This window comes from Symphalangus syndactylus, chromosome 3, assembly GCF_028878055.3.
Source record: "Symphalangus syndactylus isolate Jambi chromosome 3, NHGRI_mSymSyn1-v2.1_pri, whole genome shotgun sequence".
NCBI lineage: Eukaryota > Metazoa > Chordata > Mammalia > Primates > Hylobatidae > Symphalangus > Symphalangus syndactylus.
In genome coordinates, this window is record NC_072425.2 from 29,083,409 (window position 1) to 29,155,497 (window position 72,089).

At 36.8% G+C, this 72,089-nt stretch overlaps 1 long non-coding RNA gene across 1 annotated transcript; it reads left to right on the plus strand.

Annotated features, from left to right (window-relative positions):
* The first annotated feature begins 9,679 nt into the window (after positions 1-9,679).
* LOC129478968 (uncharacterized) lies at positions 9,680-43,903 on the plus strand. Its single transcript, XR_008656521.1, has 3 exons — positions 9,680-9,860; positions 27,068-27,336; positions 43,587-43,903. It is a non-coding gene; the product is annotated as an uncharacterized lncRNA (long non-coding RNA).
* Positions 43,904-72,089: the final 28,186 nt, after the last annotated feature.

Genomic DNA, 72,089 nt, shown 5'->3' on the forward strand with positions numbered 1-72,089 from the left:
TTTCATGCAGTATTTTGCAAAACCCACTGAAATACATTATATATTAAATTCCCATAACACTAAGGCTTTGAGAAAGTGGATGATTTGCCTGAGGTCACACAGAAGGGAATTCAGGGAAATCAGGATTGAAGTTCAGTCTTCTGGTGTCTCAAATTCATGCTAATTCCCCTCCTCATCCTGCCTCCTGCCTTCATGTACTATGTAATCTCAGGCAGGGAATATATATATATACATATATATGTGTATATATATGTGTGTGTATATGTATACATATATGTGTATATATATATATATATATATATATAGAGAGAGAGAGAGAGAGAGAGGGAGAATGAGTGAGAGTGAGAGAGTAGTGAGTTTACCACACCACTCGTAAGGCAATTCCGGAGACAAGTAAGTCCAAATACATTGACATGGCAATATATTGCATGACTTGTATGGATTGATAAGTAATTTCTTTAATGTATATTCTAATTTAGAGTTAAAACACACATATGTTTTACTCTCACAATAAACTTGTAATCTCCAAAAAACAAGTATCAATATTTCCAGTTTAAAGACAAGCAAATCAAGGCTCATTTGAGTAAGCTGCCTGAGGATGCAGAGCTATGTGATGGTACGGTTGGGATTTGAACTGACCTCTGTTTAATTGTAATCTGTCTTTCTCCTCTCACCTCTTTCCCCTTCTCTCCATGGCTAATGCCTAGAAATTTCCATTATCTTAGGGCAATAAGCAGGTGTTAACAGCTCCTTAAATTTTTCTGAGGAAAAAAATGAGTCATTCATAGGTGTTCTGCTTAATTCAATTCACATTCAATTCAATTAATATTTATTGAGAGTCTTCAGAGGACTTGAAACTGTACAGTATTTTTAATGAGGTAGAGTTTGAGAATTTCAATCTCTTTGTTATAAGAAACTTTGAGGATTATTTTTCCCCTTGCTTTTGAGAGATTCTTACCACCTCAGTGAACATCAAAGTGCATTCAAGGGCGAAAAGCTTTCTTTTCTGTTATCTAAACTACTTATGGTATTTTACAGTGGGGCTATTGATGAAGCATTAATTCATCCAGCTTTGCTGTCTTTGGGAAGCAAATGTCCAATATGGAGAAGCACTAATAATATTAGTGACTTCAACGCAAGTTGTAATCCCCTTTGTGTGTTTGCCACTTTTATATTTTGAATTGTCAAGAACCTTTGGAGCACAAAGGAAACAATGCTACTGGGTTTTAATTTTCATGATTTCCAACTTAAATTTCTCTCATCTGTTCCTTTGTTTATTGCTTTACTTATTCATCAAATGCAATGAAGGCAGGGACAGGAGACGCAGTGATAAAAAAGAGACAGTTCTTCCTGTAATGGAGCAGACAATTGGGTGAAGGGCACAAAGGATGTAAATATGGATGCGGGAGAGATGGTATGACAAAGGTCTGTGTGGCATGAAGTGGAAGCACGTGGAAAGGGCATCTAACCTGGATATGGAGCACACAGGGATGCCCTCCATGAACACCAATTCATAGCTGAAGGATAAGAAAGAATTATCAGAGGTGGGTGGAATTGGGACCAGCATATGCTCAATTAAAGAGTCAAGAAAAAATTATGACACTTAATGGAGGCAGCAGAAACATTGTGAATGGAGAATAAAGTGTAAAACACACACAGAGAGAAAGAGATAGAGAGACTAGCAATAAGTGAGGCTGAAGGGGTACACAAATTGGAATGTGAAAAGCCTTGTTTTACATGTTAAAGGGGCCATGTCTAATAGAGCCATTGAAGAGCTAAAGTAAGGGTCAGACCTATGGCCAATGTTGGTTTTGGGAAAGATCCCATATGCCACATGATGGAAGATGAATTGGCAAGAGACAGGCCCAGAGTGTCCAGTTCAGATGAGAGGTGAAAATGCCTTGAACCAGGGTGATGTCGAGGAAGTGGAGATAAGGGGCAGATGTAAGTGGGATGAAAGTGATAATGCCCTGGACCAGAGAAATGTCAGTATGATGGCAATAAGAAGGCAGATAGAAAAGGAAAAGAGCCAATTTTCAGGCAAAGAAACAGGAGAAAAATCGTCCTGTCATACACAGATCTTGTAGAAGGGATGCCACAGTAGAGGTTTTGGAGACAGACAAATATTCCATCCCAGCTTGGTGACCTTGGCAAGTTACTACAATACTGTGTGCCTCAGTTTCTTCATGTATAAAATTATGACAATAATAGAACTACCTCATAATATTACAAGAACTCAATCGGACAATATATAACACACTTAGCCAAGTACCTGGCACCTAGAATCAATTCAATAAAGAATAGTTATCGTCATAGTATTTTTTCGTTCTCTATCATTAATGTGGTCACTGATATGAGGGGTGGGAATGAGAGTGAGTGTCATTTATTTCTATTTTGCATTTACTGGGGAGAAGGGTTGGCTGGATTCCCTAATGTCTTAGCATTGAGCTCTTAGGATACTGAACTAAATAGTTCCTGTCTTTTGAATCCAGTTTTTGCTCCCCTCATCCCATCGTTTTCCCCCTCTCCCACTGAAACACGTGGAACTGCAAACCTCACCCCAAGTGGGACTTCTGTCTGTTTTGGAAAGCCGTTTCTTGTAGACAAATGGAGCTAAAATTTGGTGTTGCCCCATTATGGTTTATGTAGGCAAGACCAGGGACACATCTTGTTACCTCTGAAACTGGTTTCAGTTTTGGCTAAAGACAAAGTGCAGACAGTACTCAGGAGGATGGGAGTGGTGGCATGTCTTCAGGAAGGTGCATGAATCTCTTTGGGTGATGCCTTGGGGGAAAATGAAATTCTGCTGAGGTAGGGTGGGCCCTGGGAGTCAGGGATCTTCCTCACTCTGCCTCCTAGTCCCAACAAGGAACCTTAAACCTGCATTTCTGATTTCTGACTTTACAACACCCTGAGATATAGAAGAGAATGGAGCAGAGCATGTCAGCCCAGGGAAGATCTTAATAGACCATGCCATTCTATAGCCTTCCTCTATTTCCAGATGCAGAACCAGAGGCCCAAAAAAGGGTTGGAGCTTATTCATATCAATTTCATGATAAAAATAAAATAAAAAAAAACCAAATTGCTTCCTCACTGAATAAAAACAGTTGTACCTACTATGTGCTAACCTTCATAGCAGTTCATCTGACTCTTTCTTGTGTTGTATTTCTTTTCTACCTGTTTGTATAAACATGTATACATTTTTCTTTTTCTCATCTCTAGCCTGATTAATCCTGGGAAGTGAGGTTGACTCTGTTTTTTTTTTTTAATTTTTATTTTTTTACCTCTACGTTGTACACAGTCTGATATACAGAACCTTGTACCAGACAAAATCTTAATAATTAGTTACTAACTGTTAATAATGGGAAGCAGGTGCATCAATTAGAATGACACATAAATTTACATTGGAAGGAAGAGAATCTGAAAGTATGCCTCCAAATAGCACCAGGAGCATTGTATTAATCACTTGATCTACAACTTGTTGGGATTTTAGGGAGCTTCTCAAGTTCTGAATTTGTATAACCAAGTTACACAAATGAGTTGAGTGGATAGAAAGCCAAATGTTCACTTTATTACTGAAAGAGCTGTATAAAATGTGCAGTGGATTTCTTCTGGAATTAGTGAGATGTGCCCACTTGGTCACAGCAATCATGGACGTCCCCAGATCTTTCTGGCATGGCCAGGGCCTTTACTGCCCGGTTCATTGCATGGCAGAGGGCACACCCAGGCAAAGGTTCTGTGAAGACAGAAAGATTCCAAGGAGGAAAGGGATTGTACTGAGCTATGAATATAGCTCCTTGTTCCAATAAGTTATGTGAGAGGTGGAGAGGACCTAGAAGTGTTTGTTTATAGGCATCTTCCACATGAAAACACAGTCCCCCACCTCTGCTGGCAACAGTACTCTCTACCATAGGAAACAGTGCAATTAATTTTCCCTTATTACAAAGAAGAAAACAAAAACAAAAACCCAAGACTCATCCAGTAAGGGACTTGCTCTAGGTCACACGGCTGGTAAACAGCAGGGCCCTGATTTGAAGCTGGGCTGTCTTCAGGTCTAAACAATCTGCTATATTTCATCACTTCCTCTTCCTCTAAGGTGGTCATTCCAATTCCCTGTGTCAGTTAAAAGAAAATTCTTTAAAAGGATGCTGATTTCTTAACTCACTACCTTTATTCATAGGGTCATGTTGCTGGCATTTAAATGAAGATTGATGAAGGTGGAGTATTTGGCAGAGCTCGCTGTTTGAAGTGCAAGGGGGATTTTCTTTGTAGCCAAAGAGAGACAGAGAATATAAATTGTGAGAGCTAAGGGAAAATGATTCAACACAGCAATGGCTGGTGTTGCTCCGCTGGAGAGAAATTGCCCTTATTGTGTGTTGCTGAACCGGATGGGCTGGGTGAAGACTCCTCCACTCAGTCTTCTCTCATTGGCTATTGACTCATCTTAAAAGTAAAACTGGGCCAGGCACGTTGGCTCACACCTGTAATCCCAGCACTTTGGGAGGCTGAGGCCGGAGGATCACAAAGTCAAGATATCAAGACCATCCTGGCCAATATGCTGAAACCCATCTCTACTAAAAATACAAAAATTAGCTGGGTGCGGTGGTGCATACCTGTAGTACCAACTTCTGGGGAAGCTAAGGCAGGAGAATCGCTTGAACTCGGGAGGCAGAGGTTGCAGTGAGCAGAGATTGTGCCACTGCACTCCAGCCTGGCAACAGAGTGAGACTCTGTCTCAAAAAAAAAAAAAAAAAAAAAAAAAAAAAGGAAAACTAGTACTTTGTTCAGAAAGAAAACTAGAAAGTAGTATTTTTTTTTTTTTGATAGCATAGGGGTCAGGAGTTATGACTAAATCATCTGCTTGACATTTTCCATACTTTTCTGAAAATATCCTCTGTCCATAAGAAGGCTGGAACATGAGAACCTGTGTTCTGTGTTCATGTCAACCGGCATTATATCTGACAGGGCAGAATGTAATAAAATGGCAGCTGGAAGGGGCTCAGCATATGGTACCAGCTGTCAAAAACTCACTGGATCCTAGAGCTTCCAACCTCTCAGAGCCTCTTTTTCCTTATCAATAAAATCAGTAGATTTCCGCCTCAACCACTCTCATTAAAAACAATGTTAACAAGGCTGGGCATGGTGGCTCTAGCCTGTAATCCCAGCACTTTGGGAGGCTGAGGTGGGTGGATCTTAAGGTCAGGAGGTCCAGGAGGAGATCAGCCTGACCAACATGGTGAAACCCCATCTCTACTAAAGAAAAAAAAAATTAGCCAGACGTGGTGGTATGCACCTGTAATCCCAGCTACTCGGGAGGCTGAGGCAGGAGAATTGCTTGAACCCCGGAGGCAGAGGTTGCAGTGAGCCAAGATCACACCACTGCACTCCGGCCTGGGCGACAGGGTGAGTCTCCTTCTCAAAAAACAAACAAACAAACAAAAAAACCATGTTTACAAAACAGTAGGTTAAATGCTAGAGCAGAGCAGTATCAAAAGCACAGGCCCTGAAGGTGAGTATACTTGGTTTTAAATCTTGGCCATACTACTTACTGGTGGTTTAAGCTTGAGCAGTCATTTAGTCTCATGGAACCTCAGATTTTCCATATGGAAAACATGGATAACACTTGCCCTCTCTCTTCTTCTGGCGATGCATAAGAACAATGTAAATAAGATACTTTGCACAGTGTTTGACACATAATAAATGCTCGCTAAATAGTAGCTTATTTCATCATTATGGTATTATTAAATAATATTATCATTTGGTCCCTAGTAAATATGCATTTATGGGGTAGCGTTAAACAGAGAGACTTTATGAGAAGCAGCCTCATAAAGCTCATTTTTAAAAGCTTTTTAGAGATTTTGAAGAGGGTACGTGCTGTTATATTGCACATTTTTCCTTCAATTAGGACCTAGGAACAAAACTGATTTCCAGCTTCAAAACAGGCAAATAACTGTTTCTTCTTGGGAAGTAGTATTTTAATCATGTAACTAATTGCATTTCCCTCTTTGTTTTCTGTGCTAGGAAGCTCATATTTAAAGTTGGACTATAAATTAATACTTATCTAAATACCCCTTAATTCAAGGGTTCATTATACCAAAGGGAACATCAAGTCCCAAAATAATTTATTTTGTATATTTAACATGAAAGATCACTCCCCCAAGTCTCAAACTCTTATTCCTTGACAACTACTTTTCTGAAAATTGTTTCCCTTTCTTCTCATCTCGCTTCTTGCACTATGGATGCCTCATAGTTTTAATGTTTTTTACCTGCATCATCACATTTAATTACCACACAAATGCTGTAAAACATGATACTATTATCTTCACTCTACAGCAAAGACACCTGAGGCTTAGAACAATTAGAACTAACTGATATACTAGTCTTTCACCTTCTCATCTCACTTTACCCTTTCCCTGAATGATATATTTATGTGATTTAAACAATACCACTGAACTGCACCAATTTTGTACCTCTAGCATTGAACTCCCTTTTGAACACCAAGTATTATTTCCAAACAACTACTAGATAGCCTATAAACACTGTAAAATCAACATGTTGAGAACCAAACTTAATATCACTCATCTGAAAAACACATTTTTCTGTAGACTTGTTCTTGCCTACCATAATTAAATAATTTATATGATAAAAATTTTGAGCACTCATGTTTCTGGCACCATGCTATGTGTTTTATGTGCATTATCTCATTTAATCCTCACAGTAATTCTATACAGTGAGTTTACTATTATTTCTAGGCAAGAAGTATGTCATTTGCCCAAGGCTACAATCAAGCACCTGTTGTAGCCACTCTGATTCCGGAGACAAGACCTGAAACCAATAGCGTTTCCCCAGGTCATGTGAGCTAGAAAATCTATCTTTATGTCCTCCTTCTTCCTTCCCAGTCATAGCCAACTAGTCATCCAGACCCGGTAATTCATAAACCAGTGATTCTCAAACTTAGCTACACATTAGAATTACCTGTGGGGCCTTACAAGCTATTGATACTCTGCCCCATGCCCAAAATTTCTGCTGTAATTGGTTTGGGCTGTGTGCGAGGTCCCAGAGTTGTTTAAAGCCCCCTGCATCATTCAATGGACATCCAAATTTGAGAATAACTGATTAATTCTCTAAGCAAGGATATCTGAGTCATCATTCTCACTTCTGCTGACTTAGCACTTCTATTAGTCCATTTTCACACTGCTATAAAGAACTGCTGAGACTGGGTAATTTACAAAGGAAAGAGGTTTAATTGACACAGCTCTGCATGGCTGAGAAGGCCTCAGGAAACTTACAGTCATAGTGGAAGGCAAAGGGAAAGCAAGGCACCTTCCTCACAAGGTGGCAGGAAGGAGAATGAATGCAGGAAGAACTATCACTTATAAAAGCATCCGATCTCATGATAACTCACTCATTATCATGAAAACAGCATGGGGGAAACTGCCCCCATAATTCAATTACCTCCACCTGGTCTCTCCCTTGACATGTGGGGATTATTGGGATTACAATTCAAGATGAGATTTGATTGGAGACACAAAGCCTGATCATATCAACTCTGTTTTCACCATTTTGTCCCAGATGTCACAAGGCCCCTAACCCAGCATCCTGCCTCCCTTTTTATCCCTTGCCATCCATCTTCCCTGATGGCTGTCAGAGTGACCTCAGTGAAGCACAGATCTGACCAACCCACAACCTAGATTAAACGTGGCAATGGCTTCCTACCACCCTTAAGGCATCTTCATCTCCTTATTTTTACCTGCTAAGCTCTTTTCCTTGAGTAGATCTCATACTTTTGCTACAGCCTCTGCCTGAAGACCACTTGCTGCATTTAGCAATGTTTTAATCCATTCTGTAGGCTTATGTTTAGATGCCATCTGTCTTTGAGATATTCTTTGTATAACTACATCCCTAAGGAAATCAATTGCTCCCTCCTCTGTGCTCTTAAAGCACAAAGCTGTTAAAATACTGATAATTTTACACTAACTAGGCTGTGCTAGATTGTAAGCTCACTGAGAGCAGGCAATGTTTCATTCATTTTTCTGTCCTATGGGTACAGCACACAGTATAATAGAATTGCTATAAGGAACTAATAATAACAGTTATTGAATAAACAAAGAAATATATTAATAAACAGTTGTTATTTTCAAATGTAACTCTCTTTTATTTTTTTTTTTCTCTCTTTAATTCAAGTAGGATAGTTTCATCTCTAAAAGAGATTTTTTAAATGGCACCCCATGGTTGGCAACAAGAGAGATAAAGGTCTGGCTCCTGGCCTCTTATATAAATTGTTGCACTGATTTTGAGAAAGTGAGTTAGCCTTTTGACACAACAGTTTTCTAATCTGTAAAATGGACACAATAATTTTATGAACTTATTTCACAGAGTTATTAGAAGAATTAAATGAGATAATAGCTGTAAGACACTTAGCATAGTATCTGGCACAGAGTAAGTACTCAAAAATTATTTTTATTTTCTTCTCCACAATTAAGAGGATTTAATGAGATAATAGCTGTAAGACACTTAGCATAGTATCTGGCACAGAGTAAGTACTCAAAAATTATTTTTATTTTCTTCTCCACAAAGCCTTCCTTACTTATGCCAAGCCTCAGTGATGCCTCTCTTTTTCTTTCTTGTTTGGATTTATTTACTTAATCAATATTAATTGAAGGTCCCATACTCATGACATATGCTTCTTTAAAGTGCTTTGAGATATATGTCTCACAATTATTCATTGTCAATATTTATTATTTATGTATTATTAGATTAGTTACATATATATCAGTGGAGAGGACCAGTGTTGCCCTTAGGAGCTTATTTTCTAGTGTGGGAAATAAGATAAAATACACAAAATAAATAAGATATATAGAATACATGATGGAGGTAAGTGCTATGGAGAAAAATAAAACAAGAGAGGGAAACAGAAAATAAATGTTGGGATAGGATTTTAATTTTAAGAAAAGGGGTCAGGTACGTCTTTGCTGAGAAAGTCTCATCTGAGTGAAGACCTGAAGGAGATGTGGAAATCAGCTGTGTAGGTTTCTGGGGAATTTCAGACAGAAGGGACAGCAGGGAGGCTAGTGTGGCCAGAGCAGAGTGGCAGGGATGGCGGTGGGGTGTAAGTGGTGAGTTCAGGGAGGGAACAGGGAGTATGGTCCTGTTAGTTGTTTTAGTTAAGGTCTTTGGATTTTACTCTGAATAAAACGAGAGGCCTTTGGAGAGCTGTCAGCTCCGGAACCACAAGTCTAACAGGTTTATTAGGATCACACTGGTGACTGAGTTAAGACCAGGCTGTATGGGGCAAATACAAAGGAAGAACCTCCAAGAAGTAACCTGGGTGAGAGAAGACAGAGTTGCAGCAGGCTGGTCACAGGGCAGATGATGAGAAATCGCTGGATCCAGGATGTACTTTGGGGGTAACACAAACCAGTTTGCCATCAGATTGGGTGTGGGGTGTAATCAAAAGAGGCTTTTTGTTCTGAGCAACGGGAAAGATGAAGTTGCCATGAACTGAGACTGGGGAGTCCATCAGAGTAGTAGGTTTAATGGAGAAAAATGGGGACTTTAATTTTGAAAATGATAAGTTTGAGACACCCAAGGAGAGATAGCAAGTATGCTCTTATATATATCAAGCTGAAGTTTGGAGAAGTGGTACAGAATAGAGGAAATTAGAGCTATTGGTATGCAGGTGGGATTTGAAGCATGAGACGGAATGAGGTCACCAAGAGAGTGAATGTATATAAAGCACAGAAGGTGTCCAAGGGCTGAGTTCTGAGATACTTCAATAGCAGAAGATGATACTGAGAAGCAGAAGAGACTGAGAAAGACTCTTTCCTGGCAGTGAAGCACCAGGAAAACCAACAGATCATGTAAGATGTCTCAGATGCCAAGTGAAGAAAGGGTTTCAAGGACAAGGTGGCAGTCAACTGTATTATATGTTGCTAATCAGTGAACCAAGATGAGAATTGATGTTTCACTTTTGTGTTTAGCAATGTGGGTGTCAATCATTATTATAATAATTAGGTTTATATATAATAACCTTGATAACAACAATTTTGGTGGAGAGTAGAGGTGAAAGTGCGATTTAAGAGTGATGAAGAGAAAATGAGTAGAAAGCTTTTTCATCAGCTCTGGGTTTTATACAAGTTACAGAACCTCAAATCCTCCCTCCCTCTGTTCCTCCCTCCCTCTGTTCCTCCCTCCCTCTGTTCCTCCCTCCTTCCATTTCTCCCTCTCCTTTCCCTTCCCTTCTCTTCCATCCTCTTCCCTTCCATCCCCTTCCTTCTTTCCTCCTTTCCTCAATCTGTAAAGCGAGATGATAATATCTTTTTTATGTACGTAAATCATGACAATATACGATATGTCATCAATAAAAATAGCCTCTTCCTGCTCTTTTAGGATCCTATGTCTTGTGTTCTCGGTGGCTGTGATAGGATTTGCACAAGTAGGTATCCATTAAATGTCCATGGATGGAGATGAATTAGGTCCTTAATTCTGCTTCTGACCCAGGTGTCTGGTTATTTGTTTGGTGCAAACAACAGAAAGTTCCTGTTAAAGTGATAGCTGAATGTTGGAGGCCACTACCAGCTTTTCAGGAAAGAAGGCTTTTGGCTCAGAATTTCATGGAGCTTCTGACTGTAAATAAAAATTGCATTGACTTCTGCTTGGAAGTGGGGATGGGAGGTCTGAGAGTAAGTGCACTCTGTCCAGGGCAGCCTCCTGCGGAAATGATTTCCAGAGCAGAGTGCCAAAGTGCTTTCGTAAATGACTCTGGCTCACCCCTTTCTCTATCTTCTGCCCTGTGTATACAACATTTATAAAAATAAACATTTGCTGGAGGCATTTGGGAGGAAGCCAAGGTGAAGCACCCAGCAAAAGAAACAGATATACCAGAGAACTCAGAACTCCCAAGAAGAATATAAGTTTTCAGAGGAGGAAACAGAGGGACTAGTGGATGTTTGGGAGGATGGTGATAGGAGAGGAATGTATGAGTTTTAGAGTTTCCATTCTGTCCACTCTTGGCTTCTCCTTTCGTGCACCATATCGTTATGAGTGAATGAGAGTGGATGAACTTCTCCACTGGACTGCATGATCCTTGAGGGAAGGAACCCTCAAATGAGTACTCATTTTTGGATTTGGGCTATTGATCTAATATGATACATTTATCAAGTACCTACTTCATGCCAGGAAGTCTGCTCCTACAACCACATTCATCATGCATTAGATGCTCCATCGTTAAATGAGCATTCATTCACCCTTACAAGTTAGTACCGCATTTGCTCTACTGGGCGCAGTGAACATGTCATCTCCTCATAAAAGCCAGTATAAACTCCCACCCTAGGCAGAATAAGGCTTTTCCTCCTGTAAACTTCATGGCTTTTCAGATTTCCCTCACTGAAAGCTCTGTAATAGAAGCTCACTGAGTGTGAGGCTTAGCTTTGCTTACCTGTATACCCCACTACCTAGAAGAGTGCCTGGCATATAGTCGTTGCTATGGTCTGAATGTTTGTGACCCCCCACCAAACAGCAAAATTCATATGTTAGAATCCAACATGATATAATAGCATTAGGAGGTGAGGCCTTTTGGGAAGTTATTATGTCCTTAGGGCTCTGCCCTCATGAATGGGATTAGTGTCCTTATAAAAAAGGTTCAAGAAAGGTATCTTGCCCCTTCCACCATGTGAGGATACAGAAAGTGCCATCTAAGACGAACAGGCCCTCACCAGACACTGAATCTGCTAATGCCTTGACCTTGGACTTCCCAGCCTCCAGAAATGTAAGCAGCAAAATCTGTTGATTATTAATTATCCAGTTTAAGCTATTAATATTTTGCCATAGCAGCCTGAAAAGATGAAATCTGTAGATATTCCATTAATATGAACAAATGATTAGTACCCAGTTCCTCATTATTTTAAAGTGAAATATTTTGATTCTGTCTCTATTACTAGGCTGTGAACACTTTGATGGGAGAGGTGGTGCTATTTTCTTCTTAATTTTTCCATTTCATGGCATAGAGAAGTGACTTAGTAAATGGTAATGGGATAAATGTATAACCAAACCTTCATTGTTTTTTATGAGTTTCTTTGAAATTATTCACTGCTCTATAAAATCTAACATGTAATTTTATTATGTAAAATGTGTATTACAAAAGAGACAGTCAAAGGCTCTTGCCGAGATAAGGGTACTGCAGGGAGTGGTGGAAGGATGTGGTATGTGTGGTACGACCCAGACTGATGCCACTAATGAGAACGTCAGAGGACGGGCCATGAAAGCTAAAGAACGAATTTCAATACATTGTGTAGTCAAGTGATAAGTAGTCCTGAATTTGGCAAGGGGTGAAGAAAGAGGTGAGAATAGGAAGACGTTTATTCAGACAAAGAAAACAGCATTTACTATAGCATATAAGTGATAAAGTGAAAGGAAAATAATAGAATTTCAGGAAAATGATAGTAATTCAAAATGGCCAAAAGGTAGATTGCAGGTGGGCAGGGGCATCCAGTGGAGAGAAGGCACAGAAGTGAGGAAGTCAGGGACCATGTCAGACAAAGCCCTGTTATTCATGAGCAGGTTAGCCTTTGCCCTCTTTCTTTCCTCAATGCTGAATCACCTATTTTCTTTCCTGATCTTCATAAACACAGAGGGGCATTAGTTAGATAGGTAATCTACTAGAAAAACTAATGAGCTGATATCAAGAGCAACTAAGTCAGTTGAAAATATCTGGAAATATCCCATTGGTAGAACTAGACCTAAATTCAAAATCTCCACCTTTTTTTTTTTTAAGACGGAATTTTACTCTTGTTGCCCAGGCTAGAGAGAAGTGGCGTGATCTTTGCTCACTGGAACCTCCATCTCCCAGGTTCAAGCGATTCTCCTGCCTCAGCCTCCCAAGTAGCTGGGAATACAGGTGCTTGCCACCAGGCCTGGCTAATTTTTTGTTTAGTAGAGACAGGGTTTCACCACTGTGGTCAGGCTGGTCTTGAACTCCTGACCTCAGGTGATCCACCCACCTCGGCCTCCCAAAGTGCTGGGATTACAGGCATGAGCCACCGTGCCTGGCCAATCTCCACACTCTTAAATCCAAATGGCAGCAGTAGGAATGGAAACTAGATAACATCTTTTATGCCAATTCTAATTAACTGGTAGTGGATGTCTGTAGTCTGTTTTCAGTCTGCGATCCAACTGTGCTCTAAAGAAATGAGAACTCAGATTGATTCACCCCGATGCCTCGGGAGGGCGAGGGGGAAGAGCAGGCAGCCCCACCTGTCATGCATCCCGCATGCCCTGCAACAGCATTGTGCAATTCTCAGTTACACCATGCAGACCTCTATTTCTCGATGAATTCTTTCTAAATGATTATGATTCTTCATTTATCCCCTTTCTTTGTTGGAACACTTCTTCACTATGACACATACCAGAGATTTTCCTAGAAATCCAGAAAACTGCTAGTGTGGGCCAGTCAGGCTAGTGATTACGAAATTCTCCAAATTCAAAAATGGTTCATTTGAATCAGCCAAACCAAAGAAAACTCTTACCACCAATTCCCTCCCACAGATTTTTCAAGCTAAAGTGAATTAGGGTTATCCAATTACACATATATTAACAGTGATTACTACCTTAAGATGACTGCATTTCATTGCCATAGGAAGCATTTTAGTTATTCAAGACTTAGATATGGAAAAATGTACGCAAGCTAAGGTGTCAACCCTCCCATAGTACGATATTGGTGATATTGGTACTTTTCTGTAGGTACTCACCATATATTTTCCTGCCATCATGATAGCACATTTCACTTAGCAGCTATTTTGTAAATATTTATTAAATGCATAAAGGAATGAATTAATTGATGCAACAAATAGATCAAATAGGTATATGAGTGAAGGCAGAAATTAATTATTCTTATCTAAGGCTAATGAAACTTTTTGAGGAGAAGAACCATGTATTTTCACCTTTGTGCTGCCTTGGAGGCTAGCATGTTATCTAATATGTAATTTTTTTTTATAAAACATATAGATTTATTGGAATATTATCACTCCTGGTAGATTATATGTCTTTATATACTTTGGACTATAGTCCATGGATATGGACTACATTCCACATGCTTTTTAAAATTCTTCACAGATTCTAGCACAGTATCTGGTGCTTAGTAAGGTTAGACCTAGCAATGTATGTTTTACGTCATCTTTGGGATTTGAATTTCTCCACAAGTGCTTCATGAATAACTTATATCACAATATTAATATTAGAACCCAGCAGAAATCATTCTTAGTTCCAATTCCAAGACAAAGCATGAGAATTTTTAACAAGCTTGTTGGGTGGTTCCGGTGAACAAAAGTTAGAGAATCATCTAAACTAAGAGCTACTTGAGGATAGAACTAGGTTTATGCATCTTTGACTTTCTTGTAATGCAGCATAATTCCCAGCTCACAGTTGGTCTTATTTATTGAATGTAGGAGCTTTCAGAGTAAGTTACCTGCTGGCTGTGATGACTGTTGATGTGGTTTGGATCTGTGTCCACCTCCCCTCCTGCCCCCCACCAAGTCTCCTGTTGAATTGTAATCCCCAATGTTGGAGGTGGGACATGGTGGGAGGTGATTGGATCTTGGGGGTAGATTTCTTATGAATGGGTTAGCACCATTCCCTTGGTGCTGTTCTCATGGTAATGAGTGAGTTCTTGTGAGTTCTGGTTGTTTAAAAGTGTGCATCTCCCCCTTCGCTCTCATGCTTCTGCTCCTGCCATGTAAGATGCCTGCTCCCTCTTTTCCTGCTGCCATGATTGGAAGCTTCCTGAGGCCTCCCCTAAAGCAGAAGCTGCTATGCTTCCTGTACAGCCTGCAGAATCATGAGCCAATTAAACCTCTTTACTTTATAAATTACCCAGTCTCAGGTATTTCTTTATCACAATGTGAGAATGGACAAATACAACTGTCAAATTGGTGATGTACTACCAAAGTAGTCAAGTTAACAGGTGATCTCAAAAGGGCAAAATTGTGTATCATAGTTGTTTTTGCCAAAGTGCTTCTGGAAGTTAGGAGAGAGTGCCTCAAATTTTGTGAAACTAGGCATTCCCAACACTGCGCATGGTCTGGGACCTTATCTAAGGAATATGCTACTAGTATTGTTGAGTTCACTAATCTCTGAACTCCACAATACCACCTACTATATTGACATTGATCACGCTCCCTGTAAACAGACTCCAAGGCTGGGATTTGTGTGTCAGAATTTCATCAAGGAGTGCTTTTGGGAGATACACCTGTGGGAGTGTGAAGGCACTAGGGCTGGGCAAAGGGAGGAGTTGGGTCTCATGCAGTCAAAACAGAGCCTTCCATCAGTCCCACTGGAATCACTGGAGCTGGGATGGCCTTCAGAGTTGTTCTACATGAGGCAAGGGGGCCATGTTTTTGTACCCCACATTGAAGAGTACTGGATATGGGCTGGCCGTGGGAAGAGGTGTGACCTAGGGTGAGGAGGCTCCCTGAAGTAGAGGGCAGTTGGTAGCTGGAGAGCTGACAGTGAACAGCAATCCCAACATCAGGGAATAGGAGCCCCTTAGTCCTGAAGAAAGGTATCTGCATGGCACTCCACTGCATCCAACATGTAAATTATCTACAGTAACCATTTCTGAAGAATTTACAGTTTGAAGATAGTACACTATGTTGCAGTAAATCATAGGATTTGGAGTCAGGAATAATGAATCTAAATCATACTGCTTCTTTTTATTAGCTGTGTAACCTCCATAAGTCACTTAAATTTTCAGAATCTCAGGCTTTTATTTCTAATAGTGGTGTTTGCCAATGTCTGGCTCCTGGAAGATGATATATACAAGCACCTCTGCCTCCTCACCCTTTCCCCTTAAAGGTTATTTGGCATTGTCTTAACATTCATTCATCTGTCAGACATGCCTTTTTTGATTTGACTAATTATATATTTGTAAAACTAAAATGACTTGGGCGTAGGTACAGTTGTATCCCTTGAGCATGTTTACTAAATTGGTACCTTTTGAAAAAAATAACTTTATTTTATTTTATTTTGAGACAGGGTCTCACTCTGTAGTCCAGGCTGAAGTGCAGTGGTGTGATCTTGGCTCACTACAACCTCCACCTTCCGGGTTCAAGCAATTCTCCTGTCTCAGCCACCCGAATAGCTGGAATTACAGGCGTGTGCCACCAGGCCTGGCTAATTTTTGTATTTTTCTGTAGAGACAGGGTTTTGCTATGTTGGCAGGCTGGTCTTGAACTCCTGATCTCCAAGTGATAGGCCCACCTCAGCCTCCCAAATTGCTAGGATTACAGACATGAACCATCAAGCCCAGCAGAAAAAAATAACTTTAAAAGGAAGTATATTGACAGGCTTTACATCATAATGTGATAAAAAAGTAATTAAAGGAAACAGTATGAAAAAAATTAACCACTTATTTAAAAAATATTTGAGTGCCTATATCCATGCTAGCCCTATTCTGTGTGCTTAGGATTTATCAGTGAACAAAGTAGATGGAAATCCTCTTTTTTCAGAGCATACCTTCTAAAAGGGAACTAAAAACAAATTTAAACAAATACACAAGTTTGTTAGAAAGTAGTCAGTATGGGGAAAACAAGGCTTTAGGGAGGATGCAAATTGCAGTTTGAAATAGAGTGATCAGAGTGAGCCTCATTGAAAAAAATGGCATTTGAATGAGTATTGTAGGTGTTATGGGAGTCAGCTTTGAAGAAGAGTATTCCGAGTAGAGATCACAGCTGGTGCAAGGATCCTGAGGCAGGAGGATGCCTGTCATATTTGAGGAATAGCAGGGAGACAGGTAGAGAAGGTAATCAAAGTGTGATGCTTTGACTATCCTAGCCTCTCCGCCAACACACAATTCAGGGCCTACTCTCCCAAAGCCATTCCTAAGCCCCTCCCTAAGCCCCTGCTCTGCTGGAGTAGCCCACGCCATGTTACGTTCGTTCCTCTTCACTTTCTAACTCCATACATGGAGCAGGAAACTACATACACCATGCAGTATTATTATTCCAGCTTTCCTCTTTTTCTATAGAAACCACAATAGTGGATTCAGTCTGGAAAACATCACCAGGATAGAATAAAAAACATACACACAAAAAAATCTAAGTTACATAGAAGCCTGGAAGTGATGTCCCCAAATTCTGTTTCAAACCCAAACCTGGAATTGACACCCCAAATAAGCTTCCACAAGATGACTCAAGGCCAGTCTTCATCTTGCTTCAGTATGTCCATGATAGCCACTAAGAGAAACTGATCTTGTATGTTTCCACAACTTGAATGTTTCATCCTGGAATGGAATTTATAAAATGGAAAGATAAAAATAATGATTTGTGGTATAAGTAACAATCCTGCCTCTCAGACGTATTCCGCCCCTGTGATCTGGATTCCATTTGGATTGAACATTTTCATAGATGTACACACACAGGGTGGTTCCCATTGCTTAAATTCATACTCATAACTCAGCCTTAGTATCCCAAAAGGATCTAGTGATGGATCTCACAGTCTTGTAGAGAAAACTGTTCAAGATTTTAATTGAAGTCCTTGACCTCCAAATCTTCTGTGATTTTATTCCTATTTGTGAAGAAGGAAAATTCTGGATCCTTTTCCCCATGTTCAGGAGAAGCTACATAATTTCAGTCTTTGAAAGCCAGAAAACCTACATATTTGCTGGTCATGATTTGGTGCATTTAATAGTGTGCAGCTCCTTCTGAAAGACCTGAATGTTGTTACATTTCTGATGAATTATCCAAAACACATTTTTGCTCTCTCTGATTTTTCCCCGGTGTCTCTAAAAACCATTTTGACAATGCTACCAAATAACTGTACTTTTTGTCAAGATGCTTAAAATTCATCAAACTCTTTTCTATCTGTAAGAAAGAATCCTGTAACTGGAACAGAATGACAAAGATTTGACACCTGGCACTTCCATGTATTAACTTTGTGATCTGAAGCCAAACACTTAAGCATTCTACACTACAGTGTCCAAGTCCGACTAAGCTACTCACAAGAAACTATACAACTATACTGTGGATTAAGCTTTGCCAGATAACTATAAAGTGATATTCAAGTGAAAGAGGCATTAAGGTCTGCTGCTGGTGGTCATGGAGGTCTCCTTGTCCCTGACGTAAAATTCTATGACATACAGAGCAGTTGCTTAAATTTTTCTAATCTTTTAAAAAAATCAAAAGCACTCGCATCTGCATTTTCTTATTCTACTCATATTATGTCTGTTTCCTTTGGGAGTTAACCCCTCTGAGTCCCAAATCTATATCTTAAAGCATCATCCTGTTTCTCACTAGGAGAATCAGTTTATGTTAATAATTAAGAACTCAGACTCCAGGGCCAGAAAGATTGCAAATTCTTTCACTCACTAGCTGCCGTGGGTAAATTTCTTCACTTCTCTAAGGCCAAGTTGTACAAAGTAAACATAATAATGGTAATTACTATATAGGATGTTGATTGTATTTAATGAAATAATGCATATAATTATTTTAGCATAGTGCCTGCTACATAGCAAGTGCTTAAAATTGATTATTATTGTTGTTGTTGCTGTTATTAATATTATTATTTAACCATAAATGTTATATAACTCTGTTTTTTAAGTTAGGCATTGCAATTTTGTCTGCCAAGAAAAATGACTTTGGGTCATTAAGGTTAAAATGTTTAACATGAATATAAGGTTATTAATATACTTTTCTCATAGGTCATCATTTCTTTAAAAAAGAAAGCCATTCTGATGCATTATTCTGATCTCTGTTAAAAGGGGTTTGGGGTGGAGGATGGTGGGGAACTGAACCATCAGGTTTAACTGAGAATCCATTGTAATTAAGGTGCTGGGCTAAGAATAGAATTGAGATATTTGGACTCTAATCAATATGTACTTAAAAGAGAGAGGCCTTTCTAGTGGAAGAGAAAAGGATATTTGACCAGCAGTTCTTCTGCTACCACGTACACTGCTCCCTCCAATTTCTCTAACGAAACACACATGTAGAAACTTCGATGTCCAGGTTGCTTTTACTAGCTATTCCCAGTTTGTCCAGCTCTCATTACAACCTGATGACTTTTTCCCTGAGAGATTAAAAAAAAAAAAAAGCTTTAAGTTTATGTAGGTACTTTGTTGCAGTACAGATCCTGATGAAATTTATGATCTTGCAGACTTCTGTTTGAATCTTAGCTCTGACATTTACATTAGCTGTGTGACCTTGAGAAGATTCTGAGCATCTCTTGACATATTTTCCTCCGATCCAATGTGATGATTAAATGAGATAATTGAATCTATCGTTTCTTGAGTGCCTATCATCCTTCTTGTCCTAGGCAAGGTGAGAAACACCAAAAAATCTTTACATGGAGTCCAACTTTAGGAGAGATGAGATATGTATGTAAATCACACTGCACTATTATTCACATAATGATGACTTAATAAATGATAGCTGTTTTATTATTGTTATTAGTATTAGCAGTAATAGTATGATCATGATTATCTGCTATTGAAGAGCACTGGGCAAGAGAAGACACATAGGTTTTCTAGGCAATAGGAGCAACCAGAGCAAATGTGTTTGGGCTGGAACCTAAGATGTAATTGGGACACTGAATGCATGTGTAAAGCTGACAAGATTTAATAATTGCAAAACTCAGGAAGTAAATGCTGAGTCTTAACCCTACCGCCACTCCCCAATACACACAGGTAAGTGCAAAACCAAAAGTAGAAGGTGAAGATTTTGATTCACCTCAAGGCAGCTCATTTTCCTGCATCCTTATAGCTAGGACTATGCCTTAATCTCTTCTCCTGAGCTAAGGGACTATGGGAGAGAAGTTCAAACTTCGAGCCTTTCTGAGGTAAGAGGGTTTAAAGAGAGCATCTCTGATTGCCCCTTGTAAGTTTTCACAGGTTTCTTTTTCTCTAGACGTGGCAGCTGATGGGGTATAGGATACAGCCTTGCTGTCCGATATAAAACAAAGGAGTACAGTGAACTAGGATGCCAGAATATCATAATGGGGCTTGGCGTGTTTGCTCAGTTCCTTCTTTGTTTTATATTTTGGAGAAACTGAGCTCAGGGAGGGGAAAACTTGGGTAAAATCATGTAGCCAGAAGGTATTAAATACTACAGCCGATAGGAACCCAGGATGTGTGGCTCAAAATTGAGCGCTGTTTGTTTGTTTGTTTGTTTGTTTGCCATATAACACAGTTGTTTGACTCCATATAGCATATTACAAAAGAGTATAACTGCAAAATGCCTTAGATATCTGAGGCCTCCCATTTTAGAGATAGGAATACTGAGTGAGGCCTGCAGAGAAAAATGGACTTGTCCAAGGTAATAGCAAATAAATTGTTGCATTTCAATTAGAATGTAAATCTCTGTACTCAAACAATATACTTTCTAGTGCCCACTCTCACACTGTTGCAAAAAAGTCATGGGCTGGAGAATTTTGGGAGCAGTCTCCACTCCTTGAGGTTTTCTGCATATAGACCAGGAGTCAGCCTTTGAAAGCCTTAAGCTTGTGGTTGGCCATGCTCCAGGTTGGCTGCATGTACCTCCCAAGTGGCAATTCCCATGAAATATCTCACAAAAACATGGTAGAAAGGAATGAGATCTTTTATTAAATCTGTTTTAGGCTTGTTGCCTGCTGGACTATCTTGGCCAGTTCAACTTCTTCTTCAATTTCTTGGCTCTTAAACATAAAGTACAGGTGCTGAGCTTCGGAGTCCAGAGGACTGACCTCAGGGTGAATGATCCTGCGGGTGCTCTTTGTAAGTAGAGCACCTATTGGCTGAGTGTTGCTGGCCAGAGCTACCTACAGAGATAAGCCATTCAGCTCCTTGGCCAGGTACTAGTGAAAGAACCACAACAAACAAGGGCATCTGGAAACATGTAATCAGAATTGGCACACTTGCAGGGGAAATGCAGTGCAGTATATTAAATTATTTCTGCAACCACAGCTCTGTATTTAAAAGGGAAAAAATAATCATACGTAATGTTTCATATTTCAGTTTTAAAAGAGGGAGGCTTGGTTTTTAACGTCAAACACAGAGTTCAGGGCAAGGCACACAGTTGGATTTGTAATTTATTTTCATGTGCTTATTTATTTATGGCTAACCAAGTTCCACAAAGAATTTGAAGCAAAGGATTTATATTTTTTTTCTTTTCCAAGTTTGTTTAGGCCAATAGTTGTCATTGAGTGGCTTATCATTGCACTAGAAATTTGGGGGACAGATAAAAGAAGACACGTCATTCTTGGCCTCAAGGTCTCAATCACAGGAAACAAAGATAGAATTATGATGATGATGATGATGTACACAATGTTATGGTTCATCAAAGTATTATCACATGTGGTAACCTAATGATCTTCTTAGATGATACTGCAAGCAAATATAACTTCCTCTAGCTTACACAAAGTACTAAATTGATATGATGTAAAGAAAGGAAGAATGGTCTACTCAGATTCACTTGGCTGATAGTTGGTAGAATCAAACCTGGATTCCTAGAATTTTAAAATTGAAAATAAAATCCTTGATTCACCAGTTCAGGCACTGAGACAGAAAAGAGGAAGAAAGGCTGAAATTGTTTAGAAAGGCTTTATGACAGACATGATATGTGACTAAGCAAGAAAGATAAGTAAGTGTTTGTTTTGGTGGAATTGAGAAAGAAAACAGCAATGCAACGAATGACTTCTCCTCCCGTCACAGAGGAAACTGACCAAGTTTAAGCACATTCCATATCTACTTGGTTTTAAATGCTTCCTGAAGCTCATCCACTTGCCTTGTTTGCTATCCAGAATAGCACCACAGGTGGTTCAAACTATCCTGACAGTTACAAAGCCCAGCTTTCACCTTTTCCTGGGTGAGGGACTAGTTTTGGTCATGGCCTCCATCAGGACCACTGCAGTTAGAGCCCGAGAAGCTCCAGTCTTGATGGGATCCATGGAGCCTCTGGCCGCATACACAGGCTGGGTGGTAAAACCCTTTTCACATTCACCTGGATGATACTTATTAGAGTCAAACCAGGAATCTACCCACCAGGAAGACTTTTGTCAATGGAAAACAGGAACAGAGAAGGACATTGATGGATACATTTCTTTTTCAATTTTTCTATCCTACCTTTATCAGGCTGTTTTGAGATGCAGCAGCCTTAAAGGACCAAACAACCAACTGTGTTTTCTTGAGAAGCTATAGCCACCTTATAATGGCTTTCCCTTAAAATATTATGTTTTCTTGTTTCTAGAACATCAAACTCTCCTTGTTTTTCTTGTTCTTTCTGCTCACACCTTAGTCTCCTTTGGAATTCTTAATATTGAAATGCCCAAGTCTTCGTCTTTGGACACTTTCTTATCTAGGGTTAATATTTTTGGGTGAAAAAGCATTCTTATTGCAGATAAATATAAAACATTTTATTTTTTAGCCCAGACCTGTTTCTTGGACTTTCAGATTTGTTTATCAAATGAACTGCCTGATCAGTATTTCTTTGTGTATGTCTAATCAGCATCCCAAACTTAACATGACTACAACCCAACCTTTTATCTTCCACATGTACAGCAAATAAACAAACTTGCTCTCTAGTAGTTTTCCCCACCTCATGAAGTGCCTGTTCTAACCTGCAGTTGCTAGAGTAACCTTTGACCTCTTTTGTTCAACATCCCCCTACCATCTCCAATCCGTTAATGAATACAGAATCAATCCACTTATCCCCCTTCCACAGCAAGATGCCATCGTATTTTGCTACATTAGCGCAGGAGCCTCCTAACTAATAATGTCTTTGCTGCTACCCAATTCCCCTAGTTTCAAGGCAGAAGACTGAGCAGCTTTTTTAGAACATAAATCAGATAACAGCTCTCCTTAGCTTAAAACTCTCTTCAATTTTGCAACTTGCTCAGACTGGAAGTCTGTCCTTAACATGGCCTACAAATCCCTCTCCAATCTGCCTCTCCATGATGTCAATAACCTTTTCCTTTCTGTCTCCACACCAACTATCTTAGACTCTTTGTCCCTCCTCCAACATGCTATGCTTGCTCTCTCCTTGGGCCTCTGCAATAGCCATTCCTCTGACTAGAGGTAAGGTACCATAAATATGTGCCTGGATCACTTCGTCACCTCTTCAGGTCATTGCTCCAAAGACAACTTCTCAAGAAAGCCCCTTCTGACCACCTTATATAATATTCCCACTGAACTCTTGTCTCCTTTTCCTGCTTTATTATTTATTTATTTATAGTGATACATATTTGATGTACATATTTTGGGAGTACATGTAATAATTTCATACCTTCATATAATCCTAATCAGGGTAATTAGGATAGCCAACACCTTAAATATTTAGCTTTTCATTATGCTAGAAACATTCAACTTATTCTCTTCTGGCTATTTTGAAATGTACAATCAAATTAATGTTAACTATAGCCACCTTATTTAATTTTTTTTGTATACGATTTCTCCCATTAAATATGTGACTCGTTTCACTTATTTATTTGATGTATTGTCTATATCTATCCTCTCATTATAGGCACCATGAGTCTTGGGCCCTCCTCTAGCCTCCTATTCCCAGCCCCTGAGACAGTATCTGGCACATGGAAGATGCCCAATAGATATTTGTTGAATGAGTGAGCACTCTGTCTCTTTGCCCTGAGTGCTCTATGATTGTCTTTCCTTTGGGATCAGTGTTTCCGATTGCTGAGGTGATGAGAAGGTTGTGGTAAAATGCCTTTATGGTCATCGCTTGCTACTCAGAGCCTCAACAGAAGTTGCATCCCCCCTAAGTGCAGGAAAACATAGCACATCCTCTGTAGCATATATGACTCTGGCCCTTAACAAAGAGCAAGAGCATTAACATGAACATAGTCCAGGCTTACAAAAGGCTGTCTCTGATCTATCAGTCCCTTCCCTCAAGCAACTTCCAGGCTTATAAGGCAGGTAAATCATTCCCAAGCAGCTGGTATAGTGTGCTGATGGCAATGACTTACAGAGTGACATTTGCACATGCAAAAGGGAAGGAACAGTATTGGAGAAAGGCTTTAAGTTTTTATTTGAGCCAAATCTTAACACGGTATTTCAATAAGCAAAAATAAAATGAAAAGGGGACATTAAAAAAATATTTACCGTGGGACCATGGGACTTGAGAGAAATGGATTCTGGAAGCTGTGGCTGAGCATCTGAATTTATTCAGGTTCTGAAGGGCAGCATTATGAGTGGACCCCAAGATCAACAAATCCTCACAGAGCCAGGCATTTGGTGACAGTTTGTGAGAATGTAACAATGCAAAATTTAGCCTGTATTGGCTGTCATTATAAAAAAAATACATATATCAAAATGTGTATTTGAGGGAAGTAAAACGTTCTGTTTGGCTTCTGTACCAGGGCTGGTTAGTGAAGAATGAATAAAGCAAGTGTTATTATTATTATTATTATTATTATAATGATAATTCATGTGGTTGCTTGTGTGGAGCAAAGAAATTCTTGTGTAAATACCATTTAATAGTAGTTGATGAATGTCTGGACTCTCATGTATCAGGTCAGCTTGCAGAGAATTTTACTTTTAATTTACTGGCTTTTGCGTTCATCCTTTCACTTTTTAAAAGTTGGGAAAGTAAATGCAATTTTAACAGGACAAGCAATTTACACTATAAAATGTATTTTGTGGTTCCATTAGTGAATTGAAGCTCTAGCATAGGCAGCTTATATGCCAATTCATTAAAATATATCTGCCCTCAAATAACAGACAAAAGGATCTAGGACTAGAAGATAATAATTTTGAACCCCTGCCTTGCTAATTGTTAGCTGTACGAACTTAGTTAGACACTCCTCCAAACCTTGATTTCCCTCTTGGTGAAACAGAAAATACTAAGGCTATTTCTAGGAAGATCCAATGAGATAAGATCTAATAATATGAAGTGTTTGCAAATTATAAATCTCAATTTGTCTAGAAAATTTGTGTTCTTATTGCAGTTATTGCTTATATATCAGTTCTTCTGTCCCTTCCTCAGTGTCCTCATTAAAAGATGCTGACAAAAATCAGTTGCATTTATATATACTATTAAACTATTTGAAAAAAATTAAGAAAATATTGTCATTTACCAATAGCATCAAAAAATAAAAGACTTTGGAAAAATTTTAACCAAGGAAATGAAAGATGTGTTCAGTGAATACTATAAGATATTGATTAAAGAAGTTGAAAAAGATACAACTAAATGGAAAGATGTTTTATGTGCATGGACTGGAATAAGTAATACTGTTAAAATATCCATACTGCCCAAAGCTAGCTGCAGATTCAATGCAATCCATATAAACATTTTAATGGCATTTTTTTCATGAAAATAGATAAAACAGTCCTAAACTTCACCTGAAACCACAAAAGACCCCGAATAGACCAAACAATCTCGAGCAAGAACAAAGCTAGAGGAATCATACACTGTGATTTCAAACTATATTACAAACCTATAGTAATTTCAAAAATATGGCATTGGCATAAAAAAAACAGACATATGGACTAATGGTACAGAATACAGGACCCAGAAATAAACCCATGCCTATCAGGTCATATCTTTGACAAAAACTCCAATAATACACAATGATGAAAGTACAGTCTTCAAATAAATGGTATTGGGAAACTGGATATCCACAAGTAAAAGAATAGAACTGAACTCTTATCTTATATCACAGGCAAAACTTAGCTAGAAATGAATTAAAGAATGTAAGACCTTAAACTGTAATGTCTACACAAAGACATAAGGGAAAAGCTCTTTGACTTAGGGAAAAATCTCTTTTGGTCTTGGCAATGATTTTTAAAAATATGACACAAAAATCACAGACACCAAAAACAAACAAATGGGACTATATTAAACTAAAAAGTTTCTGCACAGCAAATAAAACAATCAACAAAATGAAAAGACAACCCACAGAATGGGAGAAAATATTTGCAAACTATACATTTGATAAGGAACTAGTATTAAAAATACATTCAAAATTCATACAACTTAGCAAAACTCTAAGAAGAAAATAAAACAAAATAACAACATACAAGCCAATTACAAATAGGCAAAAGATTTGCACAGATATTTCTCACAAAGAGACATATGAGTGACCAATGGGTATGTTAAAAAGTGCTCAACAGCACTAATCATCAGGGAATTGCAAATAAAAATCACATTGGGATATTATTAGGTTGGCTATTATCGAAAAAAACAAGAGATAGCGTGTTGGTGGGGGTATGAAGAAAAGGGAACCCTTACACTATTAGTAAGAGTGTAATTGGCATGGCCATTAAGGTGAACAGTTTGGAAGTTTCTCAAAAAATGAATAGTAGAACCACTAAAAAATGCTCCATAAATCCCACTTATGGCTATTAATTCCATTGCAAAGGAAATGCACTTAAGATGCCAAAGAAATATCTGCACACCCACATTAATTGCAGTATTATTCACAATAGCCAAGATATGGAAACACCCAAAGTGTCTGTCAATGGATGAATGGATAAAAGAAGTGTGGCATATATACACAATGAAATATATTCAGCCAGAAAAAAAGAAGGAAACCCTGCCTTGCGACAGCAGGGATGAACATGAAGAATATTAGGCTAAGTGAAATAAACCAGATACGGAAGGACAAATTCGGCATGGTCTCACTTACATGTGGAATGTAAAAATGTCAAACTCACAGAAGCAGAGTAGAAAGGTGATTGCCAGAGGGTAGGAGGTGGGAGAAATAGGGAGATGTTCAAAATGTGCACACTTTCAGCTATAAGATGAATAACTTCTGGGGATCTCGAACATAGCATAATAATGTTGGTGACTGTAGTTAACAAGACTGTATTGTATACTTGAATTGTGCTAAGGCAGTAGATCTTATGTGTCCTCACCACACGCACACACGAAGGAAGGTGACAGATGTATAAATTAGCTTGATGTTGATGATCGTTTCACAATATACACATTTATCAAATTATCACACTGTGCACATTAAATACATACTGAGCAATATTTATTGATTGTACTTCAACAAAAAATAAGACAAAATTATATTTAAAAAAACAGACAAAAAAAACAGATATGCTGAATTTAATTAGTCTCTGGTTTTATTTCTCCTACTTCTCTTCCCAAAGGCTCAGTGTTAGTGGATTCACAAGCAACCTGTACTCCTCAAAGAAAGATGATAAGATGAAGGAGATCTCTAGAACCAGTGACTGGGGCTCTTCCTTCAGTGAAAAAAGTGGGTGTATGCAGACTCATCCATGAATCTAGATTGCAGGGATGTGACCTATGTAATGAACTTGCTACTTATTGCTCATCATCATCTTCTTCAATGACAAAAAAAGAAAATAGTAACAACGAATAAGTCTCTTGGACAAAATAAATAATGGGATTGTTACAGGTCTTTTAAAAATCTTTTATTGTAAAGTATTTCATAGATAGATAAAAGATTGGAGATTGGTACTCATAATATATGAAGAACCTTAAAAATCAATACAAATGTCAATTTAAATGAGCCAAGGTTATATATAGCCAATTGACAGAAGAGAAAACATAATGGCTTATAATGGCCTAAAAATATAAAAATATGATTTACCTCATCAGTAATAAGGGAAAAGTAAAAATGAACAATCCAAAACAGAAACAAACGTAACAACAGTGAGAGACCACTTTACATCTAACAGCTTGATAAAAATTAAAAATCTAATGTGTTCTATTGATAATTCAATAAATTCTAATTGTCTTTAGTCCTGCATATTTTAGCCACTTTAATGAACTTCCGTGGGTTTTTTTGTGTGTGTTGAAAGAGGTCAAGGAACATTATAATTCTATTGGTATAAAATATTCCATTTACTTATGAAGTCTTGTGCATTGCTTTGTAAATTTTTCACTCAATGACCAGCTTAATGCACAGTTAAATTAAAAAAAACCTTGCTGTTTCAGTCAATCTTTGTTTACCAATGATTCCCTCTTTTCCCATCTTGGCTCTGAGGTGTACTTATTCCACGTATCAGAAAAAAACTAAACATTTCCTTAATAAACATTGATTTTGTTCACATCACTTTAACCATCCAGGATTTAAGCCATTTTGAAGGGCCTTTTTTCTGCACTAAATGGGACATTGGGCTCAACGACCTTTTAGCTTCTTTCCAACTTTGCGATCATATAACTACATAGATTCCAAATGCATTTTTAGTATTTTAAACATACTATTCAAAGAAAAGTCAAAGGATTGGTGGAGAGGATTGTCAGGGTGGGCTGGGGGTATGTGGGACCCAGTGAGGGGTGGAGTTGGAGAGATCAAGTGGTACCAATTGTGGGTTGGAATTCTGTAAGCAGCCGTGGGTCACAGATGAATCTTACAGAGAGCTTAAAGAGTAGCATGTGCACAAAGTTACAGTCACACAGCATTCACTCTGGAAGGGTTGATGACATCTCTGTCTCTACATCAGGTCTGCAGCCTCTGGAGGTGGGTCCTTGTAACCACCCTCAGATTCCTCTGTAGTGTTTTTTTCCACAGTTCCCTGGGAATCTTCCCCCACAGGGCTCTCTCATGCTGTCCCAAGCTGAAATCTTCTCTCCAAGTTCTGTCTCCCTGATGTTAGAATGGGTACCACCTGCAAGCCATACCATGGGACTACTGCTCCTGCTTAGAAGAGGCTTCTGGGAAACACATTTGCCTTCCTGCACATCTGGGGGATTATGTCAGGGCCTTGGGAGGAAAGATGAAACTCTTTGAAAATGAGATTATATTTGCAGTTGTTTATCTGGCTTCCCAGAGATTGAAGAGAGATGGGATGTGTACTGAGGAGAGGAAAGATTTGCTCAGAGCCAAGAACCCTGGCCTGAGAGTCAGAAGGATTATTTAATCTTAATGAAAAAATGGGTTTAACAAAAGTGGCCAATTAATAAAGAGGCCTTTTTAATGGAAATATTTATTGAGCTCTTACTACATGCCAGGAACAGTTCTAGGGTCTGAAAATACATCAATGAAACAAGATAAGACAGGTTGCCCATTCTTGCAAGTTTAGAATCTAGTGGAAAGTAGGGAATGTGAGATAATTTTCATATTAAAATTAGGATAATTCTATTAAAGAATTCTATTATGTATTAAGATAATTCTATTAGAATTAAGATAATTTACTTAATTATCTTACTCATTACTATTTCTGGGACATTGTAAAAGCTCAGTACATGGTAGTTATTTTTAAATGCTCAGTGGCAGGTAAATCTAGAAGGTAGAACACTGTGGGTCTTGCAGTATCCTTATCATTGTCAGCACTTAATACCTATTATATTTATTGAATGACTGAATAAACGGCTCTGCCAATTGACTAGATGTGAGACTTGGAGAAAGTCACTTTCTCTCTCTGGGATGCAGATTTCTCTTATGTACAATACAGAAAGGAGAACACTGCTGATCCGTGGCTCCCAATAGCAATCCCAATTCACAATGACCCCATCCTCAGTCCGGAGAATTCATCCCGGGTCCCTCAGTCTCACTTAAAGGGCCTTACAGGAAAAACCTCCACTTATCATTTTACACTAGTCTTCGACAAGACCTCTAAGCTCAAGATGAACCAATCTAATCACCATCCTCTAAATTCTCCATGTGTTTCTGGCCCCTAGGCCTCTGCTCACAGTACTTCCTCTAAGCTTTCTGTTCTCTTCTCAATCCAGTTGACTTTTTCTTGTTATTGACGTTTCAACATCAACTGTCTTCTCCAGAGAATCACCCTTGCCATCGCTTCATTCTCACCTTGCACATTTAGGCTCCCCTCTGCTATGCTGGCAAAGCTCCCGGGGCTTAACTTTAACTTGGCATGGGTACATTTAATTGTGATTCTCTGTTTTAGTGTATTTTTTTTTTGAGATCAGAGATATTTTTATTTATTTATTTTTGTATCCTGAAAGACTCATGGTGCCTTTCACATAACAGATGCTCCATAATCTTTTTTTAAGACAGGGTCTCTCTCCATCACCCAGGCTGGAGTGCAGTGACATGAACACAGCTCACAGGGTCTGGGCAAGTTACCCAGGCTGATCTTGAAATCCTGGGCTCAAGCAATCCTTCTGCCTTGGCTTCCCAAACTGCTTGAATTACAGGTGTGAACCACTGCACCCAACCAATAAATGTTTCTTGAATTGAACTGAATTGTCCTCCATATGCCACTGGGGCAAAAATTGCCAGCCATCATTTTATAATGAGTTCATATTGATGTTGACAATTTTTTTTTTTTACAAAGTATATATTCTTGGAAGATATTTATCTACTATAACATGCGTTCCTACATTGCCCAGCTGAAGAAACAAATAGAACAAATTTCAAAGTCTTGATGTCAAAAATAATATATAATTCCATGTTAAGCTGAAATAAGATTATAGAGAAGTATCAATGCACTAAGTAGAAAGTCAATTATACTTGATATAAGTTGGTCTTAAACCTAGTTCTGCCACTTTATTTATCTCCCTTCAATCTCTTGGGAGCAATGCAATTACTAGTAGAAACAGTACTTGTTTTGGCATGAGACAAATCTGGATTCAGTTGATAAACATATATCTTTTTCTAACTCTGTGAACTTCGAAATGTAGTATATTCTTAAAGTGCAATTCTTTCATCTGTATCATGGTCTAACTAGATATAATAAGTAGGGTGTTCTTAATATTTTATGAAATAAGTAAAGAATTTAACATAGAATCTACCCTAAGTGAAATACACAATGCACATTCGTTTTTCCATTTATAAAATTAGGATCTTGGGGACAGAATGCATCTGACGATGTAGCCATGTCTATGAAAATGGTATGCCTAGTTATTGGCCATAGTTGATATTCAATATATGTCTGTTAAAATAATGAAAATGGTGACATCATAATAACTCTTTTGTTGAAAACCAGCACTACTTCCTGAAACGTATTTGAGTCAGTTAGAAGCTAGTTTTCTGATGAAGAAGAAAGTCATAAAAACAAGTAAGAAGACATAAAAAGAAGATGAAGAAAAGGGAGGAGGAACAGGAAAAGGAGGAGAAGGATGAGGGAGATGAAGAGAAGGAAGAAGAAAAAGGTGAAAAAAGAGGAGGAGGAGAGGAAGGAGGGGAAAGAGGAGAAGATAAATTCTTACAGAGAGATGAGAAAAAATGTGATATGTGTATTATTAAGAAAAAGGAAATACCATCAGTTTGAAATAATTTTTAGAGTTTTCAGCCCAGAACAGTCCTGGTAGACTTTGTCTCTACCAAAGGATACCATAAGAGGTATTGCGATGAAGTTGCATTCATCCTTATTTTACAAAGGTCTGCCAACATCTCTTAGGACCAAGTGCTCTATACTTGTGAATTTCTTGGAATTCCAGGATAGCTACAGCCTATGTTTTAGTGACCCAAGGCAGCAAAATTGCGAGGGTCTAAACTGGATTTCTTGATTTAGGATCAAAAGTCTATCTTTTAAATAGCTTGTGGAGGTTAAAAATGGCCAAGCCTTGACATCAGGGAATTACCCTTTTAAAAAATTATTATTTCTTTAGAAAGCACCACATGTCTGGATTTTTCCATCTCATTATTGGCATGACCATTTTTGCAGGCTTAGTAATGATACTCTTTTTAAACTTTAGTCATAGTAATGAGACCCTTTTAGGAGAGATCCAAAGGCTCCATATTTAGTCTTTCAACTAATGAGCTTGGGTAAAATGTTGAATTTGATATGTGCTAGAGAAACAGTTAACAATGCCGCAAAAACTAGCTTTGAGAGGCAATCAAGCTTGCTTGTGTATTGGCCTTATAATCAGGAGGTATACATGTAAACAAGTTAGGCCTTTGCCTTTTCTTGACTATTTGGTTTAATAATTTCATATGCCTTTTTCTTTGCTTGATATCCTTTTAATTCACTTTACATTTTTATATGTTATGACATTAAAAAGGAAAATGTCAAAATGAAATATAGATGCCTTTAGGCACTTTTTCTTTTCTTTTTTCCTTGTCTCTGATTGTAAGGAAGGAGCTTCAATGTGGTAATATACAAAATAAGTAAAGTTCTAAAAACAGTATAAAACACCTATATACCACCAACTGGAAATGTGTGTGAGTGTGCATGTACACACTCACACACACACACAATAACACACACACACAAATATGATCTATATGTCTCTTTCTAGTTTTTAGTCTGAACTTTTTATTTTTCATCTTTATATACTACCTGCATAATTTTATATTCAACTGTTTTGTTGTTTGTGTTGTTTTTGTTTTTGTTTTCAACCTTAGATGAAGCATATAATTGAGTCAATCTTACTCTATTTCATGATAATTATCCTGATTCTTTCAAGGCCTCATACTTGTTTTATTTTACTTTGTATTTTATCTTCTATTCATTTTCTCTCCCTCCCCTTTTCCCCTTTGTTCCTCAAAACATCCAGACTAGCATATTTGATGTTTCTTAGATATACAGTCAAGCTTAACACATACGTTGTTGTTTTATGTAAATATACATTTTTAATTCTCACAAATGAAATTATACATTTATTATTTATTTTATTTCTTAATTTATTCAATAAATACTGTGTTTTTAACATTTAACCTTATTCCTCCAAGGGCATCTAGTTTTTGTCTTCTGACTGTAATTCTGCTTTGTATTGATCACCCTCTTCTTTTTAATTTACCCAACCTTTTGGTAATAGACATTTATATTGATCTACTTCCTTACTACCACACATATCTTATGAATAAATATGTCATGCATGTCTCTTGATAGACTTGTGCATGGCTTTCTCTGGAGTAGATACCCAAGAGTAGGATTCCTACATCCCTGGCCATATACACATGCAATTTCACTTAGTATTACCAAGATTTGCCCTCGAAATTGGCCACACCAGTTCAGGCTCCCACCTGTAGGGGAGGGAGTGGGTTCCCATTTCACTCCTGTATTAATCCATTTTCATACTGCTATAAATATACTATTTCATACTGCCTGAGACTAGGTAATTTATAAAGGAAAGAAGTTTAACTGACTCACAGTTCAGCATGGCTGGGGAGGTCTCAGGAAACTTAAATTGTGGTGGAAAGCAAAGGGGAAGCAAGGCGCCTTCCTCACAGGTGGCAGGAAAGAGAGCTGTGGAGGGAAGTGGAAAGAACTCCTTATAAAACCATCAGATCTCGTGAGAACTCATTATCATGAGAACAGCATGAAGAAAACTGCCACCCATTCAATTACCTTCACTTTGTCTCTCCCTTGACCTATGGGTATCGTGGGGATTACAATTCAAGATGAGATATGGGTCAGGACACAAAGCCTAACCATATCAACTCACTCACCCTATATACAATAAGGCACAATTGTAAGTATGAGCTAAATATAAAATAGTATATGTTATCTCTGCTTGAAATATTCTTCCCCCAGACATTCACATGGGTCTCTCCCTCTCCTTCAAGTCTTTATTCAAATGTCAGTTTATAAATGAAGAATTCACTGTAGACCTTTAAAAAATTGCAACCCCAAACTTTTTATCCTCTTTTTGAAATTTCAGCTCCCACACTTTATATCCCCTTTCCCTACTTTTTATTATTTAATAGCACTATGTAATCTCTTACATGTTAATATTTGTCACTGTTTTATATGTCCTTAAAAAATGTGTATTCTTTGTTGGGTCTGTATGTATATATTAGGTAGTATCTACTAATCATATTTTTGTAATTTCAAAAATACTTTTGCTTATTTTGAAACTCTATTTGATCTGTTAGAGGAACATGTAAAAATCTCACCATGTCAGTTATTGCCACATTTATTTCTCTCTGATATTCTTATAGTGTTGTTTTATTAATTCTGTGTCTATTTCCTTAGGTGCATATATGTTTATGAATATTGTTTCTTTTTTGATCTGTTGTTCTATTACTATGTTGTTATTTTACTATTTTTCTCACTTTACTTAAAATTATATTAATATGTTATAAAAATTGCTATCCCAGACATCCGTGGTACATATCTTCCTCATATATATGTTTCTATTTTTTTTGTGTAAACTGTATCCTGTGTTTTTAATTTTTCTCTTAAAGATAACAAATTAGTGGATTTTGGCATTAAAAAGTACAATTTAAGAATCTCTGAGTCTTGAACAGTAAATTTAAACCATGAACATTTAATGTATCATGATTATATTTGCACTTATTTCTGTAACTTTATTTCATAGTTGTATTTGCCATGGTTATTTCCCTTCTCATCTTCCTTCCTGCCTCCAATTAATGGAGTAAATTTTATTGTGCAGTTTAGAAAAACTATATTGAATTATTTCTGATGATAAAATTTATTAAGAATTTTATATTGTTTTGTCATTTTCTCATCAAGTTTTAAGACTTTCAATGTGTATGTCTTCCATGATCAACAAAAACACTTTAGCCCATTCTCTTCTTACTTATCCTCTTCTCCTTCACTCTCTCATAGTATCATACTGAGTTTCATTGTTTTGTTTTTGCTTTTGAGACAGAGTCTCGCTCTGTCGCCCAGACTGGAGTGCAGTGGCACGATCTCGGCTCACTGCAAGCTCTGCCTCCCGGGTTCGCGCCATTCTCCTGCCTCAGCCTCCTGAGTAGCTGGGACTATAGGCGCCCGCCACCACGCCCGCCTTTTTTTTTTGTATTTTTTTTTTTTTTAGTAGAGACAGGGTTTCACTGTGTTAGCCAGGATGGTCTCAATCTCCTGACCTTGTGATCCACCAGCCTTGGCCTCCCAAAGTGCTGGGATTACAGGCGTGAGCCACCGTGCCCGGCACATACTGAGTTTTAATTTGAATTCCTATACATTTCTCTTTTCTCACTTTTTTTTATTTTGTGAGAGATCATTTATTAAGACAGTAACTTTTCTTAAGGTAATTAATTAACTTTGTTAGCAAGATCTTCTATAATTCTCCTGAATTTAATAGTCTACTTGTAATATTTTGTATAAAAATGTCTGCAAAAATTGTATTTTTGTATTAAAACTTTTGGGACTTTTTAAGCCTAAGACTATGATTACTTGGCGTTTTCATTTAGAGTTGATATACACATACTTTTTTTTTTTTTAGCACTTTGGAAATATTTCTCCACTATCCTCTTGCATCTGGTGCTTCATACACAATGTTGGTTTCTACCTGATTTCCTCTTCCTCTATAGATCAGGTCTTTTTTTCTCTAGAATTGAATAAAATTTTCTCCTTTACTGAAGTTTTTAATTTTACTGTACAGTCTTTTTTTGTTTACTTCTTTGTTTCTTGTTTACTTCTTTGTTTCTTGTTTGTTTTGATTACTTTATTCACATGATTTAGCACTCTGAGACCTTTCTCAGAGTGAGAATTTTGCTTCTTTTTATTTTAGGACAGTCTCAATTGTTATTTCTTCAAGTGTGGTTTTTATGCATCCCCCACTAACCTCTTTCCAATATTCCTATTATATAAAAATTGGCAACTCTGTTTTACTCCTTTACATTCCTTAAGTTAAAAGAACATTAATCAATATGTTTCTTTCCAATATCTTCCATGTACATTAATTAGTCTGAATTTCCACTTGATTCTTTAACTCTTCATTGATTTCATGCTTTCATTTATTTGCCATAAGAACTTTATTTTAGCTGTTTTATTTTGCTAACCTGTTATCGCCATGATTTTTTTTATATTTCGTTTTCTTGCTTTATATTTCTAATAGACTATCTTATTACTCTGAAGATGACTTTTTATGTTTACATCTATTTTCCTAAGCATATCTAAGCTTCATAAAGGCAAGGACCATGTCTTACTTATCAACTTTTATATCTCAGTTCTTGAAAAATATGACATTCTTAAAAACATTTGCCCAATTACTAAATGTGCTAAATTAGTAAAAGAAAAGATACATTTTATTCATTGTATATTTTTTGAAATGGTTTAGTGAATGCTTAGCATTTTTTAAAGCACACTTATTGATTAGCAGAAGACTTTTTTTGAGGCTATTCTGTTAAAACTGTGGCTCTTCTGTAATGTTAGCTTTGGACTTCCAGCCATTAGAACTATAAAAGAATACATTTCTGCTGTTTTAAACTACCAAGTTTGTGTTACTTTGTTACTACAGCCACAGGACTCTAATACACACAGTGAAAAGTTTTGGGATCCCTTTATACAATGATCTCCCTTCCACCTTTTAGAGATTTATGATATACATTAATATTTTAAAAGATCTATTAAGTCAGTGAATTTATTTAGGTCAATATTTTCAAAACTTATTTGAGACTGGGATTCATTCCTTCTCTACTCTCTCCATAATATTGATAGCCTGTGTGACTATGATTTACAAAGTACACTTCGAAGAATATTGAATTAAATATTCCTAATCCTAAAATTAGGTCAAAAATAGATGCAAAATCATAGCATACTTTCTTTCATTCTTAAAACAAGTGATGCACTGTTATTTACGCTTTAAGTAGCAATCCTGTGGAATTCATATTTTGTTTTTTCTCCCTTTCTCCCTTTCTCTCTCTCTCTCTCTCTCTCTTTCTTTTTCTTTTTTTCTTTTTTTTTTTTCACTCTTGCTGCCCAGGCTGGAGTGCAATTGCGTGATCTCGGCTCACTGCAACCTCTGTCTCCTGAATTCAAGCGATTCTCCTGTCTCAGCCTCCCAAGTAGCTGGGATTACAGGCGCCGGCCACTATGCCAGGCTAATTTTTGTATTTTTAGTAGAGATGGGGCTTCACCATGTTGGCCAGGCTGGGCTCAAACTCCTGACCTCAGGTGACCTCCCACCTTGGCCTCCCAAAGTGCTGGGATTATGGGCATGAGCCACCATACCCAGCCCAGAATTCACACTTTCAACAGCAAAATGGACTTTGCAAGATATTATACATAGATAGGGGCCAAAGATAGTAATAATCTGAATTTTTTGCATTAATTCCATTATTGCCATTTTATACTTCACGGACATTAATAACATTGTATAACAGAAAAGCCAGCATGTTTTTATGTACTACTCTAGCAAATAAATACTGTCATTTACCTAATGATATCACACTATTACTTCAATAAACAGATAACTGAAAATTGTACTCTATTTCCATATCTAGAATACATTAGGAAAGGGCAAGTATTTAAGTAAGGATAAGAAATTCCAATTCCTTATCCTATTGGACTTAGTATATTGAACTTTAGAAAGAAGGCATATTTTAAAGATAGAAATGTAAAGGATGAAATGCAGCAGAGTACTGTCAAAGTCTCTCTTTTATTAATTTATTCAACATTTTTTACAAATATTTGTTGAGGTGCTCTTCTATATACAAAACATTGTGATGGGTGCTCTTTTCATAAATGATAGTAGAAATTAATTTAAGGAAACATTGTCTAGTTAAAACCAAACATTGATGCTTGAGAAAACTGAGGTTCAGGGATACAAAAAAACTTGCCAAGTCCCAAAAAGAGTTAATAGAACAACAAACTTGAACTTTAATAATATTAATTTGGATACTTTAATGACTTAATGCAGCTATAATCAATTTATGTAAAAAAATGAAATCAGATCTCAATACTTTGCTTTTATTCTTCCCCAATAAATGTATTGACCCTTTTATTATTGCCCAGTAAATGGTTTATTTTGGTGAACAGTCCATGTATACATGAAAATAATGTGTTTCCCGCTGAGTGGAGTGTTCCATAAATTCCAATTAGAACAAGTTCATATGATAGTTTTTTGTCTCATCTACATTCTCACTGATTTTCTATGCATTATATTAATTATTAAAAGCAGAATGTTAAAATTTTCAACAAACGTATATTTCTCCATTTATTTCTCTTAGTTCTTATTCATTTTGAAACTCTTATTATGTTCATGCACATTTAGGATTATTCAGTCTTCCCAGTGAATTGACTTTACCATCTTTATTATTAAGAAACGTCTCTATTTTTCTCTGGAAATATTCATTTTTATGTTTATTTTGACTGATATTAACCTGGCACTCCTAGCATTCCAGTTTTCTTATAATCAATGACTGCTTTATAAATATTTTTTATTCCTATACTTGTAGCCTGTATGTGTCTTTTAACTTAAAACACATTGCCTGCAATAATTGGTTTACATACTTTTTACTTCTTCATATGTTATAAATCCAACCATAGATTGTTATTGCTTTTTTCACTGAACAGCCAATTATCTTTACAGGAATTATGGAATGAGAAAACACATATTTTAAAGTTTCATTTCTAGTGTGGTTCATTTGTATAGATTGTTTCCCACCTTTTTCACTTTCCTTTAGCCTGAAAAACTTCCTTTAACTTCCTTCTTATATATTATTTTAACATGTTTGCTGGTGACAAATTGTTTTAGCATTTGACTGTCTTTTTCATTCATAAGGAATATTTTTTATTTAAAATATTTTATTGTTGGATGCAGAATTCCATGTTACTTTAGAACTTTGAAGATGTTGTTCTTTTATCTTTCAGATACTGTTTGGCCTGTTTCTAATGAAAAGTTACTGATAATTGTTATCACTATTCCTGATGACTGCTTTTAAGATTTTCTCTTTGTCTTGAGTTTTCATTAGTGTGAACACGATGTGCTTAAATGTAGTTTTCTTTGTGTTAGTCTTTCTTAGCTTTATTGAGATTCTTGAATACATGGGTTTATTCATTTTTTTATTAAACTGGGGGATTTTTGGCCAGTATTTAAAGAAATATATTCTTTTCTTGATCTCTTTCTTCCCTCTTTCTAAAACTCCAATTACACATATATTAGACTGCTTGCTATTATCCCTCAGATCTTTGAAGGTATATTTGTAATTTAAAGTCGTTTTAATCTCTGCTTTTTAATTAGAATGATTATCGATATAACTTCTATGGCTATGCATTCAAGGCTGCTTATCATGTTTTCTGCAGCATCCAGTCTGCTGTTAAATACATTCAGTTAATAGCCTTTATTTCAGATATTGGATTTATTAGTCTATAATTTGTTTTTTTAAACATAATTTTTACTTCTACATTGAGATCCCTATCTGTTTTCTAGTTATGTTCACATTTTCCATTAAGTCCTTGTAAACATTCATAGTAACTGATTTAAAGTCCTTGTGTGGTAATTCCATTAGTTGTATTATTTGTGGGCATTTTTTGTTGACTAGTCTTTCTACTGATCGTCAGTCAAAATTTTCTGCTTCTTTCCAAGTCTAGTAATTTTGAATTAGGTACACGAACATGTGGATACTTCATTACTGAGTGTCTGGATTTTATTGCCTTTACTTAAATAGTTGATGTTTGCTTTGCCAGGTGTTAATTTCTTCTGAGACTTTTATGTAAGTCTCTTTCTTCATCTGAGGCTTTTTTCTAAGTGTTCTTAGGTTCATGTAGATTAGCCTATACTCTGTGAATTGATTAGTCCTATTCCTAAGGTGAAAGCTGTTTAGAATTTCATCTAAGATGGATAATATCTCTCCATTCTGGCTTGCTTTGTACAAACTTAAGAATCTCATAGCTCATAGATGTTTAGCTAATATCTCCCTAGTAGTTGTCTTCTTATTGCTTTATTTTATTTCTTGCCAAGACTTGCAGGCTCTATAGTAGGTTCAACTAAGTATTCAGCCAAATACTCAAAGAGAGATCCAAATTTCTGTTATGGAGATTTCCACATTTCCATACAACTCTTTCTCTAGAGCTTGGACCAGCAGTTTGGAACTATAAGTTCTGTTCCTTCAGCTCCATATTGGAATACTTCCCGCCCTGTGGGCCAAAATGTATTCCCTGGTTGTAAGCCTGTTGATTTGAGGATTCACTACATTTGTTTCCCGTTTCTTAGTGATCGCCATTATGCTTTACCTGTTGCTCAATATCTGAAAACAGTTGTTTACTATACATGTGATGTTTCAGTTTTTTAATGGCAGGAGACCTAGTTGAGATGAGTATCCTCGGTTTTTTTTTTTTTTTTTTTTGTAATTAGATACTCCATCTGCTTAATAGTGTTGTCTTTGGATTAGTAGAGAACCAGGAATGTTTCCTAAGTTCATTGTCAACCATTTAGCCATTCCTCTGCAAACATGTATCAATCTGTCATTGTGGTCTGGCACACGTCTTTTAGATTAAAATGTGCTAGATCATATTAAGTGATTGTTACTGGATGAATAAATCAATTGATTATATGGTCTATGTTGCTAAACATACTCTCTATTACAACAGTATCCTCTATTATCTTATACATGTAGATTTTTATATAGCAAAAAAAAAATCCTACACACAGTTTGAGATCAGTGTGTATATCGATCTGATGGCCATGAAGATGACTAAAGATGCAGTCACTGTACTTAAGGGATTTAGATTAAAATTAAAAATATAAGATCAAAAGGTATGGAAACTTGAAGTACTAAGACATCACTTTCACTTTGAATTTCAATTTGTTAAGTCACCTAAGTACATGCCATTGTATATGGTATTATACTATTATTATTTTGAATGTGGTTGACTGATGAATTTGGAAGAAGCTGGAGATGGTTGCCAAATCTTTCTGAAGGAAGAAGCACCTTGCACTTTGTATACTAGCAAAATGTCATTAGTTATAGATTTTTGAGCATATCATTGTGTTTCACCTGTCTATGACTTTCAATATTCTGTTCTCACTGACTAGAATATGACCTTCTGTAGTCTTTTTTTAACAAACTCCTACTCACCCTTATAAACAATGTTTCTTTTATTATCTTCTCCAAAACAATAACTTTGATGTTATAAAAATAAATGGATTCTTCTGTGTATATCTGAACTTTGCACAAGGTTGAATAGAGCATATATCAACATATATTTGAAATATTTTTGTAAATTAATACTTTTACTGAAGTATTGAGGTGAAGGATTATTTATTTTTTTGCTACCACCACAACTTTTGCTAATACCTAGTGTGAGTCATGGCATGGAAAATGTAAATGAAAAAGAACAGAATAGATTGGAAATGGATAAACTAGAAGAGAATAGGATAGAATAGAATCAGGGAGTCTAGGATAGAATAGAATATAATGTAATACAATAGAATAACTTAAAAAATTGGTTAGACACTCTGGAGGCATTTTAACTTCTGAAAATTGCCAAAATATCAAGTATTCAAATAATAATTGCTATCTGGTCATCACTTGTGAAGATCTCCACTGCATGACTGATGCAGTAGCAATGATTCTACTCTTTGAAAGTGATTGAATGACGCCTATTAAAACCAAGAAAAGTGCTAATAAAGTAAAAAAATAAATAAATAAACTTTTAAAAGCCTCCTCTAGCCTGTGCCTGTCACAGCTCAGTGTGTAAAGCTCAACCCAGTATTTCCAGGTGACTAAAGGCAGGTTCATCTCTTTCAAGCACTTCCTAAAAATTTTCGAGTAAGAGTTTTTTGCCATAGAATGGATCCTTAGAAACCCAGTGGTAGGTTAGCATAGGGAAGAAGGTAGACATTTCAGAATTGCTTCAAATACCAGCAAATAGTGAAATGTAATGGAGTCTGTGAGGACTCTAATACTTTAGTTTTATTGGCTGGTGTATCTGTACTCCATTCATTTCCTTATTTACTTATTCATTAGTTTGCTTCTTTATTCAAAGTAAATATAAACAAGTATTTACTGATTGCCTACTATTGGCCATATAAACTTCATTTCTTACCCTCTATGTAGGCGCAGGCAATAAGAATTAAGAAGTAAAGAAGACGAAAGAGAGCTATAATCATGGAGCTAAAAATAAGGACATGGCAATGTTGAGAACAGGCTTTATCGTAGAGCACAATAGGCGCTATAATGGATAAATGCAGAGTGTACTTTGAAATCATATAGCAGGGCCCCCTAAGTTAATATGGACAGTTAGGGCAGACTTGCTTCCTAGAGAAAGTGACATCTACATTGAGATCTGAATGTTGAGTAGGGAATAATGAGGGGAGGAGAAATAAAAAAGAGTATAGCTTCTTAGAAGGGGTAAAAAATGAAGGACAGTGTTCCTAGAGGGTAGACTGGGGATAGGTTGGTGAAGAATGAGGTCAGATTGGTGAACAGGTACAGACACAAAAAGCTTTGTGAGCTGGATTAAAGTGTTTAGAAAGTATCCTTTTTCATTTTTGTTGTAAGAAGAGTGACTATGCATTACTGGAATAATTGTAATCGATCTATACTGTATGCCTGTACATCTATATGTATATTATCTATTTGTATGTCATATGTATTATGACATCATAATATATACAATATGTATACATGAAATGAATGCGAATGCATGCAGACACATTATGCCAGGTATACAACAGTTATGGTTTGACTCTTAATTCCTATCCATGGAGTGTACTCATCAGCACATCCTTGTTGATGTAAATTCTTCTTCAGTGGGTTACCTTACTCTTTCCTAAGCTCTTCAGACCACCGTACCTCTACTTGTTAGTTAAAAATATCAATCTAAGATGGAAATCTGGTCATGCTGTCTCATTTGCTTAAAACACCCCATTGCCCTTAATAAATTGCATTAAAATAAAATTTAAGCTCTTTAGAAGTGTTTACCAAGACCCTTCATAATCTGAGATTCCCAAATTTGCCAACCAATCCTCAGCCATCATTGTTCTCCCACACAAATCCAATATTCCAATAAAAATAAATTTCCTCCAGTTGCTTGATGTGGCACAAACGTTTCTAACTTTTTATATGCTCTTCCTCAGTCTCTACCATTCTTTTTCCTTCCTTACCTGTCTAATTTCTATTTTTCCTTGAAAACCCAGTGCAGGCAGGCATCACTTTTTCCTTCTTCCTAGGATGCTATGGGTGTTTCCCCTCCTCTGATTACCAAAAGCACAAGTTGTACACATAGTCCCAGCTCCGTTACTTGATGACCATAACTTTGGTTTGATACTTAACCTCCACAATCCTATTTCCTTTTACCTATTTAAGATAATGACACATCTACCTCTTGGGGTCACTATAAGAATAATAGATTCCATTCAATATATGTTGACTGGTGTTATTATTTTAAATTATTGTAGTCATTGTTACATGCATCATTATTCTATTAACTGATTGGTTTTTCTAATCAGCCTGAAGGGCAGGTTCATGTGTTTGTTTTGTTATTTCTTTAGTGTCTCAAGGACCAGATATAGGATGGGAGTTCAGTGAATCGCTACTGTGTAATGGAAGAGAAAAGGTCTCTATAGGAGCCAAATGTCCAGCTTCACAATTGGCCTGTTGTGGAATATTAGGCAGATCATTTCCCTCCCTGGGCCTCTGTAATTTTATCTGCGACATAGAATGAAGGAATTAGAAGGTGACTAAGGTCTCTTCTAATTACATAATGTTATTGAACTTATCAAACCATAGGATGAAATGCTTTGATGATTTTTATGTTATTCCTCAAAGAGTCCACTCTAACTCCAGGTCTGGTGCAACCCAAGTCCAGGCTCTCAGAAGTTCACTGCCAAATCTGAAAACTGGTTTGTACTGGGTGGGATGAATATTACTTACACTGATACCTCTAATAATTTTGGTCCTGACTGCTTACCAGTGCAGCAATTGGACACTCATTGTTCCTGCTGTTTCAGCAAAGATGTGAGAGGCACATTTGTGATTTAGTGTGTCAGAGTCACAGATAGAGAAGCTGTCATCTGTAATTTTCACATGTCAAGTGACTACAAGTTGAGCTGACAGAATGAATCAGGCCTTCTTTCCCTTATTTTGTGTACCATCTCCAGCAACCTGATTTTTGAAAAGAAAAAAGGAACTTCCTTGAACTAAAAGGGTTAAGACCTTGACATTTGCTCACAGAAAGTCGTTGAGTCATTTCTAGTTGTTAAGGGGCAAAAGATGCAGTTGTCCCTTATGGAAAATTCCAAGAACTTGTGCCTAATTTGAGTCATGCAAACCTGAGTTCTGCATGACTGAGCTCTGTCACTCAGTGGTTGGGAAATTTATGATCATCTCTACGCCTTGCTTTCTGCATCTGTAAAGTGGAAACGATAATATCTACCTTGTGTGATTCCTGGAAGAATTAAATACATTATATTCAAAATCTTTTGGTCAATTGTAAATTACCAGCAAGCATAAGTTACTGTTAACTGAGAGAATCAAACTTTGATTAACATATTTAGCATCTTTAAAAACCACATAATTCCAGTTTTTACTCATGGAGAGGATTATATTGAAAATAATGTAAATTTTGTTTAAACATTTTGTATCTTATATGGTTTGGGGTACATTTTTTGTGAATGAAAATTTTCACTGTCCTGGACTGAAGAGAAGCAGAGGAAATTGAGTTGCTTCTAATTTTGCCCCACTATGTTTTCTAGAACACAGGAAGGAGATTTGTGCGGATTAAACACACATACATACATATATGCATACACACATGCACACACACACACAATTCCATTCTTCAACTTGATATAATTGTCCTATTTCTCCCAAACACAAAGTGAAGAAATTCAAGGAAAGCTAATGCACCTTGGTTGTAAAATAGGCACATCAACCCATATGGCTGTTGTGAGGCATAACTGAACTAGAATTACGTGTCAGGGGCTTTGCAGGTGGTTACACATTATACACAAAGGTGAATGTTTTGGAGGCAGCCATAAACTGTAAAAATTTACCAAGTGCTTTGAGGTCAAAAGCCATGAGATCAAATTCAGCCTCTGCCCCTTTGCCTGGTCTTTGCTGCATGGTATAGAACCTATCTCTTGTAATCTGAAAGTTTCAGTCTCCTTAGGTATAAGTGGTGGTATTCTCACCTGCCTCACAGGGCAATGATGAGGAGGAAATAAAATGATGGATATGACTTTGCTCTGTAACCAGTAGCATGGTCTACAAACGTGTGGCCAAGATGTGGGTTCTACACTAATTACAGGGAAAACAAAGGGATCTCTGAATTAGCTGGGTGATTATTCCTCCCTCCACCTATGCCTTGAACAGCCAAGAGCAGTGCTTAGTCAGCAAAGATGCAAAGGTTGAGGCCATTAAGCTGCATTCACACCCAGAGCCTGATGATCTCACAAGTGCAGTCAGCAACAAAAAAAGAGACAAACATTTACTGCAAAGATGAGTTTCTTTGCAAAGGAAATCTAGCACTTTGGTCCATTCTGGGTTGGGTGCAAACACCATTCCCTCACTGAGTCTCAGCTGTGTCAATATTCAAAAAAGAAAGGGATTAATGAAACAAAATGTCTACTCTGAGCACTTGGCTATCGCTGACTTAAAAGAAGAAAGAGGGGAAACAAAAGAAAGAATATAACCAGCCTTGCTCTCCACTGGGAATTTATTTCCCTTTAATATTCATGTGGGTGACATTCATTGCCAATAAATGTAGACATGCATTTTAATGGCATACTGTATTAAGAATAAAATGAGAACACCCAGAAACTTGACAACACAAGTGAGTACTAAGATCCTTTTGTCTGCTATCTGTGCTAATTTCTGTCCCATCCATGGAAAACCACCTTAAAACTTTTGCCTTTTGTTTCTGTTTCTGTGTTTACCTGCCACTTGATAGCTTTGTTTTGTAGGAGAGCTCCTCAAAAACACAGGCCATGTCTTCTGTATCTCCTTATTGTTTTTGCTTAGCACAGAGATGGACACAAATAAATTGCACAGGGGAACTACATGGGGATTTTGCAGTTCTGGCCACCACTGTTCAAAAAGGACATTGGACAACTGGAGCAGATGGAAAGGGGCCTAGAAACAATGTTATATGAGAAACTAGTGAAAGAACAAAAAGAGCTCTAAGCTAGAATACTGGAACACTCAGAGCTGAAGTGAGGATGGCAGGACAGCATGAGAACTGTCAGTTAAATTTCCTTGTGCCTTGGGAGACTAAATCCAGAGCTCAGTTACACGAAGGAAGGATTTTGCTAAAACTAAACCAAAAGAAGACACACAAATAGCCAAAAAGTACATAAAAAATGTGCAACATCACTGATGATCAGAGAAATGCAATCAAAACCACAATGAGTTACCATCGCACCCCAGTTAGAATGGCTATTATAAAAAAAGACAAAATAAAATGCTAGCATGGATGCAGAGAAAGGGGGACTCTTATACATTATAGATGGAAATGTAAATTAGTACAGCCATTATAAAAAAACATATGGAGGTTCCTCAAAAAATTAAAAATAGAACTACTATATGACCCAGCAATCGCACTACTGGGTATTTATACAAAGTAAAGAAAACCAGTATATCGAAGTGATATCTGTACTCCCATTTTCACTGCAGCACCGTTCACAGTAGCAAAGATAAGGAAACTAAGTGTCCATTAACAGATGAATGAATAAAGAAAATGTGTTAAATACACACAATGAAATATGACTCATCCATAAAAAGAATAAAATCACGTCATTTGCAGCGACATGGATGAAACGGGAGGACATTATGTTAAGTGAAATAAGCCAAGCAGAGAAAGACAAATATGGCACGTTCTTGAGTAAGAACATGTGGGAGCCAAAGAAATTGATCTCATGGAGGTAGATAGTAGAATGATAGTTACCAGAGACTGGGAAGAATAGAGTAAGATGAAGAGATGTTGGTCAATGGGTACAGACATACAGGTAGATAGAAGAAATACATGCCAGGGTTTGATAGCACAGTTGGGTGACTATAGTTAACAACAATATATTATATATTTCAAATAAGTAGAAAAGAAGATTTAAAATGTTCCCAGAACAAATGAATAATAAATGGTAGAGGTGATGGATATCCTAAATACCCTGCTTCAGTGATTACACATTGTGTGAATGTATCACAAGCACTCCATCAATAGGTAAGATTAGTATGTATCACTTTAAAAAATACCCACACCTGTAATGATTTAATTTTATTCCCCTCCCCAACACTGGTGGTTTTACTTGCTGTGGAGATTTTTACCCGTGGGAATTTTCAAATTTGGGATCAGAAAATCTATCTACTCTTGAATATCACTCTAAGAAATTCAGTGTCCCGAGTGAGGTCACTTGGCTTCTTTGAGCATTAAAATACAAAACAAAACTAAGCTTCATCTGGGCACATGATTTTTTTTTTTTTTTTTTTAACTTTTCCTACTGAGAATCATTGACTCTTCCTCTGATGGGAGAACATTTTTCTAAAACAGCATGATGGCATTTCTTTTTCCCTGAAGTCCCAACCTCAGAGCTTTCCAAAGAATAAACATTCCACATTCAGTCATTAGGGACTCCTCATTGCACAGCCAATGTTTCGCTATAAAGGAATCTAAACAGAAGCAGAAGCAGTAGGAGAGGTGATTCATTTGCTAACAGACTTCATGACAGTAGGGTATTAGATGATCTAGAAAATTAGGATGTTTGGCTTTGAGAAACACAGGGAAACTGAGGCCCAAAGAAAAGTAACTTTTTTTTAAGGCATCTCAGGGAGTGACAAACCTGGAATGAGAAGGAATGTTTGTGTATTAGTATTGCAGCAGAGTGACGTCAGGAAGCTCATCCAGAGGTCTGGATGCTACCAATGGACTTCAGAGACCACTTGACCTCTCCTAGAGTCAGAAACTAAGCTGGACCCTGATTTCTGTGGAGGAGCCGGAGAGTGAGAGTTAAGGTAAGGGTTAAGGCAGCCCAAACATCCCTGTTCCATCTCTATCATCTTGAAAAGTCAATGGGTGAGTTCACAGTGGACATATAAGAGCAGGGCAGGGTCCTCAGTGTCCCTTTGTCATCCCCTGAGTACCAAAAATAGGGCCAGCGTCCTAGTAAGGGCACAACCCAGCTCCCAAATTTGTTGGCTTCTTGTTAATTGAGTGAGTGAGAGATAAGGGGGAAAGTAATTTGTGCCCCCATTAACTTCTAATTTAGAGCTGAAAAATCTAAATCTATACAAGTTAGGAAACATAAACCAATCCTCCAAAAACAAAACAAACAAACAGACAAAAAACCTCCAGGATCTTCTACGTGGCAAGCAAAATAGGCACAATCTCTGCCCTCATGGTGGATACATTTGAATTTCTTATACTGATAATTCTTTAAAATACACATTGACATATTTCACACTTTGTTAAATTGAGGGGCAAGTTCCATTACCTGGGTGCTTAGTAATGGGTAATGCATTTCCCTTTCTGATTAGTACTTGGGTGATTTATGTTCTATACCACAACTCGCTCAGGCAGGTTATGCCTTGTTCCTGGCCTCAATATAATCATCTGTAAAATGAACAGATTGTGATAAATATCCTCTTAACTCCCAGGTGTGGAATGAATACCACAGCCTCACCTGGGAACAGGGAAGCAAGTTTGTGGCATTTCACTTTAATCTGCGATGCCACCTTGTGGTTATCAACATGGACCGCACCAAGGACAGGGAAGAGGCTGTGCAACACAGCATCCCACATCAGAAGATGCCCGTTTATTCTTCCCTCCCCTGAGGCTGGATGCACTGAATGGGAAACAGGAGTTTCCTTTCAAGTCCACGTCCCATAACCCTTGGAAGCCTCATCCTGCATAGAATCACCAAGAGTGAACTCTAGTAACACAGTTTGGGGCTTCCTGGAGTCTTGCAAAATGTGTCCACCCCCATCACTCCACACTCACATGTCTCTCCTTAAGTCTGCTAGCTGATGACAGATGGGACCAGGCTGGGGCAAGACACTGGAGACAGAGATGGAACGAAGACAAGCCAACTTTCCAGACCAAACTCCTCTCACTCAGGCCATGGGAAAAGTAAGTCATTTCCAGGGTCCAGGAGGTCTGAAGATTTTCAAGCTTCTGATTCCCTTTAGTCTCTTCATATAGCTACATCTTTTCTCATGAATACATTACAAAATGGGGCTGTCACATCTTGGTGTGGCTGTGTACCAGGTCCCTGACCTCAGGTACATACCAGTCAGCCCTAAAACTGTGATGTCCTAGTTCCAAACACCACACTGCCAGTTAGAACATACTGCATGTGGAGCTCTCAATATGGTGAACTCAAGTGTGTTTGCACTCTGGTGGCAGAGACACTAGGCTTGCTGGGGGAGAGAGAGCCAATTTGAAATTAGCTGGTCCTTAAAAAATCAGGAACTCTAAGAATGCATTACTTTGAAATAGGAAGCAACAAGGCACAACAAAACAACAATGACAAAGCATCAGCTCAGAAATCCTCATGCTGTACTTGGCACTGGGCTAAACAAATTTAACATGTGTTGTTTTATTTAACCCCCTATGACATTATGAAGTCATTACTTTTATCATTTTAAATTTCATAGTGGAAAAAGCCAAGGCTTGCTAAGGCAAATGTAACTTGGCCCCAGTCTCCCAGCTAGGAAGTGGTGTCACTATTATTTTGAATCTCTTTCTTTCCAACATCAGGTTTCATGTTCTTCCAACACCCAGAAGAGCATGAAGCAGGGAATTCAAAGACTTCTCTCCTAGTTCTTACTCACTTGTCATGAGACGTTGTACCTGTACTCAACATCTTCAGCCTCTGGTTTCCTTAGATCTAGAATGGAGATGATACAAAATCAGACTAAAGGCAAAATGCCGGATCACATCATACTGTGCAGTTCCTCCTAAATCTAGGACTGAAATTTGTAATGTATCAAGTGACATTGAAGTCAAAGGTTGCAAACCAGTAGCCTATAAGGGAATTCAGTTCATCAGTTTGACTCGTTTACTCTGAAATCTGTTACAAATTGGAAGTTTAAAGATTTTGGGTGGACACGACTCTCCATTTCATCCTGGTTCCTATTTCTCTGTGCTATCCTATGCAGTTCAGTTGTCTGCTTGACCTCACTGGTGGACATGTGATTACACGGTTCTTGGTTTATGTCAAATCCAAGGTTTTGTGTGTTGGTAATCAGAGTGCAGGCCATTATAGAGGCTAACTTCACTGCTAGCCTCCCTCTAGATTATTTTATTAAGCCATTGTTGTCCCAAACTCTTGTTTTCTCTGGGCAGCTTATGAGCAACTCAGACTAATGTTATACTACCACAGGAAATATTATGACCTAAATTTCAGGAGACCTGAATTCTGCTTCAAGTTGTATGGTTCTGGGTAAGCTCATGAACCTCTCTGAGCTTCAACTTCCCATCTATGGGAGGCTTAGAGTAAACATTGAAAACTTCTGTGTCCCGGCTGGGCACGGTGGCTCACGCCTGTAATCCCAGCACTTTGGGAGGCCAAGGTGGGTGGATCACGAGGTAAGGAGATTGAGACCATCATGGCCAACATAGTGAAACCCTGTCTCTACCAAAAATACAAAAATTAGCTGGGTGTGTGGTGTATGCCTGTGGTCCCAGCTATTTGGGAGGCTGAGGCAGAAGAATCGCTTGAACCCAGAAGGCAGAGCTTGCAGTGAGCCGAGATCCAGCCACTGCACTCCAGCCTGGTGACAGAGCGAGACTCTGTCTCAAAAAAAAAACACAAAAAAAAAAAAGAGAGAGAAAATTTCTGTGTCCCTGTAAAACTGAACCTTCCATTCTGATTGGCTAAGCAGTAGCTTATTAATTTAGATGCATGCGAGTGTTGTATCTTTAAATACCTTGGTCTCACACATAGGCTTTAATTAACTTGGGCATTTGTAGTTTTTAAAAGCTCCCCAGGAGATTCTAATGTGCAGCCCAAATTGAGAACCACTGTGCTAAAGTGTGAGTTCTGAAACAAAGTACCTTTTTCATAAAGGACACGGAGACATTTTTAAAAATTAGAAACAGGCCAATTAAAAAAAAAAACTGATATAAGTGATATGTTAAAAATCCTAGGATTCTTAACTCCAAACCCAGGTTCTTTTCTGTTATACTGACCATGGGATACTATTTAAAGAACCCAATCCATCTTTTCTTAGAATACGTAAAATATCTCAGAAACTCAACAAACTAAACAATGCATAGCTTGTAAAAAAAACAAAAACAAACAAACAAAAAAAACAAAGGAATACTGTGGCTTCTCCTGAGTTCCCCGGTTCCTAGCAAAGGTATGCAGGATATTCTCAGGTGAGTCTAATCCTTTAGGCCTCATGACCTTATTTTCAGAGTGCTAAGTGGTTCTCAAAGTGAGGAGAGAAGCTAGAACTAGCTAGGAAGGGTGAAGAAAAAATGCTTTCTGTATTCCAACAGTTAGCTGATGCTCATATACAAACTAAAAAAATTAAGCAGCACTTTTAAGATTTTCTAATCATTTAAAAAGCCCAAATTATCACCGTCCAAGGAAAGAGGAATGGCTCGGAAGTCAGTTTCCACCGACACTTGCAGCTTTCAGCAACTGGGGTCCCTGCTTCAGGCTCCAAATCCATCTGTCAAGTCACAGCAGCCCATTTGCAAATGCTACCTGGCTTCACAAGGACTCTTTTATTCATCGCATTTACTAAGTAATAGAAAGTGAGTTATAGTCATTAGAGAATATAAAAATTACTTTCATTCAGGTGTCCAAATGAGTCTCTTTGGCTACAATATGAAAAAAGAGCTCTGGCTGACTTCTCTCTGTGCCCAACAATTGTGCCAGGAAGTAGAAACTGGTCAGGCAGCCCTTTCTAGATTAGCTCAGCACTTAAGCTAATTAAGCTTCATTCCTTCAGACTGGTTTGCTGAGTGTCCAGTATGTGCCTGGCCCTGTGCTAGGACAGTGTGACTTTGGACCAGGTGCTTAGTGAGTCAAGCCTCTTTTTCTTCATCTTTGTGATGGACATAATAATGTCTACATCACAATCTTGCAAGTGACATAAGACATATTCAGGCTCTGTCAAATGTAAAGCAACATGTTCAAAGTTTATTTTTCGTATTATTTCCCTTTTTCCCTCAAATCAAATTCAAGATTGTGTCATTTCTGTGTAATGGACAGTTGGCTATCTGATGCAACTGGAAATTCCTGATTCACTTGCCACATGGCTCAAATTACTCCCTCCCTTCCCGGTGCTATTTTCATTGACATTTTGTTGTATACATGACACTTACAGAGGCAATTAATCCTCGTTTTTTGACCCATATCCTCAGGATTTTGATCTTCTTTCAGTTAATCTCTTTATGTTAATTCTTTTTTTTCTCTTTATGTTAATTCTTAATGCAACATCAATGAAACTTACAGTTATAAATCTTTTGGGAAAAGTGGTTTGCACTTTCAATGAATTACAGATCTGAGATATGGGTGAATCTTTAAAGTGCTGGTTCAATATCCTACCTGATCTTGAAAGAACTTGGGGTTTTTAGCTGAGGAACAGAGCGTCTGCTGTTTCAGAGAGCCTGCTGGAGCTATTTGCACATATTTCAAGTTATGACATGGAAGAGAAATCAGACCTATTGTCTGAGATTAAATAATAGAAAACGTAGTTGGCAGACTTCAATAATTTGAACTATACCACATTGACATGGGCTGTCTGGGAATTCGTTGAGTCCTCTGACTCTGCAAATATGCAAGTAAACGTTGTATTAAATGATGTTGAACATGCTATATGCTCAGCTAAATTGATTCAGTTGTAACTCATAGCATTCAAAATATAGGTGTGCTGGATATCTTGGACTGGTCTCTCCAGATACACTTTCTAACCTTCTGCACCCTTCCCTGTGGCCCAGGTGTCTGATCTCCATGCCCCTCCTTGCCTTCTAGCTTCTAGTTAGACTTATCCCAAAGATTAGAGGGAGAAGAGGGAAGGAGCATGAGGTCAGGGGACTTAACCCATTGGCTCTCTGCCTCCAGGATTGCCAAGGGCTGGCTGTGTTCTTTGGGTGATTCTCACAGCCCCTTCCAGGAAGCTTTTTACCTGCTGCATGTATGTCTCTGGGGTCCCCACAGAACATCTTCCTCTCACCCGTCAGCACAGGCACACTGCTCATACTAGACCTAGCAGGCTGCCCTCAAACCTTGAGTTTCCCTATGTCCAGCCCTCACCATTGTTAATACTTCCTTTATTATATTCTCCTCAAATTACACATCGTTCTTTCTGATGAGATTCTGACTGATAAAAGTGGGATAAACAAACAAAGTGAGAACATAAAATTTAAGAAATTAAGAAGAACTCAGGATGTTTCCTCTTTCCTTTTAATAATTCTCTAAACCCTGTAGAATACAGATGAGACGTGGAGGGGTGAAGTTCCACAGGAAGTTGGTAAGGCCAAAATAAGAACTTACATGTATTGGCTTCAGATTACATACCTCAAACCTCTGTCCTGTTGCTTCTCTGAATGCTAAAAAAGAGTTGGTTGAAAATTAATCCATTTCCAACCTGGCAAACACTATTGGTAGGATCATCAAGGTTAACATCCTCAGTGATAAATCATGTTGCTAGCATGTACCCTTGATATACTGTGATGAGAATGACACTTCATCTCTGAGATTTTCCCTCCATAAACTCATAACCCATAACCCCAGTTTCACTATGAGGAAAACATCAAAGAAACCCAGACTAAGCCACGTTCTATAAAACGCTTGACTTGTATTCCTCAATACTGTCAAGAACATAAAAAAGTCTGAGAAACTGTCACAGTACAAAGTAATCTAAAGAGATTTGTCAACTAAATGTAATGTGGTATCCTGGATGAAATTCTGGAACAGGAACAAGATATTAAGGAAAACTAATGAAATCCAAATAAAATTTGGGACCACAGCTGCTGCTGACGTGAACCCATTGCTGAAGGGAAGAAGTGCTGGATGGAGTCTGAGGATCCTCAGCTCCCACTAGGAAGGAAAGAGGCTGAGCAGTGATGTGGGGGTGGTGGGGTAGGAAGCCTGGAAGAGGCTGGAGAGAAACGTGGGGGAAAGCAGATTCTCACATGAGGTGGATGGGAAACAGGACTAGATTGCAGCTCCAACTTGGACCAGCTGAGCAGCATTGGAAGGCTCATATTGTGAACTTTAGCTCCAGATGGACTGCAAGAACAAATCAGCAATCCTGAGAGGACCCACAGACCCTATGAAGGAAGCGGATTGCTCCTGCAGGACCTGGGAGACACCCCAAATACTCAGCTGCAGCAAGACCCACCCAAAGAGAACTTGAGCTCAGACACACCTAGCACTGCCCCTACTTGATGGGTCCTTCCCTACCCACGCTAGTATTAGAAGACAAAGGACATATAATCTTGGGAGTTCTAGGGCGCCGCCCACCACTGGATCCTTTTATACTACCACAGCTGATGCTCTCTGGAAAGTGGCACCTCCCGGCAGGAGGCCAACCAGCACAAAAATAGATGATTAAACCACCAAAGCTGAGAACTCTCACAGAGTCCATTGCACAATCACCCTCCCCAACCCCGCCACCTCCATCCCAATAGGAGCTGGTATCCATAGCTGAAAGACCCACAGACTGCTCACATCACAGGACTCTGTGCAGACAACCCCCATTACCAGCCCAGAGCGGGGCAAACTTGCTGGGTGGCTACACCCAGAAGAAAAATAACGATCACTGTAGTTTGGCTCACAGGAAGCCACATCCATAGGAAAAGGTGGAGTGTACTACAGCAGGGAACACCCTATGGGACAAAAGAATCTGAACAACAGCCTTCAGCCCAAGACTTTCCCTCTAACAGAGCTTACCAAAATGAGATGGAACCAGAAAACCAACTCCGTTAATACAAAAAAAAAAAAAAAAACAAGGCTCTTTACCACCCCCCAAAAATCACACTAGTTCACCAGCAATGGATCCAAACCAAGAAGAAATCCCTGATTTATTTGAAAAAAAAAAAATTCAGGAGGTTAGTCATTAAGCTAAAGAGGGAGGCACCAGAGAAAGGCAAAGCCCAATGCAAGGAAATCCAAAAAATGATACAAGAAGTGAAGGGAGAAACATTCAAAGAAATAGATAGCTCAAAGAAAAAACAATCAATCAAAAATTCAGGAAACATTGGACACACCTATAGAAATGCAAAATGCTCTGGAAAGTCTCAGAAATAGAATTGAGCAAATAGAAGAAAGAAATCCAGAGCTTGAAGACAAGGTCTTTGAATTAACCCAATCCAACAGAGACAAATAAAGAAGAATTTTAAAAAATGAACAAAGCCTCCAAGAAGTTGGGGATTATGGTAAATAACCAAACCTAAGAATAATTGGTGTTCCTGAGGAAGAAGAGAATTCTAAAAGCTTGGAAAACACATTTGGAGGAATAATCAAGGAAAGCTCCCCTGGCCTAGACATTCAAATATAGAAGCCCAAAGAACATCTGCAAAATTCATTGGAAAAAGATCATTGCCTAGGCACATTGTCATCAGGTTATCCAAAGTTAAGACAAAGGGAAAAATCTTAAGAGCTGTGAGAGACAGAAGCACCAGGTTACCTATAAAGGAAAATCTATCAGATTAACAGCAGAATTCTCAGCAGAAACCCTACAAGCTAGAAGAGAGAGGAGCCTTATCTTCAGCCTCATCAAACAAAACCATTATCAGCCAAGAATTTTGTATCCAGCAAAACTAAGCATCATGTATGAAAGAAAGATACAGCATTTTTCAGACAAACAAATCCTGAGAGAGAATTCACCAATATCAAGCCACCACTACAAGAACTGCTAAAAGGAGCTCTGAATCTTGAAACAAATCCTGGAAACACATCAGAATAGAACCTCTTTAAGGCATAAATCACACAGGGCCTATAAAACAAAAATACAAGAAGCAAAACCAAAAAACAAAGTACACGGGCAACAAATAGCATGATGAATGCAATGGTACCTCACGTCTCAAAACTAACATTGAATGTAAATGACCTAAATGCTCCACTTAAAATATACGGAACTCCAGAATGGATAAGAGCTCACCAACCATCTGCTGCCTTCAGGAGACTCACCTAACACATAAGGACTCACATAAACTTAAAGTAAAAGGGTGGAAAGGTGCATTTCACACAAATGGACACCAAAAGCAAACAGGGATAGCTATTCTTTCATCAGACAAAACAAACTTTAAACCAACAGCAGTTAAAAGAGACAAAGAGGGACATTATATAATGGTAAAAGGCCTTGTTCAACAGGAAAATATGACAATCCTAAACATATGTGCACCTAACACTGGAGCTCCCAAATTTATAAAACAATTACTAATAGATCTAAGAAATGAGATAGATAACAACACAATAATAGTGGAGGACTTCAATACTCTACTGACAGCACAAGACAGGTCATCAAGACAAAATGTCAACAAATAAAAACGATGAATTTAAACTATATCTTGGAATAAATGGACTTAACAGATATATACAGAACAGTTCATCCAACAACCACAGAATACACATTCTATTCAACAGCACATGGAACTTTCTCCAAGATAGACCATATGATAGGCCATGAAATGAGCCTCAATAATTTTAAGAAAATTAAAATTACATCAAGCATTCTTTCGGACCATGGTGGAATAAAATTGGAAATTAACTCCAAAAGGAACCTTCAAAACCATGCAAATACATGGAAATTAAATAGCCTGCTCCTGAATGAGCATTGGGTCAAAAAGGAAATCAAGATGGAAATTTAAAAAATCTTCGAACTGAATGACAGTAATGATACAACCTATCAAAACCTCTGGGATACAGCAAAGGTAGTGCTAAAAGAAAAGTGCATAGCCCTAAACAGCTACATCAGAAAGACTGAAAGAGCACAAACTGACATCATAATGTCACACATCAAGGAACTAAAGAAACTAGAACAAACCAAACCCAACCCCAGCAGAAGGAAGGAAATAACTAAGATCAAGGCAGAACTAAATGAAATTGAAACCAACGAACGAACAACAAAAAAATAAAAATGATAGATGAAACAAGAAGCTGTTTCTTTGAAAAGACAAATAAAATTGATAGACCATTATCAAGATTAACCAAGAAAAGAAGAGAGAAAATCCAAATAGCCTCACTAAGAAACAAAACAGGAGATATTACAACTGACATCACTGAAATACAAAAGATTATTCAAGGCTACTATGAACACCTTTATGCACATAAACTAGAAAACCTAGAGGAGATGGATAAATTCCTGGAAAAATATAACCCTCCTAGCTTAAATCGGGAAGAATTAGATATCCTGAACAGATGAATAACAAGCAGTGAGATTGAAATGGTAACTAAAAAATTACCGACAAAAAAAGTCCAGAACCAGATGGATTCACAGCAAAATTCTACCAAACATTCAAAGAAGAATTGGTACCAATTCGTTTGACACTATTCTAAAAGATAGAAAAAGAAAGAACCCTCCCTAATTCATCCTATGAAGCCAGCATAGCCCTAGTGCCAAAACCAGGGCAGGACATAACCAAAAAAAGAAAGCTACAGACTGATATTCTTGATGAACATAGATGCTAAAATCCTTAACAAAATACTAGCTAACCGAATCCAACAAAATATCAAAAAGATAATCCACCATGATCAAGTGGGTTTCATATGAGGGATGCAGGGATGGTTTAACATGTGCAAGTCAATAAAAGTGATACACCACATAAACAGAATTGAAAACAGAAATCACATGACCATCTCAATAGATGCAGAAAAAAAATTCAACAAAATCCAGCATCTCTTTATGATTAAAACTCTCAGCAAAATCAGCATACAAAGGACATACCACAATGTAACAAAAGCTATATACAACAAACCCACAGATGACACAATACTGAATGGAGAAAAGTTGAAAGCATCCCCTCTGCAAACTGGAACAGGACAAAGATATCCATTCTCATCACTCTTCTTCAACATAGCACTGGAAGTCCTAGCAAGAGCAATCAGACAGGAAAAAGAAATAAAGGGCATCCAAATCAATAAAGAGGAAGTAAAAAAGTCACTGTTTGCTGACAATATAATCATTTACCTTGAAAATCCTAAAGACTCCTCCAGTTTGCTGATAAAAGAATTCAGCAAAGTTTCTGGATACAAGATTAATGAACACAAATCAGTAGCTCTTCTATATACCAACAGCGACCAAGCGGAGAATCAGATCAAGAACTCAAACCCTTTTACAATACTGCAAAAATAAAATAAAATACTTAGGAATATACCTAACCAAGGAGTCAAAAGACCTTTACAAGGTAAACTACAAAACACTGTTAAAAGAAATCACAGATGACACAAACAAATGGAAATACATCCCATGCTCATGGGTGGGTAGAATCAATATTGTGAAAATGACCGTACTGACAAAACCAATCTACAAATTCAATGCGATCTCCATCAAAACACCACTATCATTCTTCACAGAATTAGATAAAACAATTCCGAAATTCCTATGAAACCAAAAAAGAGCACATATAGCCAAAGCAAGACTAAACAAAAAGAACAAATCTGAAGACATCACACTACCTGATTTCACACTGTACTATAAGCCCATAGTCACCAAAACAGCGTGGTACTAGTATAAAAATAGGCACATAGACCAATGGAACAGAATACAGAATGCAGAAATAAACCCAAATACTTACAGCCAACAGATCTTCAACAAAGCAAACAAAAACATAGAGTGAGGAAAGGACACCCTTTTCAACAAATGGTGTTGGAATAATTGGCTAGCCACATATAGGAGAATGAAAATGGATCCTCATCTTTCACTTTATACAAAAAATCAACATAAATCTAACACTTGAAACAATAAAAATTCTAGAAGATAACATTGAAGAAACCCTTCTAGACATTGGCTTAAGCAAGTATTTCATGATCAAGAACCCAAAAACTAATGCAATAAAAACAAAGATAAATAGTTGGGACCTAATTAAACTAAACAGCTTTTGCAAGGCAAAAGGAACAGTCAGCAGAGTAAACAGACAACCCACAGAGTGGGAGAAAATCTTCACAATCTATACATGTGACAAAGGACTAATATCCAGAATCTACAACGAACTCAAACAAATCAGTAAGAATAAAAACAAACAATCCCATAAAAAAGTGGGTTAAGAACATGAATAGACGATTCTCAAAAGAAGATATACAAATGGCCAACAAACATAGGGAAAAATGCTCAACATCACTGAAGATCAGGGAAGCACAAATCAGAACCACAAGGCAATACTACCTTACTCCTGCAAGAATGGCTATAATAAAAAAAAAAAAAAAAAAGAAAAAAACAGTAGATGTTGGTGTGGGTGCAGTGATCAGGGAACACTTCTACACTGCTTGTGGAAATGTAAACTAGTATAGCCACTATGGAAAACAGTGTGGAGATTCCTTAAAGAACTAAAAGTAGAACTACCATTTGATCCAGCAATCCCACTACTGGGTATCTACGCAGAGGAAAAGAAGTCATTATACAAAAAACATACTTGTACACACATGTTTATAGCAGCACAATTCACAATTGCAAAATCACAGAACCAATCCAAATGCCCATCAATCAATGAGTAGATAAAGAAACTGTGGTATATATATATATATATATATATATATATATATATATATATATACACACAATGGACTACTCCTCAACCATAAGAAAGAGTGAATTAACATTTGCGGCAACCTGGATGAGATTGGAGACTATTATTCTAAGTGAAATAGCTCAGAAATGAAAAACCAAACATCATATGTTCTCACTGATATGTTGGAGTTAAGCTAGGAGGATGCAAAGGCACAAGAATGATACAATGGACTTTGGGGACTTGGGGGGAAGAGTGGGAGCGGGGCAAGGAATAAAAGACTACAGATATGGTGCAGTGTATACTGCTTGGGTATGGGTGCATCAAAATCTCACAAATCATCGCTAAACAACTTACTCATGTAACCTAATACCACTTGTACTCCAGTAACTCATGGAATAAAGCAACAAATATAAATTGGCATTTAATTAATTGCAATGTGTCCATGTTAGCCCTTTATAATAAATGTATCATAATAATGAAAAGTGTTAATAATAGAGGAAACTGAGGAAGGAAGATATAGGAGCTGTCTGCACCATTTTTAATTTTTTTATGTAAATAGAAAACTATTCTGAAAGTAAAACTGTAAGCTACCACTTGTCCTCTAAAATAGGACCTGAATGTTTTGTACCTGAGGCCACTTCCTACCCCCACAAATAAAAGACGATGCAGGAAAAAAAGCCAGTTTCAAGGTATAAACAAAATATTTCAGACTATAGCTGCTGAAAAAAATTAATTTCAGAAACTTTTATAAAACACAAAAGAACATAAAAAGGTTTTCTAAAGTATAGGCCTTTATAAACCACAGATAAAAAATAATGTTACAATAATCAATTTTCACAGTTTGGTGGTGGTATTGTTTTAGTTTTTGTTTGTTTGTTTGTTTGTTTTTAAATCTGAGGTTAGAGAATTATGGGGAAAATTATTGAGAAATAGAGAAAGTGGGAAAAGGTCACCCAGATAACAGAAAAACTATATATCAACCTACAAAACCCAAATATATTTTTCCACGTTAAGAATTCTAAGAATTTTGGATTTGCACTTTTTAAAACCAAAATGTATCAACTCTAATCTTTTGGTGTTTGAAAGAAAAAAATTCAAAAGAAGATATCAAATATCTTACATGAAATCACATTTTGTGAATCAAATCCAGGGATTAAGTTTTCTTTAAATTGCACCTGGGAATTAAAACCTAAAGGGAGAGAGTGTTTGGCCAAATACATTTGAGTTTTGATTGAATCTTAAATGAAACAAATCCCAAATTCCTCAAGATGTAGAGACAGCTCTGAAACTAGTCTGATTTCCCTTATTGCCTCTGGGCATAAGAAGGTCTAAAAAGCCTGTAGTTCACCTGCATGCCTGAACAAGGATGGAAATTTCTCTAAATTCAAAGATATGGAGGGAAAAAAGAAGCTGTAACAGTGGAGGCATTTATTTACTCTCTTTGACACGTAGTTGTCCATTGTTTGGGTCTTTCTTTGTCAATGAGATGCATGCTGAGCACTTCTGGTCAGCTACGTTGCTGATGTTTCTTTAGTTATTCTAATTAAAAGGAACCATGAACTAGTATTTCTAAAAATGTGAAATTAAAAGTACCATTGATGGCACCAATAATGGCTAAAAACACCATTTTCTTATATCTAGCACAGCAATAATCTCATGGTTATCAGAAAACTCTTTTTCTATGATGAAATGCTTTAAACAGCTCATCCTTGTTCTTGGTGTAAACTTTGATGGTTTGTGCTATAGTGTATATGTCTTCACATACTGTTCAGCATCTGTCAACGATCTGGGACCAGCTACTTTGCCTCATTGAGTCTCAGTTTTGTTCTTCTATAAAATGAGATATTAATCACTCTCTAAGGGGAAGCATTCTTTTTAAAGTCCTTAGCGTGGTGCTTGTGGGCATGTAATAATTGCGAGCTCCCAAGGTTTTTGACAAATTGTCACCAAAATTAGTCTATCCTTTTCCCTTAATGTATTCATTCATCCATCCATTCATTTAATGAGTATTGAACACACACAGACTGTGCTAAGTACTGGTGAGAAAATGGTAAAGGGCATAGACAATCTCCCTGTTGGGTATCACATTGAAGACTTTGATACAGTGAGAGGTTGGTTAATCGCTTCACAGGGCTATAGAGAAAAATTACTGAGAGGTGTAAGACCATGTCTTAGTGGCACCTGCTTTAGGTTGTGAGATAACTCTTCTCAAAGGAAGGGAAGACTAAAATTAGGTCTGGAAGATAAACAAGACTCATCTAGGTAAAGAGAGTTCATGGACAGAGGGATTTTCCTGTCTACAGATCCACTTAGACAAAGATATGATATCCCTCTTTCCCACCTTTCAAAAACCTGGTGTCCTCTTTCATGAATTCGATCCTTTTCCTTTCTGAACCAGCTATATAGTTATCAGCTAATTTTACCCTAATGAAAAGAAGCTTCAGTTATAAATCTGTAGAACTCTAGAAATTAGAAATTCAAATTTCAGAAAGGATATTATAGTAAGTAGCCTTTAACATTTCTTTCAACCTCTGTAGACTAAAATGCAATGAACAAAAAAATTGCATGATGGCCATGACATTTTAGGGCTATTTGTCTACGTAAAGTCTGGGATGGAAATAAGGGAGAGACTGGAGGTGGGGAGAATGATTTGGAAGCATCTCTGATACTGAGGGCATGAAGGATCAAAAGATTCAACCAGTCTTACGATATTGAAAAGGAAGAGAAAACCACAGTTGAGAAACATCTAAAATATAGACTCAACAGGTCTATGTTATTAGTTGTTAAAGAGATGAGTTCAAATCTCTGGACTTTGAATTCTAAAAGTGCCATGGAAAATAGAAGATAAAAGAGTTTAAAAGAGTATATTTGGGAAGACAAAGATGAGTTTTAATTGAGCCCTGCAGGCTGGCAGGAGACTCATGTGGAAATGTCCTCCACATAGGTGGGTACATATGGACATTTCTGAGCCTAAATGAGGATTTTTTTTTTCTTTTTGAAACAGAATTTCACTCATGTCACCCAGGCTGGAGTGCAGTGGAGTGATCCTGGCTCACTGCAACCTCTGCCTCTCGGGTTCAAACAATTCTCCTGCCTCAGCCTCCCAATTATCTGGGATTACAGGCATGGGCCACCACGCCTGGCTAATTTTGTATTTTTAGTGGAGACTGAGTTTCACCACGTTGGCCAGGCTGGTCTCAAACTTCTGACCTGAAGTGATCCACCTGCCTCAGTTTCCCAAAGTGTTGAGATTACCAGCGTGAGCCACCACACCTGGCCAGTAAGGATTTCTTAAGTGACCTATACATTAAAAAAAAAAAAAAAAAAAAAAAACCTTTTCCACAATTTTAATGAAATTTTCACAATAATCATACATTTAAAAAATAAGGCCCAGTGCAGTGGCTTACGCCTGTAATTCCAGCACTTTGAGAGGCTGAGGCACCGGATCACCTGGGGTCAGGAGTTCGAGACCAGCCTGGCCAACATGGTGAAACCCTGTCTCTACTAAAAATACAAAAATTAGCCGGGTGTGGTGGCACACGCCTGTAATCCCAGCTACTCGGGAGGCTGAGGCAGGAGAATTGCTTGAACCTAGGAGGTAGAGTTTGCAGTGAGTTAAGATCGCCCCACCTGCCCTCCAAACTGGGTGACAGAGCAAGATTTCATCTAGAAAAAATAAACAATAAATTAATTAATTAAAAAAAGAAAATAACACTCCTGTTTCATCTGGACCAATACTTTCTTTAACCTTCTTTTTCCTTTTTGTTTTAAGTTCCAGGGTACATGTGCAGGATGTGCAGGTTTGTTACATAGGTAAACGTGTGCCATGGTGGTTTGCTGCACCTATCAACCAATACTTTCTTGATGGGTTTACACATGAGAATCAGTCCTTAAGCACGGAAAATGTGTCTGATTTTCTTATTTTGGTTGTAAAGAGACAAGACAAGGTAGTTTGGGGTTCTTTGTTTTTAATTTTTATTGACACATAATAACTATGTATTTTTGGGGAACATAGTGATATTTCAATACCACGTATTGTGATCAGATCAGAGTATGCTAATAGCATACTATAGATATGCTGATACATATCCATCATCTCAAACATTTATCATTTATTTGTGTTGGGAACATTCAATATCCCCTCTTCTAGCTATTTGAAAATATATATTATTAACTATAGTTATCCTACATTGCTATAAAACACTAGAATGTATCCCTCCTATGTAGCTGTAATTTTGTATCCTTTAACATATCTCTCTCTATCCCGCATTCTCCCTACACTTCCCAACCTCTAGAAACCTCAGTTCTACTATTTCTCTTATGAAATCAACATTTTTAGCTTCCACATATGAATAAGAACATGCCATAATTGTCTTTCTGTCTTTGGCTTATTTCACTTAAAATAATGGCCTCCAGTTCCATCCATGCTGCTTCAAAGGACAGGATTTCACTCTTTTTATGACTGAATAGTATTTCATTGTGTATATGTACCACATTTTCTTTATCCCTTCATCTGTTGTTGGACATGGGTTGATTTAATATCTTGGCTATTGTGAAAAGTGCTGCAATAAGCATGAGGCTGCAGACATCTCTTCAATATACCGTTTTCCTTTCCTTTGAATAAATATCCACTAGTGGGATTGCTAGATCATACAGCAGTTATATTTGTAGTTTTTGAGGAATTTCTATACTGTTCTTCATAGAGGCTGCACTCTTGTAGTTAGGGTTCTCAGTGCAGCAAATCTAAGCCAAATCCAATCCCTGCTATCCATTGTCTCATAAACTTGAAGAAGTTACTTTTCAGCCTCATTGTGCTAAGAGATTGTTACTTACCTCATAAGTTTTATTTTTTTGTCATTTAGTGAGATAACAATGTAAAATGCCTAAAAAGAATCCTTGGCACATAGAATGTATCCCAATATGGTAGCAATTACAATTTAGTATTTTGTACAGTACTCTACAGTTTTCAAAATATTTGTTATATATGGCATCACTTACTCTTTACTGTTAGAAGGATGTTAGACTATTTTACAGGTGGGAAATATGAAACTCCAGTAATTGATAATTTATACAGCTCTTAAATGAAATTACTTAGACCTATACTTCCAAATCTTTTTTCCACTATGCAATTCTGCTTCCCTACAACATGGGAAAGGAAGATGAGAATCCTCGAAAATGTCATCATGTTTTTATATGTGCTTCTCTGTGTGCTATACACTAGTTTTACACTTTAATGCATATCACATTTAATGAATATCAAATAATTTACATTATTTAAAAATATTGTAAGACCAAATTTGATCATCTTTCTCATTATGATTGTCATTTTTATGAGTTCATTTAACAGCTTTATTGAAGTACACTTTACATGCCATAAAATTCACCTATTTTTCAGGGTAAAATTTAATAATTATTAGTAACTTTATGTAGTTGTGCAACCATTACCACTATTCAGATTTAGAACATTTCCATCACTCTAAAGAGAAACCTTCTGTCTGTTTGCATTCAGTTTACAGTTCCTCCTTATGCCCCAGGCCACTGTTAGTCCATTTTCTGTCTGTAGAGGCTTACCTTTTCTGAAACTTTCATATAAATAGACCATATAATATGCAGTCTTTTGTGTCTGTCTTTTTCCACTTAGAATGTTTTTGAGGTTATCCACTTTGTCCCTCTTATCAATGGTTTGTTCCTTTTTATTGCTGAATAATATTTGATCATATGGCTATATCACATTTTGTTTATCCATTCACCAGTTGGTAGACATTTTCATTGTTCTCATGTTTGAGCTCTTACTAATAATGTTATTATGAAAATTCACATGCAGGTCTCTGTGACAAATGTTTTTATTTATTTTGAGTATATACTTAAGCGTAGAATTTCTGGGTCATGTGGTAAGTATATGTTTAACTTTTTAAGAAACTGTCAAATTGTTTTTCAAAGTGGCCATACTATCTTACATTTCCAGCATTGTATGAAGATTCCCATTCTCTGCATCCTCATCAACACTCATTATTGTCTGTCTTTTTGATCATAGACATTGTAGTGGATATGTAGCATTATCCCATTGTGGTTTTGATTTGTATTTCCCTATTGACTAATGATGCTGAGCATCTTTTTATGAGCTATTTGGCCATTGTTTATCTTATTTGATAAAATATATCTTCAAATATTTTGCCATTGTATTGGGTTGTTTGTCTTATTATTGAATTATATGACCTCCTTATATATGATAAATAAAAGTCCCTTACCAAGTATGATTTGCAAATATTTTCTCCAAGGCTGTGACTTGTATATTCCTCTTCTTAATATTTTTTGCAGTAAAAATTATTTTAATTTTGATAAAGTCCAATTTAATATTTTTTCTTGTATGGATTATGCTTTTGATGTTATATCTAAGAACATTTTGTTCAACCTAACATCATTCCCCCGAAAGTTCTCTTTTAGAAGTTTGATAGTTTTACCTCTTGCATTTAGATCTATGATTAATTAGATCTATGATTAATTAATCTATGATTAATTAATTAGGGTTAATTTTTGTGAGTGGTATAGGATGAGGGTGAAAATTCATTATTTCATTTCTCAGAAACATGATTGAAAAGATTATTCTTTCTGCAGTAGAATTGCTTTGGTACCTTTCTCAAAATTCAATTAGCCATAAAAGTAAAAATTAACTTTTGTACTCTCAGTTTTTTTCCATTGGTTATCCTCAAACAACTGTCATGCTGTCTTGTGTTCTGTAAGTTATATAAGTTGAAATCAAGATGTTTAATTCCTCTATCTTGTTCTGTTACAAATTTATTTTGGCTTTTCTTATTTCTTTGTATTTTCATATAACCTTTAGGTTTAGTTTGTTGACTGTTATTTTTTCTAAAAAAAATTTAAAAATCTGCTGAAATTTTGACAGAAAATGTGTTGAATCCATACACCAAAACTTAAGGAGAACTGCTTTCTAAACAATATTGAGTCATCAGATCTGTGAACATAAACTATTTCTCCATTTATTTAGATCTTTCATTTATTTCAGTAATTTGTGTAGTTTTCATTATACAAATTTAGCACTTCATTTGTTATATATTCCTTACCCTGAAGTCATAGAAATAATTTCTTATTTGTTAAATGTTCTAAAGTTATGCTATTCACATTTAGATTGTTAATTCTTCTGGAATTAGGTAGGGAATAATTTTATTTTGATTGTTAATTCATCTGGAATTAGGTAGGAAATTATTTTATTTTTTTTCCCTAAGAATAGTCAATTAACTTAGCACGGTTTACAGAAGAACAAATTATTTTCACACTAATTGTAAATACCACATTTCTCATATAGCAGTTTCTCATATATAAATGTGTCTGTTTCTGAGCTCCAAAGTTGATGCTACTGTTAGTTTGTCTACCCCTCAGTTAATTAAACATTATTTTAATTACCATAGCCTTATATAAATTATTAATATTCTGCTAGTCTTAGCCTTAAAATGTTTCATACAATCATTTGGAACAACTTGTCAGGTCACACACTCATGCAAGCACAAGCGGCACACATGCACATGCCACACTCACACAGACACACATGTACACATGCACACATACACACAGACTCATACATATTGTTGAGATTGTTATTAAAGTTGCACTTATTACTATAGATTAATTGGAGATTTTGTACAATAATTTGGGAGAAATTAACATTGCATTTTTATGTCTATCGACATGATACATCTCCTGATACTCAAATGTTCTCTTGTGTACTTCAACAAGTTTCATAATTTTATTCTTATTTAAAATTCATGTAAATGTTTTTCTGGACTTATTTCTTCATATTGTATAGTTGATATTGCTATCATAAATTGCATCTTTAAGATATTTATGTTTTCTAATAAATTGCTACTATTCCTTGTGAACACTGATAATTCATGTTTTGATATTATACCCAACAGTCTAAATTCTTAATATTTCAAATATAGACATTCTCCTGGAATTCTTATGTATAAATTATTTTGTAGAAATACCAATCATCATTTCTTCCTTTCAAATTCTTTCCCTCCCTCCCTCCCTTCTTTCTTTCCTTCCTTCCTTCCTTCCTTCCTTCCTTCCTTCCTTCCTTCCTTCCTTCCTTCCTTCCTTCCTTCCTTTCTTCCTTCCTTCCTCTCTGTCTCTCTGTTTCTCTCTCTGTCTCTCTGCCTTTCATCTTATTGTGCTATCTTGGACATCCATGTCATATTTAAGAGATGCAGCAATAACAGGAATTGCTGCCTTGGTCCTGACCTTACAGCTTTTAATATGTCTCTATTGAGTAGTTTTGCTGCTAGTTTTTTTGCTGGATAAATTTATCTGTAAAATGCTTTGTAATTTTCTTATGTTGTTGAGAGTTACTTATACCATGGATGGAGATTATTACATTAAACACCTTTTTACATTTATTGAGAAGACCATATGTTTTTACTCCTTTTGCCTTTTAATGGTAGGAGTTAAAAGTAACAGATTTTTTTAACAGTTAAAATTTCATTTTTGAGATAACTTTTATCTGATTATTAAATATCCAGGAAATACTGAATAACAATTGATAGTCATTCATTAGGATTTTATATAAATCTTTCTAAGTGATATTGTTTTAAATGTTCTTGTAGTACTCTTATCCAGTTTTGAATTTTAACTTAGTAAAAAGTGACTGGGAGCATAATGTTTTTTGCTCAACATTCTCTGGAATAGTTAGTATAAGACAGGCATTGCATATGCCTTATAGTTCTGATCTTTTCTGCAAATGTTTAGGTTCAGTTGGAGTGTCTGCATGTTTAGATATGGATTTTTTTATTTAATCTCTGCAATGATTTGAGTTTTATCCATTCTTTCCCTTTTTTCGTGAGTCAGTTTGGTTCTATTATGTGCTGCTCTATTTTCATTTCTCTCATTTTTTGCTCATATTTTCTTCCCTCTATGGTTTTTTGTAATATTTAATTTAATCATTTTTCATCTATGTTTAGCCTTCTTTCCTTTTTAAATAATTTAATCCAATTTTTTCCTTTTTAACATTTTCATAGATTCACAGGGTAGGTGTACAGGTTTGTTACAAGGATATATTGTAATGGTGAGGTATGAGTTTCTAGAATATTATCTTCTTTTCTTAAGTAAGGCAATAAATTGGCCCTAGTAACTTCTTTAGCCCTATCACATAAGATTTAAAAATGTTGTTATGGTAATTCAGATTTAAATAACTTAGTTTTCCTTATTCATTCTTAATCAACAATTTAATTGACTTTTAGTCTCTCAAATGGAAGACTTTAGCTATCTTTTTGTTATTGATTTTTTTTTCCAGTGTGGTTAAACAACATGGTCTATTATATTAACTCTTTGAAATTTCCTTAGACTTCTTGTGTGGCCTAGTTGATGAAACATTTTAAAAATATATTTGAGATGCTTATTTATCTTTCAATTAGTGTGTGTGTGTCGCATTTCTTTCTTTCTTTCTTTCTTTCTTTCTTTCTTTCTTTCTTTCTTTCTTTCTTTCTTTTCTTTTTTTGGTGTTTAAATGTTAGGATGCATACATGACAACAAAGTCAGTTTTGTCAATCTTTCCAAACTTGCCAAACAATTCAAAGAGCCTAGAATATTTTATCTTGTTCACACTGCCACCCTGTCATTCATGTTATTTATTGTTTGGAATACTTTAAATATTGTTTCTAATTACCTCAATTTAGTTACTATTGTTACTGTTTCTGTTTATTTAGATTTATTTACATGTCTACTTATTTCTTTCCTCACCACTGTAACTTGCACATCTCTAATTCCTTTTTAGTATAACTTGCTTCTTTCTGAAATACATTCTTTAGCAACACTTTTTGTGATGGTCTATAAGTCTTTAGTCTTTTCTGAATATTTGTTCACCTCACTATCAATCTTGAATGATATTTTGGTATAATAGAATCACCAGCTTAAAATTACTTTCCTTTGTATAGATATTGTTTCATTCTGGCCCCTATTATTACTGATAAGAGGTCTACCAAACATCTAATATTTTTGTTTTTATTTTTGCTATTCTGCATTTTCCTTTGTTTGCTTTTTACAATTCTTACTATGTCTACAGTCACTATGTTTTGTCTGTGTGTTTACTTTGATTTTTTTACTTTTCAGGACTGGTTACATCTCTTTAAACTGATACCTCATATCTTTATTCTGTTCTGAAAAATTAACAGCTCTTTTATCTTTAACTTTCACTCCATCACCATGCATCATGTATGTTCTCTTTCTGAAACTTCATTCATTCATTCATCTTTTCAACAAATATTTTTTTGAGTACCTACCACTTGCCGTACATTGTTTTATATGGTAAATAAAATATTAACAAAATAAAGTATTGAAACTTCTAATATCCTACTTCATAATTCTTAACCTATTTTAAATGTGTTTACATTTATTTATATCTCTGTACTTCAATCTAGGTAATTTATCTTTTTAATCTTCTTGTTCTTTACTTCTCTCTTCAACTATGACTAATCTACTGTTTAGCCCAGTCAGTAATGTTTTAAAAAAATTAAGACCATATATTTTGTCTTTATAGTATCTATTTTTTAAATTATATTTTTATAATTTCTTATTTCACTTTAATTTGTTTCTGTCTATGTTCTCTTTAATCATTTAAAATGTATTTATTTGATAGCTTCATTCTTCTGTTCTGATTTCAACTTCTTGGGGTATTAATTTTCTGCTTTGTTGTTTCTGTTGATCTCCCACATGGTGGATTATTTCCTCAAGTAATTTGTAATTTTGGACTATGTGTTTACTTTCAGTGGTGGTCCTTCCGCCACACTCCATCCCCTGCTGTCAATGGGAGGCACATATCCTCTGGATTTTGGAAGTGTCTCCACAGTGTGGTTTCTTTCATTAGTGTATTCTAAAACCATGGGGCTTACAATGGTCTTGGAGTAAATTTCGCATTATTTTTTTCATTTGTGATCCCAACTGTGTATGAATATCAAATTCTGACCCAATATGCATGTATGGTGCATGTTAATTTTTTCAATTTTGAACTCTAGATACATGTTTTCCTCCCATTAGTCATAGGCAGAAGACAAACTTTCTTGCTACTTTTCTGTACTTGCAGGAAAAAAAAAAAACTTCCCCTTATAACATAGATTCTACAATCTTTCATGGCCCTGGAGTTATGTAGAACATCTATATACAGATTCCAGTTCCCTACAATCCTAATTCCACACTTTTTGTTCCTACAGGAGCATTCAATTTCCATTTTGTCTGCTATGTCTTTAACCACTATGGCATTAACTTGAATGTGTATGCATTTGGCTTAGATCTTACCCTTCAGGATTTGTGCTTCTTTCTTTCAGTCTTAGCTATGTATTGCTATACCACTGTTGCAGTATCATTACTATATCACTGTTGTTATAACACATTTCCATGTGTTCATAATAACAGTGGGTCTCTGAAGGCTCCATCCATGATATTGCTAGAAGTGTGGAGAAGTCAGGTCAAGAAAGGAGAAGGACTAACTCATGGTCTTTAGCATGCCTACCATTGAGCCAAATCTCCCGGCTCTCGGCTTAGCTTTTGTATTTCCACAATAGAGTGGATCAATAGCCACGTACTTTATTTATTTTATATGTACTTTCGTCACAGTTTTCTTTCACTCCTGCTTTCCAACTATTCTGCCTTTGTCACTCCATTCCTTCTAAATACGTTTCAAATAAATATTTCCTAAGTCTTAATAAAGTTGCAGTGTATAATATTACACCTTTAAGGCAGTGGTCACATCTCCCTAGGGTACTATAATTATAGGATAATGTAATACTCAGTAATGTATACAATATGACAATACATTCCTCAGCTCAGTTCTGGGATGAAACTTGAATTATATGGCAGAATGAACCTCCAGAAGGCAGAGACTATTTGGTATGTAATTTTATAACAAGAGAACCTCATTGCCAAATAGAGTAACCACTAGATATATGTAAGCTTTGAACATCTGAAATGTATCTAGTAGGACTGAGGAACTATATTTTAAAATGTTAATTAATTTAAAGTTAAAGATGGATGCTCTATTCAGTTATTAACAATCTTTTAAGTAGTTTTGAAAGGATTTTGATATATCAATGTTTTTCTCTGTAAATTTGATGGAATCAAAATGTAGATAAGGTATTTCTGATTACAATTTAGTGTTCAAATTGAGATGTGCCATAAACGTGCAGTAACTATGATTTTTTCACATTGATTTTGTATCCTGAGATTTTGCTGAAGTTGCTAATCAGCTTAAGGAGTTTTGGGGCTGAGGCAATGGGGTTTTCTAAATATACAATCATGTCATCTGCAAACAAAGATTATTTGACTTCCTCTCCTCTTATTTGAATACCCGTTATTTCTTTCTCTTGCCTGATTGCCCTGGCCAGAACTTCAAATACTCTGTTGAATAGGAGTGGTGAGAGAGGGCATCCTTGTCTTGTGCTGGTTTTCAAAGGGAATGTTTCTAGCTTTTGCCCATTCAGTATGATATTGGATGTGGGTTTGTCATAAATAGTTCTTATTATTTTGAGATACGTTCCCAATTTATTGAGCATTTTTAGCATGAAGTGGTGTTGAATTTTATCAAAGGCCTTTTCCACATCTATTGAGATAATCATGTGTTTTTTGTAATTGTTTGTGTAATGGATTACATTTATTGATTTGTGTATATTGAACCAGCCTTGCATCCCAGGGATAAAGCTGACTTGATCGTGGTGGATAAACTTTTTAATGTGCTGCTGGATTTTGTTTGCCAGTATTTTATTGAGGATTTTCGCATCGATGTTCATTAGCGATATTGGCCTGAAATTTTTTTGTTGTTGCTGTGTCTCTGCCAGGTTTTGCTATCAGGATGATGCTGGCCTCATAGAATGAGTGTGGAGGAGTCCCTTTTTTTTCTATTGATTGGAATAGTTTCATAAGGAATGCTACCAGCTCCTATTTGTACCTCTGGTAGAATTCAGCTGTGAACCCATCTGGCCCTGAG